Source organism: Ceratotherium simum, chromosome 1 (assembly GCF_057802395.1).
Source record: "Ceratotherium simum simum isolate JZ-2026a chromosome 1, ASM5780239v1, whole genome shotgun sequence".
Classification (NCBI taxonomy): Eukaryota; Metazoa; Chordata; class Mammalia; order Perissodactyla; family Rhinocerotidae; genus Ceratotherium; species Ceratotherium simum.
Genome location: NC_141900.1, coordinates 50,504,636 through 50,576,724, shown reverse-complemented (window position 1 = coordinate 50,576,724; position 72,089 = coordinate 50,504,636). Strand labels below are relative to the sequence as shown.

General features: G+C 37.7%; 2 protein-coding genes across 4 annotated transcripts; one reads left to right on the top strand and one right to left on the bottom strand.

The window, feature by feature from the left end:
• Window positions 1-10,700: 10,700 nt before the first annotated feature.
• Window positions 10,701-19,734, top strand: AGR2 (anterior gradient 2, protein disulphide isomerase family member). 2 transcript variants are annotated; one of them, XM_087427941.1, is made up of 8 exons: window positions 10,701-10,770; window positions 11,498-11,643; window positions 11,903-11,966; window positions 12,085-12,137; window positions 13,533-13,606; window positions 15,727-15,790; window positions 17,817-17,900; window positions 19,120-19,734. In XM_087427941.1, the coding sequence occupies exons 2-8, from the start codon at window positions 11,505-11,507 to the stop codon at window positions 19,167-19,169; spliced, it is 528 nt and encodes a 175-aa protein (XP_087284067.1). In that variant the 5' UTR covers window positions 10,701-10,770; window positions 11,498-11,504; the 3' UTR covers window positions 19,170-19,734. The 2 variants fall into 2 exon arrangements, with proteins under 2 accessions (XP_087284067.1, XP_004431473.2); XM_004431416.3 differs by lacking the exon at window positions 10,701-10,770 and having other exon boundaries at window positions 11,471-11,643.
• A 5,582-nt stretch (window positions 19,735-25,316) lies between these two features.
• TSPAN13 (tetraspanin 13) lies at window positions 25,317-59,188 on the bottom strand. Of its 2 annotated transcripts, XM_004431415.3 has the most exons (6): window positions 58,945-59,186; window positions 38,813-38,980; window positions 38,054-38,134; window positions 37,282-37,395; window positions 35,838-35,951; window positions 25,317-26,429 (listed from the first exon to the last, which is right to left on the bottom strand). In XM_004431415.3, the coding sequence occupies exons 1-6, from the start codon at window positions 59,005-59,007 to the stop codon at window positions 26,355-26,357; spliced, it is 615 nt and encodes a 204-aa protein (XP_004431472.1). In that variant the 5' UTR covers window positions 59,008-59,186; the 3' UTR covers window positions 25,317-26,354. The 2 variants fall into 2 exon arrangements, with proteins under 2 accessions (XP_004431472.1, XP_087283992.1); XM_087427866.1 differs by lacking the exon at window positions 35,838-35,951 and having other exon boundaries at window positions 58,945-59,188.
• Between the last annotated feature and the right edge of the window lie 12,901 nt (window positions 59,189-72,089).

The following is a 72,089-nucleotide window of genomic DNA, read 5'->3' as shown; positions in this document are numbered from 1 at the left end:
TGTAGTTAGTCAACAAAAAGAGGCAGTTTTGCCAAAATTCGGTAGCACATACTGTTTGAAATGGTTACCAAAGGAACACGCAAAACCAATAGAAATAAAAATTTCATTTTTACTTATAAGAATAATTTTGTAGAAAAAACATTTTTCATTAAAATTCATGTGTTAGTTTAGTAATCCCAAAGCAGTCATTTTAGGTCCTTTTATCCACTTCTCTATAGTCCAGTAGTACTAAACTACCTAAATGACTCTAATAGGCAAAATTATGCAGGAAAAGTTTATGAAAAAGTTGACAAATTGTGTTACAACAAAAGTGGTCTAACCATAACAACCAATTGACTACAAGGAATAAGGAGACTGTAGAAGATAAAATGAGTGACCAATCACATTTTAAGAATAATGTGCTTAATAAATTAGCACCAAAATAAAACTTCAGAAATCACAGCTATATTTATTAATAACAATTTAAGACATACACTAAAATCTATGATTTCATAAATTTTAATTATTTTCACAACTTTTTGGCTTTATTTCCTTTCTCCGTCTTCAGGAAGTCGTTAATCTCAGTTTTCTAAACTAATCCTAGCTGTAAATGATACAAGTTTTGGACACGTCAATAAAACTCACTTGAAAGCACTATGAGTAAATGAAGATTTTCATTTAAGAGCAGTATAAAATGAGCCTGAGCAGGGCTAGTGAAATGAATCAGATAAGATTAATCTTTAAGTCATAAATAAGATGTCCATGTATTCATTTGAAATTAAAAAAAAAATTGTATCCATAGTTTGGTGCTTAAGAAACAAAAATCATGCTAGTGCTAATTCTAGTAATTTAAACAAGGTAACCTGAATGATTCCATATGGAAATCTCCTCATAGAATATCTGCATTTTGTGCCCTGGATATATTTAAATATCCGTCACCATTTTTACAGCCTCAGGAAATTTACCAAATTCATCAAAGGTTTAACACTTATAGTAATTAGTTGGTAGAATTTCTTGTACTAGAGACTTTTATTTGGCAACTCAACATTAATAGGAATAATAGAAAACTGGTTTAACTATAATTAAGATAACACTTCTAAAATTACAACCTAAGTATTCACTGAACTGGAACCCATTTTTCCCCATCATGCAGAGTCTAAAAGCCTATAAGTAATGAACAAATGTGATCTTTTCCTATAAGCACAGATTAGAAAAAATGCAATGTGGTGAACACAGCAAAGCTTAGTCTTGAAATGATGACGAGGTCTTAAAGAAATCAGGAAGAAGGTAAACGTGACAAGTTTCCTTTCTGTTTGCTTTCAGGGCTGACCTTTGCTGAGGACTATGAGAATAAAGTTATTACAGAATGAGTCATATGGAAAACACAGGCAAACCGAAGAATACTGAGAATATAAGTACGTGTTATCCTTTCATTGGTGTTTGATTTTAAGGATAAAACATAAAAATTGGATCGTGCAAAATGTTCCAAAAAGATCAATTTGTGAAAGCAATGTGATTGTATTTCTTTACGTAACAATTACAGAAGTTTTTTTGAACCGTTGATTAATTTGGGGGTTTTCAAAAAACTTTCAGTCTGATTTTTGAAACTAATTATTTCATTTTGAGACAAAATGTAACAGAATCTGTTGATATAAAAGACACACACAAGCACACTCAAGGCAAATTTGGAATTGTAGATCACAGAAAGATTATTTTGTTCTTCCGAGAAATATATTCAATTATATGCACAAAAAAATTCAAGGTCTTAGAAAATTACTTATTACTATTTGACACATGAGAAAATTGTAAGCATAATAGTACTTTTTTTTTGAGCCCATTTGCTTAGTAGTAAAGCATGTTTTCTGCTGTAGATTCAAAATATTAAAATGTATGGTTTTTTGCTCGTTAAAGAAAACTTCACAAACTTTGAAGTATTATATTACAGGATATAGTATATCATGTTATATTTACCAAGATAATATTGATATATAATGTATTTGTTATTTCCATATTACTTTGGTATTCATTTACCACCGTTCCTTACAAAACACCTGTCATTTCAGTATACTGATGGCTAGATAATAAGATAGAAAATTCTAGTCATGACCAGAAGACAAGCTGCTTACATTGGGTAGGAAAATAATGATATAACAGTTTTTAAAGAAGGTGAAAAAAATTATGAGAAGAAATTTCATAGAACTTGAGTCAAAGTAAAGCAATGTCAGATGGTAGGATTAAGCTTTTTAAAGTCACTTGCATGCGTAAGGAGGAATGACAGCTTCTGACAGCATCTCTGCTTATTCAGGGCTCCACCCTAAGGAGTATATTTGTCATGTAACAATATTAACTCTAGGGTCAGACTCCATCTGCTAAGGACACGTCTCCTTAATGCATATGAAATCCTTCTTTCATATACGGCTAAAGTAGTTACTAGATCCAGATATATTTTTTTAAATGATCCCTGTTTCCAGCCTATCCAAATTCATTAATAGCATATCACTTCAATGGGAAGTTCTAAATATTTATGAGATTATTCACTTAAAATTCCAAAAGAATGATGTTAATGTTTCCTTTATAAATATCCATCTTAAAAAAGATAGAGTTCATGGGGAAATCACTCATCCACCTTGGAGGTTCATACATTATAAGTTACTTTTTATTCCTTCTTCCTTAAATGTCTACCTCCACCATGATCTCAAAGGATTTCTGACTGTAGGCCTTTATTCAGGGAAAGCAAGAGACTTGAATTGCTGTGAGACTCGGATTCCTTCCAGTTTAGCACAAGGTATAAAATTTCTGATAGCCAGGAAGAAATATTCGATTATGCTATAAAACAAGCACAGAGAGATAAATGCCAAATTCTAAAGCTGTGGGCTCCTTGAGAATGGCTACACATAGAGACTTAAACTCTCGAGCAAGAGTTTTTAAGCTGGGTCTACGGATCCCACAAAGGGCTCCTTGGATTAAATTTAGTATCTAAATGAGCCCTCTGAAATAATTATAAAATTGTGTGTGTGTGTGTATGTGTTTTTCCTGCAGAGAACTTGGATAGATTTCATCATTTAGATCATATAATTTATTGTCCAAATCACAATACTTTTGAGAGTAAAAGTGGATGTTCTCAATTATTATGCTCAGCAACAGGCTTACGCTGAGACCATTCTAGGCAAACTGAGAGTACAGTCACTTTATTTATGACCCAAGAAGATAATACAGGACTGCACCAGAGAATTTGGCTTTTCATTATTTCAACCCAAGTGCCATTCATGAGTTTTGATTCAAGGCAATTGATTTTTATACCATCAGATGTAATCTCCAAGTGTCTGGCTACAAGTCAGATAGCTTTGGAAACCATACAAACGCTTTTAAGCCTATGGGTACTCTTCTCTAGTCCTAAACTCTCTTACTGGCATTTGATGCTGGCTGCTGCTTTGTGCTTTGCAGTTCCTATTAAACTTGGATTTGGGGCATGGTACATCCTGGATGTCTTCATACTTTCTCTCTGATTCTTTTGTGCTTTAGAAGCACTTCTTTTCCTCACCCTCCTAAATGGATGAGTCTTACCAAGGTTTGGTGCTGAGCCTTCCGCTCCACACTTTCCCTTGAGAAACACATCTAATTGTACAACTCTAAATATAACATACCAATGACTGGTCCACAGCCTTTATTCAATATCAGAGTCCCAAATTTTAGACTCAGGTAACTTGGGCCACCTTGGGGGAAATCTGCTCCCTCTTCGCTAGCCCCTAGAAGGAAGAGAAGCAAGAATAAAGCTGATGAAGTTACTCAAATCCATGATATAAGATTTCTATGTGGAGTTGACGACTAAGTTCTGAAAATATTGGAATAACCTTTATGTGTTTGTTATTTAAGTGTTTGTAAGATATAAGAGAAGCTTATATTTTAGAGAATCTGAATACTAGTCTGTGACTCTATTTTAAAATGTGACTAGAAGTAGGATTTTAATTTGGAAAATACAATATATTTGACTGTGAGCAATATTTATATGATTAATAGAACTTGAATTACTATCCAGTAATTTTTATTTATGATATTTATAAGAATTGCTAAACTGCTTAGAAAGGTTTTTCTAATTATGCTTGCAAATCTGCCCTGTTGGGCATTTTAAAAGTTTAAAAGAATTAGATTATTGGTATTAAATAATATTGGTATTAAATTTGTAAATGTAGTTAAAAATATTTAAGGGAATTTTATTAAAGAAGTTTGTAAAAGGGGCTTTTTAGTAGATTGAATTTAATCTATTGAAATATAATCTATTTAATTCAGGTGAATTTAATCTATTGAAGTTGTTTTAATTGAACATCAAGAAATAAGTTCTAGAAATCTGATGTACAACATTGTGCTTATAGTTAACAATACTGTATTGTTCACTTAAACATTTGTTAAGAGAGGAGATCGCATGTTATCTGTTCTTACCACAATAAAAAAAAAGAAAAAGAAACAAGTTAAAATAGATTTTCCATTTTGTATGAAGTAATTATATTCAAAAACAAAATATTTTTGTATATTTTATACAAATATTCAAAATTTGTATAATTTTAAACTTAAACTTGAAGATTTAGAAAGAACTAGATGTTAAAGTTTAACCTTTAATACACTCAACAGCAATTAAACCCCAAGAAGTAGGAAATAATTACTTTTGCGCACAGAAGCCCCCTCAGATATTAAGATAAACTCAAATGGCAATCAACTCTTCCTATACGTCAAAACACTAATGCTCTGTGTCTACTTCTCTAAGCTAGAGTTTGAGGAGAGCTTATTTATTCAGCAACTTGGTTTGCAGTTAGATGCGTGTTTTTTGAAAGGTTCCTCTAGAGGCAAAGTCTTTGAGTACAAGAAGCTATTCTCATTTTCCTCTGCATAAGGCTCATTGTTGTTCAGTTTTGTGAGGTTAGCATTTGCCTACAGGTTTATCTCTTTACCTCCTGACATCAGAGGGCAGCTTGGTAGCCCGAAAGGAATATTGGATTGATTATCAGTAGTTATAGAAGATTTTAGATCCTCTCTCTACTCTTATCAGTTTTGTGTGTCTCTGGGGCAATTATGTCCACTCAGCTGAGCTTATTTCCTTGTTTTTCAAAAAAAATAATGATGTCTGGTGAGGTTGTTATGATGACAAATTAATTTTTCCAATAATATGTGTTGAAAGTTTAAGTCTTATGATAGGCTATAATTAAAGAGGAATCAAAGATTCTGCTGTCAGGAGTTAATAGACTAAATAGACTTAATATTAGTTAATAGAGTAAATAGACTGAGACCTAAATGATTATCAAACAGAGAAGCAAGTGACAAATTCTGTAATAATAACTAATTTTTTGAGTGATTGCTATGTGCTATGTACCATTCTAAGCACGTTACCTCAATTTTTTATATAACCTTCTACAGCTACTATAAAGTAGGTCTTACTATCCCCACTTTACAAGTGAGGTATCTTTACAAGTGAGGTTAAATAATTTGCAGGGGTCAGTAGAGTATGTAATTGTCGTAAAGTTAAATTTGAACTTGAAACAATCTGAATCCACAACTTGCCCTCTTAAACACCACAGGACACTTCCTCTTGAGGGTGAAGTCTAAACTCCTGATAACGGCATTCAAGACTCCAGGCAAATAGCCCCAAAACGCCCTTCCAAACCTACTGTCTGTGAGTTACCCAGATGGATCTCACTCCAATAGGCTAGTCACATTAAACATCCAACAAACATATTTTCCAAATTTTTTATCACTGTTTCCATCTGGAAATCTTGCTTTCTACTACCAATTTGAGCATTCTAGTGGATAGTAATCTCTACATCCTTTGAAAAATAATACAGCTGATGTCTATACCACTTATCTGTCCCTACTGCATGCTATTCTCATGTAGATGGTTAATTTTTAGTGAGGTTCTATTTTACTTCTTCAATCAAATTGTAAGTAACCTTAGGGCAGGGACAATATCTTCAACGTCTTTGTCTTTTTCCATGGCATGGCTTACCAACGTGAACTGTAATTATTTATCTATGTGTCTGGCTACCTCAATAACTGACCATGTCTTTTTCATCTTCATATCTTTAATGTCTGGCATAATATTTGCTACATAAATAGGTTCAATGAATATTTGGTGAAGAAATGAATGAGTGAATTAATGAAATAATACAGTTGAGTACCCAGTGCATACTGGATACTCAATAGTTGCTAGTTATTATTATTATGTCTCCAAATTTTGAAAATAACCTACTTTAAAATCTGCTTGATTAAAATCTGCTTGAATAAAAACCTCTAAAATTACGATGACACAAATGTATAAAAACTTGTACCATCTACAAAACTCTAATTGCTTCACACCAAGACAGATATGTATGCCCAAGATGCCAGTCACCATGTGTGTGTAGCGTATGTTCTGGTAACTACTTCCTTCCTCCATACCTTAGCCACTATGACAAATACTGGGTTTTTATTGACACAGAATTAGGCACAGGAGTATGGCAGAATAATTATGACACCATTTTAATTATAAAAAACCAGAGATGTTTTTAAACAGCAAGTGTTATGGGCTGTGTCCCACCAAAATTCACATGTTGAAATCATAAACCCCAGTAACTCAGAATATGACTATATTTGGAGATAGGGTCTTTAAAGAGGCAATTTAGTTAAAATAAGTCATTAGGATGAGCCCTAATCCAAGATGACTGGTGTCTTTATAAGAGGAAATTAGGACCCAGACAAGTACAGAAGGAAGACCATGTGAAGGCATAGGAAGAAGAAGAAGATCTAGAAGCCAAGGAGAGAGGCACGAGAAGAAATCAAATTTGCTCATACTTTGATCTCAGCCTTCCGTCTCCAGAACTGCGAGAAAATAAATTCCTGTTGTCTAAGCCACCCAGTCCGTGGTACTTTGTTACAGCAGATCTAGCAAACAAATACACCAAGTACTTTCTCATTTCTTAATTCATTAAAACCTCATTTAATACTCGAAACTATCACATATAGTAATATTATCCCCATTTTATGGATAGAGAAACCAAAGGGTCAGGGCTGTTAAATGACATGCCTGAGATTGTCCAGTGAGCAAGCACCAGGGTGCAGGACTCAGACTAGAATCTTGTGACACCAAATCCTGCCCACTTCCTGCTGTCAGCAGGTGATGGACTAGAGGACACCTGGGCTTTGGTCCCAGCAATGCCCTAAACTAGTTGTGGGACCTTTAGAGTCATTAATTTTTTAACATCTTTGTTTTTTCATCTGCAAAATGAGGGGGTTGAATTGAGTAGTCTAAGGATCTATATAAAAGCCTTTCCAGTTTTAAAAGTGTAGCTCAAATCATTGTTTTCAGTCAAACTCCTAAAGAAATTATCTTTGTAAACTCATTTAGACTTGAAAGAAAATTCAATATTTTGGGAATCACTATTTTGCCCACAAGTATTTTGAGTCTATCAAAATATATGTATACATATATTTTTTTTTTAAATATTAGGATCCTGACTCATTTCAAAAGTTATTTTTATAGGGCTTGCATCTCATTAGTTTATTTTCTGTTGTTAAAGATTTCCCCATTCTGTGCTTTTAAGGATTGCACATAGCTTCATGAACAAAACTCAGGATTGAAATTTTTTACAGAAAATGAGTTCAGGCTTAAAATCTTTAGTGCATAATTGCATAATCTTGAGCAAAAAAAAAGTTGTTGCAGACCTTAGCTTCTAGGTCTGAAAAATGGGGTAAATGGCTTCCTGCGTGCGTAGCTGCTATTAAAGTTTGCTATTAAATGAAAGAATATCTGTGAAATACCTTTGAACTCTTTGGAGGAAGTTGCTGTATATATTCAACTACAACATAATAAAAACTCATAGCGTTAGGTATCTTTTTTCAATAATAACTTCCTCAGTTTTGAAATATTATGTGAGTACTTGATTTGTATTTTTTTCATACCAATAGTGAATGGACATTTGGTTTGCCAGGAAGAGGGAAGTGTATCATAGAAAATAATTTGTACCCCAATGGAGGACAGCAGGTTATATGACTGCAGAGTTTAGAACTGTGAATCATCTCTGGTGTGTTTTTAACTAAATAAAGGCAATTTGCCCAAGGGGGAGAAAAAAAATCTACAAACCACACACTCCATCCAATCACGTAAAGACAAATCAGCCTTCAGGCAAATCAAATGTCTTCATTTAAAGCTTACCTGGGTTTGGCATTCTGCCCATCTTTTTCAACTCTCTTAACAATGCGCTTTTACAAATAGTTAAAAACATGCATACTGGAAAGCATACTCTCTGCAACGTTATTGTTAAAAACAAGGGAATCTTTAGCCCAAGGAAGACAATCGCTTGGAAAAGGAAAGTTCCTTTCTGAGTTTGCAACATGTAAATACGGGATTAGTGGGTGGGATTGAGGTGTGCTCCCGTGCATAAATAGAGGCTCCGGCTGAGCTAGCACACTAGGAAGCTTGGACCCCATCGAGGCCACTTGGCTCACACAGACAGGTGGGTGGGGAGATCCAGGTAAGGCTCCTGACAACAGTGTTGGAAGGGCACTTGTTAGATTGAGCTTTGGCTTCTGAATACTGGGTAAAGTTGCAGGCAATCAACAGGCAGAGAAATGCAAGGTAGTTCCAAGGGCAATGAAGTGGGGTTTGGAGAGGAAATAATGGAATTTCCACCAAAGGCTTACTGGAGCCTCTCTTTGGTCAGAGCTGGCAGAGCACTATGTTCCTGAGCTGGTTCAAGGTAATGCTTTCTCCCTTAGGAAATGAGAGGTTTAAGAGTGGTTGAACTCTAGTTTTCAAGCCTGGGATAGGGCCCAGGGTCTTCTGTCGTAGTCACTGTGCCCTGGTCACCATCTAATGCTGTGCTTTTCTCCCACGGGCTAAAGCAAAGTCCCACAGAACTGTGAAATCTCAGCTCAGAGTGCTTGCTTGAAATTGCAATTCAGAATATTATTGCAAATCAGAAAACAGTTTTCTTTTTCTGTAACGGTTTAAAGATAGCCATGCTGCTTCTTCAATCTTTAAATTCATGGGCTAGGCCGTAAAAGGAGAGATCTGGTTGTTTTTCTGAAGCATTTATGAATAGGGACACTGAAACTTCTTGCAAGTCATTTCTTGCTAAAGGTAAGACAGAGCTACAGTGAGCAGTAAAAAGTGCTGGTTTCATAGAGTGTGTGTGTGTGTGTGTGTGTGTGTGTGTCTCCAAATTATCAATATCTTCCATGTTTAGCGTTCTGTTTCGAGGTGGTTTATATGTGAAGTTTGCAGAGCACAGTCTATGCATATTATGAAAACTCAGTGGAGTGAATCTCAGAAAGTCAGCTCAGAGCAGATTGTTTGTACAGCAGGAGTCACGTTAGTCAGCCTGCCATAAAACACGTGTACTATATCAATAGTTCCAACCGTAAGCTGCAGAGCTATCGCAGGGGTCCTGATAGCCACTTGCACTACAAGAATTGTCAATGGACTAAGTAAATAAAATACTTCTCCACCAGTTTACTATTAATTTTCCAATATACAGAGATGCTGTCGCTATAAATAAAATACATCAAATGTTTGTTGATAAATTTAAAGCAGTTCTTTGCCATGATATGTTTCTGACAAAAGTATAATTATTCTCACATAAAAGGTCTTTTTTTTTACATTGTAAAGAAGTCTTTATACTAAGGGGGCTAAGAATTGTTGACTTGTAGTACACTTGAGTTGTTTCTGCAGGACTCTAAGTTACAATTGTTATTGGCATTTCTGCATCTTTATGGGTGTAGAAAATGAAGAAAGTGTATCCCTGATTTTTGCTTATGTTTTTTTGAGTGAGACATTTTGTGGCTACAACTATGACATGGATAATTAGTCAGTTTAATATAAGGCATCATCTGGATTTGGTAACTTAGCAACACTTTTTTTTTAATCAGCTAATGCTTAGCAAAGATCCCACTCAAGATATCAGAACACAAGAAACTTTCTCCCTTAAAGCATTGATAGTTCATCTTGCTTCCTTTGCAGAGTTCATTTGATTTAATTCAAAGCCTATACCAGTATTAGAGTTAGACATTTCTTTTTAAGTAATCTCAGTCTTTGGCTTTACTAGAATCCCAAGTCTCCAGCCTTGCATGTTATGGTCCCTGGATAGCCCTAGTGATTTGCTAGTGCAACTCACTTTACTAGCTAGCTCATGCCCTCACTCATTCTTGGATCATATCTTGCCATTCACTCTCCTATTCATAAGCATCTGCTTCACAGTAGTGTAACTTTCTCTGAGAATTAACTGTGTAATACTGGAAAGGAAAAAAAATTTAACAAAGAGACATCCATGGGATTGGTTTCTCTGTTTTATGTGTCCCATAGAATATTTTTGTGCACTAAAGTGCATGCCCACAACCACCTACCTAGACAGGCCCACACAGAGAGTCAAAGAATTATTTCACTGGAAGGAACTTGCATTGACGTATCTTAGTCAATTCAGAACCAACATATAGAGTTTGAGTAAATGTTACGCTAGGGAGAGAGTTGTATGGGTATAAGTCTTCAGTTAAGTGACAAGGTTGGCAGGTTCTAAATGAAATAAGGAATCATGTTACTCAGATCTTATTCTTCAATGGCCATGTTCCTATTTTAACAGAATGCTACAGAAGTATGTAAGTTTAGGGTAATTGTTTCAGAATGGGAAGATGGGAGCCAGCACTGCAAAATGACAAGATCCAAAAGACTTGCTTCTGTGCCCATCTCATAAGTCTTCATTTCTTTGAATTTCAGATTCTTCATCCATAAAATGAGGCACTGGGGAGGTGGGAAAAGAGGATTTAATCCCTAAGGTGACTTCTAGAACTAAAATTTTTTGTTGTTGTTGTTGTTGTTTTGTTTTTTTGTTTTTGTGAGGAAGATCAGCCCTGAACTAACAACCATGCCAATCCTCCTCTTTTTGCTGAGCAAGACCGGCCCTAAGCTAACATCCATTGCCAATCTTCCTCCTTTTTTTTCCCCCCTTTTTGTCCCCAAAGCCCCAGTAGATAGTTGTATGTCATAGTTGCACATCCTTCTAGTTGCTGTATGTGGGATGCCACCTCAGCATGGCTAGACAGCGGTGCGTTGGTACACGCCTGGGATCCAAACCCAGGATGCCAGTAGCAGAGCGCACACACTTAACCACTTAAGCCACAGGGCCAGCACATAAAATTTTTTAAATATAAAATTTAAAAGTAAATTCCTTTAGCTATAAGATTATAGTCCTCTATGTATTTTCTTAAAATATATCTATACATATTTCTATATTGTAGATTTCTATGGAGATCTACATCATATATGTATATCTATATGGATCCATATCTATATAGAGATATAGACAGATAGATATTCATACTGTGTATTCTTAGGAAAATTCTGAAAAAGGTAGTTTTTCACTCCAATTGCATGTGTTCAATCTCATCTCAGCCTCAATTCCTGTTGTATCCCACGGTTGTGATGCAATCTGAAGATTTTGAAAACTGCTAATTCCCTTTTGTTTTATTGACTTTTTGCTTATTTGTTTGTCTTCCATACCAGATTTGCCATGGAGAAGATTTCAGTGTCAGCATTCTTGCTCCTGGTGGCCCTCTCCTACATTCTAGCCAAAGACACCACAGTCAGACCAGGAGCTAAAAAGGACACAAAGGACTCTGGACCCAAACTGCCCCAGACCCTCTCCAGAGGTAGGAGTCAGCTTTCACTGGCTTCCAATGCTACTTAGTTGGGAAAGATTTAACTCTGGGAGCTGAAAGTTGTGTGCTGAGCATATTTTTGTATGTGTTCCTTCTAGATTTATCAAAGTTTATAATAGTTTCTACTTTCTCCAGAGGTTTTTCTTCTTTAGTTGGGAGTATATATTTATCCCAGTTTTACCATTGCTTTTCAACAGCTTTGGGTCTGAAATTATAATAGCTTTACATATACTGGTTTGTTTTGTTCTAGGTTGGGGTGATCAACTCATCTGGACTCAGACATATGAAGAAGCTTTATACAAATCCAAGACAAGGTAAAGACAAGGGTTACAGAGTTCTTCCAAAGGTCTCAAGAGCACCATCTAGTGATATTTAGCTATACATGAAATCCTACTCATTAAAAATTATCCAATCTCTCTTTTTCTCTTAAAGCAACAAACCCTTGATGATTATTCACCACTTGGATGAATGCCCACACAGTCAAGGTAATTTATTCTTCTAAATATAATTTCCTTTGGCTTTTAGCTTTAGGGCCAGGATTCAGATCACTCATCTTTATATCCTTAGCACTCAGCACAGTTGAATAAAAAAGAATATTTTATGTAGTAAAAACGTATTTTAAAGTAACTTCAAATATTTCCATGTTTGGTGTTAACTATTGGTGCATAGTTTGAAAAAACAAGCTCTAGGATTCATCCTTGACTTCTTGCTTTCTCTCATATCCCACATCCAATACATCAGCCAATACCATCGCTTTACCTTCAAAACATATCCAAAAGCCAGTGTCAACTTCATGGGCATGCAACCTGTGCAGTCGCACAGGGCCCAGTGCTTAGAATGTTCCTATGCTTGGTTTAAAGCTCTGTTGTCACTGTCTTCAAATTTTTAATAATTTTTGAACAAGCGGCTCCATATTTTCTTTTTACACTGGGCCCCATGTGTTATGTAGATCCTGCCCAAACCCAGCCACTTGGTGTTGCCTCATTGCTACTGCCCTGGTCCAAACCAAGATAACATCTTGTCTAGAATCCAGTGACAGCCCCCTAACTGGTCACCCTCTAGTCAGTTCTCCATGGATAAGCCAGAGTGAGGCTGTTAAACATAAATCAGATCCAATCACTCACATGCTCATGTAGCTTCTTATCCCAGGTAAAATTAAATCCAATTTCCTGGCCACGGCCTACATGGCTGGACATGATCGGGCCCTTAGCTTTTTCCTTTCTTACCACTCTCCCCTTGTTTTCTCTCCATTCTGTCTAGCCTGGCCTTTGTGCTTTTCCTCAAACGTCTGTGCTCATTCCAACATCAGGGCTATTGCTCATGCAGTCCCCTCTGCCTAGTGTGACAGACCTTCAACATCTCAGAATGGATCACTCTCTCACTTCAATGTCACCTCCTCAGAGAGGTCTACCCTGACCACTCTATAGCTCTTAAACCTCTTGCTTTGCTTGATTTTTCTTCCAAGTACATGTCTCCACCTGAAATTATTAGATACTTATTTTTTTACTTGTCTATGGTCTGTCTCCTATACAAGCATTTGAACTCTATGAAGAAAGCACATAACTTTTTTTTTTACTACTCTATTTCCAGTGCATAAAACAGTGCCTGCACATGGTAGCTGCTCATTAAATATGGGTTGAAAGAAATAAATGGATGCATGAATAAATGATTGAATGAGTGAATGGCAAGAAGCAAAGGTAGTCAATGGCCTAGATATTACTTCACTAATCATTTGATGAAGGGGCAAAGTAGAATATTGTATTAAAAATACAGTATTGTAGTAAAAATACAAATATAATTTAATATTTGTATTAAAATAGAGAACAATGGTTGTAACCAGTGATGAGATGGATGCTTACTGATTTTTCTTTATATTATAGCTTTGAAGAAAGTGTTTGCTGAAAATAAAGAAATCCAGAAATTGGCAGAGCAGTTTGTCCTCCTCAATCTAGTTGTGAGTTTACTGTTCATCATCACTGACATTTCTCCATGGCTCATTACTGGAAATGGATGCATCATTTTTCCCATACATCTGTGTCATACTGCATTAACTGGGATCTGTTCCAAATATCTCATCTCATAGATTAGAGAGAAAAAAGATATTCTATTTTATTAATAATCTATCTTGCATGTCTATATTTTCATTTAGTGATTAATAATTTTAGGTCGTCCAAAAAATACTCTCCTGTGGTCAAGATTTCCTCTGTTGCTGTAAAAATTGGAAGGTTTTTGTCTTTTGCAAATTCCTTCCTGTGCCCTTTTCCCCTGAAGTCCTGGCTGCTCTATACCCATTCTTATTCCTCATGTCCTCTCTCCCTGGAAGAGACAGCTCTCTGGCTGTCCAAATCTAATCTTTCCACTTGTGCTTTAGCCTCATGAATTCCCACCTTACTTCACCATCACCACCCCTCCTGATGTTCAAGCTTTCTGCCTACGCAAGTTCTTTCTACTCAGTATACAGTTTCCACTTTCCTTCCAAATGGAAACAAGCAAACAATAAACAACTCAAACAACTACTCTACCCAACCATGTGTCCTCTTCTCTCTCTCTTTCTTGTCCTCTTCACAGGTTGACAGGATGGCTTCTCCAAAGGGCACCCACACCGGTAGTTCTTCCTCACCTCCCTTCCACATGCTCCTCCTCCTCTTTCTACCCCTTAATGTTAGCGCCTTGGTGAATCTCTCCTTGACCTACTTCTCTTTTTATATTTTATATTCTCTATGGACAACTTCACCTACATCTGCCTTTAATCAACACCCACATACTGATAATTCCCACATCTTGCCAAAACACACAACAACTTCCAACTTGTGTAAACAACTATGGTCCACATACCTCATAATTAGCTTACACTCAACGTGTTCAGCACTGAGTTTATCAGCTTGGTCCAGGATTTTCAAATAGCTCTTCTTTCTCTATTTCCTAGTTCGTTGAAAGTGTTATTCTAGATTGGACTCTCCTTTTCACGAACTCTAGCAGTCAGGTAGCCTGGGGTTCTGACTTCTAAATATTCTTGCTATTGGTCACTTCCCTGTAAACTGAGGACCCATTTTAGTGTAAGAATTTTTCACTTCGCCTAGCTTACTGCAAGTGTTACTAAATGGCTCCCTGACTCGAAAATAAATCCTGTCTAATCCAACATGGCTGTCAAGGTATCATTCTAAACACCAAATTGGAATCATGGTACTTCTTTTAATATTCCTCCAGAGTTCTTATCTATTTATGAACAAGTGCAAACACTATGCATGCTGTGCAAGGCCATTCATGAGCTGGCCCCTGAAGCAGCTCTCTAGCATCTTCTTTCACCACGGCCTTATGTATCCCTATACTTCAGTCCTCCCCAAACACTTGGTCATACCAGAAAGTGCTATGCCTTTCCTCTACCTTTGCATAATCTCTCCCTCCTGCCTGGAATGACCTCCTTTTCCAGGTAACTGACTCCTATTCATTTTTTAAGATTGCTCCTTTCCCACTTCAGAAAGTCCTAGTAGAACTTGCATACTGGGTCAAATGTCCTGCTCTGGACACCCATTGCACCTGCATATCCTCCATCATAACATTTCACCCACTGGATCTTCAATATTCATTTTCCTACCTGTATCTCCCATAGACTTAAAGATAAGTGCTGTATATTGATAAATAAAGGACATTCTAAATACGAAATTGATAAATGGATAGATGAATGCTCAAGATAATCCTGTTTGCTTCTGTAATTTCTCCAAGAATGACTTCTGCTTTTTTCATTAATCTCTTTCCTCCTAGCTCATCCAAGCTGTCTTCCCCAAACACTATAACTCCTTCCAAATTCTCCCTTCCTGAGCTTTTTTGCTCTTTGTTTATCACATACGTTCAGCTCTTTACCTCACGTTCGGCATCACATTCTGCTCTATCTTATTTATTGTTTCATGCATGTAACTTGCCTTCCCATCTCTAGTATAAACTCTCTGTGGAAGAGATGTGCCTTACAGTACCTTAAGATGTCTAGCCCAGTAATGGACACATTTTTGAATTAACAAGTTTGAAAATGACTGAAGAGTAAACAAACTGAAAGCTGATTTTTTTTTTTAATCTTAGTATGAAACAACTGACAAACATCTTTCTCCTGATGGCCAATATGTCCCCAGGATTATGTTTGTTGGTAAGTAAAAGTGACAATGAGATGCAACAGTCTGAAAATTACACAAGTGCTGCCATATCTCTTCCTCTGTCCTCCCCCACCCTCATCTGCTGCCCCATGGCCAATGCCTCTACTAAGTTCTAGCAAGGGGTATAACATTCCTTTAAGTTTCACAACATATTTTCATTAGAAAATGCAAGCTTTTATCTATTTCCACATTTTTTTTCCTCTGCTAATTTTAACTTTTCATCTTCTGCCACAAATACATTTGAGAAGGAAGCACCCTGTTAACTGTTTAAATGTATTGATCATTTTCCTGAATACATCAGGCCTGTAAATATTTATTTTCAATCAGGCAAACTTTCGATTTGTGTGTTGGATTTTTCTTTCTGACATTTTTGATGATTGTTTTTAGGCAAGTTACGAACATGGGCTGAAAAAATAAAATCAAAAGAGCCATGGTCCTTCCTGCCCCTGGTACTTTTCATATGCTGCTCCCTCTGCTGAAAAGCTTTTCCTGCATGCCCCTCTGCATGCTCACATCACCTAGTTAACTCCCCAGTCATCACTGTCATTCACTGACCTGGCCAAATCCCCACTATATGCTCTTGTGGCACCAAGTTCCTCTCAATGGGGGCACTTTACTCAGTTATAAATCTGCATTTATTGGTTAATTTTTAATAAATATTTTCCCCCATGGGATGATAAGTTCCACATGGCAGGGACTGTATCTGTTTCTGCTCACCATCATAAGCCCAGCCTGTAATGGGCTCTCAGTAAATATTTCTTAAATGATTGAACAAATGAATTGAGTTTGGCTTTGATCAAAGTCATACTGATATAAGGACAATCCATAATTAAATCAACCACAGAGCAGAGCTCACGCTAATCAAGCAGTTCACCTGTGTAATTCATCCACGTTCTCACTAAACATATAAACAGGAGAGAGAAAAAGTGAAGGAAAAAGTAAGGCTGAACTAGAGCAAATTTTATAGGTTTTGTTTTGTTAGGATTTAGAAAATTCAGAACACTTAAATTGAAAGGGACTTTATAGGTCACACTTTGCACAGAAATTCTTTTCATGGTATTCCCGTCTAAGGGCATTTTAACCCACATTTGTTTCCTTCGATTGTAAGAACCAGCTCCGAGGCAGCTTGCTCTTCTAGCTCGGTGGTTCTCCATGCTGGCTGCACATTAGAATCACCTGGAAGATTTCTAAAATCAAGCTCCCCAGGCCACACCTCAAACCAATTAAATCAGAATCTCTGGGAGTGAGACGCAGGCATCAGTATTTTTTAAAGTTCTCCAGGTGATTCCAGTGTGCAACCAGGATTGTAAGCCAATGGTTGGGTGTTTAAAAAGACTTTCTTATGTTAATTTATTACAAAAATTAGAAAAATATCTTTTTTTCCCTCATTAACTGATAACTTCAAGTTAAATACAAAACATAAAAAAATAGATTTAAACCAGAGGAATATATGTATACATAAGGGATGACTCCTAAATCTCTATTTTTAAAATGCAGCTAGTTAACAATAAAGTGGAAAATAGACACTACATGCTTATTTGACCTTTGCTATTCTTAAGGGCTTACAGTCTTTTATTCATTTAAAAAAACCTTGGTTTTGAAAACTGTCTTTGGATATGGGCTTCTAATTACCTAGGTTGCTGTTGGTAGCACATTTCAATTAGAATATAATCATTTCAAAAGTTTAAAATAATTCTTTAGTAGAGAATGCCAATGTTTTCACCAAAACCAACACACCCCAAACAATATCTATTATCCTGTTTTCAGGTTGTTATAGATAGGACAGCAGTGTTCATAATCTTTCCACAAATCGCACTGTGCAGCTGCTGAATGCCCTCAGCCTGGCTTTGGGTGCTGACTGCTGGAGGCTGGGTCGCAGAGTGGAGGGAGGAGAAATTGATCCAGGGGGACATATACCGTGTTCCTTTCATAGGACGTGGATAAATACGTAGGCTTCATCACGCAGTAGAGATTACTTGGAAACATAGCACTCCACTCCCTTTTGTTTTTTCTTTGTAGACCCATCCCTGACGGTTAGAGCTGACATCACTGGAAGATATTCAAATCGTCTCTATGCTTATGAACCTTCGGATGCTGCTCTCCGTAAGTGTTACCTCCTTTGTACATCTCTATTGCTGTCGTGCTGGGAGTAGAGTCCACATGGTGAGGGGAGAGAAAGCTCTGTTCAGGGACACTACAGAATCAGTTGACTCTTGTGTCCTCAGGCAAATCACATTCACTTTGATCTCATTTTTTAAATTTTCAATTGAAGATGAATTATTTAGATGAGGTGTCTTTTTCTCTAGGAGGATTCTATTACCCTATTATCTGCTTTTCAGGTTTTTCTCTTAGGCACACTAACACACAACTCCTTCTACCACAGAACTGAGTGCAATAGTTGTAGTCATCTGCATGCTTTGTTAAATATTTTTTTCCAAATAACAAAAGTGAAATACGTTAATCCAGCTTGTTGAAGTTGAATTCAAGTTCAGTTTTAAAGAGCAGTGCGAAAGATAGCTCCAAATAGTTGCCAAGATACTCACTTCCCCTGGGGTTGCTATAAAATAGAAAAAAAAAAAGAGAGAGAACGAGACTCAAGGCAGACGAGGACCTCAATGGGAGACTGTACCTACTTGTGACACCTAATTAGTCCTTCTGGGAAGAAAATTAGGTTTTGTCCTAAGAAGCAATTCTGCTCAATGACTAGTGGCTGCCTAGAACTGCATTGCCCAAGATGTTAGCCATTAGCCACATGTAACCGTTTCATATTAAGTTACAATTAATTCAAATTTAAAATTCTGTTCCTCAGTCATACTAACCACATTTCAAGTACTCAATGCACAAGCACTAAATATTTTTCATCATCACAGAAATTTCTATGAGGCAGCACTTACCTAGAACATTATGTTAGGAAGGATTTTGCAGCTGTGCCTGGGCAGCAGAAAGATCATCATGGTCCATTAGCAATGCCTCAGATGGGTGCTGGGAGGACCAGGGGAAGTACATCCCAAGTACTGACTATTCTCACAATAACAGCATATATCTTAATAAGACTCTGGACTCCTTAAAGGCAGGTATCCTGCACAGGTAATATCACAGTGCCTTATAAAAAAGGCATTTAATAAATATTGGACGAGAACGGGTTGTAATGAAGACATTTTATAATTTTAGAAAAACATTTCAAAAGATGACCAACTCTTTACCCTATGATAAAATAAAACCCATTAAAATAATGAATAGAGTACCCAAGTTTGGGGTTTACTATAGGTATTAACATAATTTCTGGTCGCATCTTCACTCTCGTTACTTTTTCCCCCATTAGTGCTTGACAACATGAAGAAAGCTCTCAAGTTGCTGAAGACTGAATTGTAGAGAAGAAGCAAAATCTCCAAGCTCTTGCCTCTGTGTTAGGCCCTGACACTTGGAACTGGAGGAGATTTTAGACGACTTTGGAGAATGTAGAAGCACTGGTGGACCTACTGATTAGATTATGGTTTGATGTTACAACAGCTGTTTTTTTTAAATTTGGTTTCAAGTATACACATATGAAAACAACACTGTATACTACCATAGTGAGCCATGATTTTTTAAAAAATAAATCCTTTTGGGGGTGTTCAAACTGTTTTTTTTTCCCTCCAAAATTGATCTTTCACAGAACAGCTACTTGGTTCGTTCATCAGACAGGACTTTTGGATACACACAAAATGCTCCAAGAGGAGACAAGACAAAACTAGTTCAAGCAACAAAGACCAAAGTGATCATCTTACCACACTACTGTTTCTCATTGGGTGATTAAACATAGACATGAGCTTAATCAACAGAAGTATCAAACAAGAATATGCTTTAGCATGAAAGAGTATGGAGAAAGGCATCCCAAGAAAATCAGGTACCTACATGAAGGCAATCCCTCTCCACCCTGAGCAGAAACTCCTATGTACACACTTTATTATTTATATAGTAATTCAATTTCAGTTAGATTTTGCCCAACTGAACACGCGCAGAGAAAGCCTCTAGGAGGTAGCTTTCTCCTTCAGAAAACTAATTCTGTGAAAAGATCATCTGCAACCATGAACACACTCTAAAGAAATCCTGAGAACGAGCCTTATAATACATTTGGTCTCTCAAGGTTGTAGAGTACTGGCCTGGAATAAATTCAGTTGAATGGTTCCCACCTTCTTCACCAAAATGTGGCTGGCTGGGGGAAGGGCAAAGGGCAGTGATACCATGTGCATGGGGTGGAGATCAGAGGTCACTACTTATCTTGGTAAATGTTGTAAGAGGGTGTGGTATCAGATAGGGGAGGAGTTTTAGCTACTTTTAACTCTTCGTCCTGCCTGAAAAAAATTAGTACTGTGTATTAATTTCTTCACTACATATTTAATCTCACAATCATTGTTATATGGAATTTCTTTACTACCCAGGCCCCACTGACTTTGGCCCCTGAATGGCTGTGGTGGTCTGTACAATGCTTTGCATATTATCTATTGCCCATCTTGATTAACTTTTTTTTTTTTTGGATAGATTCTTTTATGAATAGATCCTTTGGCATTATTAACTTTTTCAGGGCAAATAATATATTTTAAATACTTTTCGCTCACACAATACTGTCAAAGAGGTATGCACTGATAGGTTCTGAGCAAATACTGTTGATTTAATGACATATAAATCCTCAACAAAAATATCACCAGAGGGACTGGACTCTCTTCTCATAAGCAGATAACCTACATGTGCTTAAAAGGTAAAATATTCCATTTAGAAAGCTGTCTGAGAGTTAATGAGAGGAAAAAAGTTTTCACTTGTATAAACAAATATTTTGAATGACAACTTCTAAGCTATTCAAGTTTCCTCTATAGTACGGCAAAATAATGTTTATCTTTTTTATTGGCTGATATGAAATAAGATTAAGTCCTTAAAATTTATTGAATGATAAAATGTTATTTTAACAACACATAACTGTAACAATATAAATAAATCTCTGGGAAGTCAAACGTCAAGATTGTTAAGAAAAATGAATCTCCCTAAGAAAAGTGTTAAACACAGAACAATAATCATTTTTAAAAAATTGATTAACTTTGACCCAGTCTCCTCTACTTCTGAGAATTTGTCCTAAGGAAACCATTTAAGAGAAACAGAGTTCTGTGAAGATGCCAATGGCAACATTATTTAAGCATACCAAAAAAAAAAAAAAACTGGCAACCTCCAAATATAATGGTTACATAGTGCATAAAGTGCACTAAGTTGTCATCTATAAAATAAAAAATTATGGAGAAACAAAAATGATAAATGAAAAAGAATTTTAAAATTTCTACACTATAATTGCAACTACAGGAAATGTGTACATACACAAGTTAGAGAAGTGAAGATGCAAACATAAAAACTGTTGTTGTAAGCTCCTGGAAATCTTAGCAATGCCTTTCTTTCTATCAAACCCTTTATCGTCATCTCACAATCCTTCCTTTGTGCTTAAATAAATTTAAGTGAAAGCATACCTTGACTATTTCTCTGACTACGGAGAGGAGGAAGAATGCTATAAGACTAGAGAGTATTATTTCAAACAGCTGAATAAAAATGTTGGTAACATAGTGGGAATGTAAAATGATGCGGCCACTATGGAAAAAAAAATGACTGTTCCTCAAAAAATTAAATATACCATTACCATACAATCCAGTAATTCCACTTCTGAGTATGTACCCCAAACAGCTGAAATCAGGAAAGGTATTTGTGTACTCATGTTCACAGCAGCATTAGTCACAACAGCCAGGAGCTGGAAGCAACTAAAATATCCAGCGATGGCTGAATGGATAAATAAAATGCGGTATATACATATAATGAAATATTATTCAGCCTTTAAAAGGAACTTCTGACATGCTACAACTTGGATGAACCTTGAGAATATTATGCTAAGTGAAATAAGCCAGTCACAAAAGGACAATACTATATGTTTCCACTTATATGAGGTACTTAACAGTAGACAAATTCATAGAGACACAAAGTAGAATGGTGGTTGCCAGGGGGTGAAGGGTGGGGAGGAAGGGAGTTATTGTTTAACAGGTGTGGATTTTCAGTTTGGGAAGATGAAAAAGTTCGGGAAGTAGATGGTGGTGATGGTTGTGTAACAATGTGAATGTAGTTAATACCACTGAATTATACACTTAAAATGGTTAAAATTATACACTTTATGCTATCGATATTTTACTACATTACAAAACTTTTTTATCAGTTTTATTGAGGCCCCATAGCTTAGGGGGGAAAAAAAGGAACAAACTTAAAAATGTTGGTAACATAAATCATCTGTAAAAGTCATTTACATGGATGATTAACAGGCCTGATGAAACCATTTTTACCTGTGTTAAAACTGCAGTCTTCACATGATCATCTATGAGCATCTATCTCCGTTTTGGTTTTTTGTCTGTTTCATGCATTCAGTAATCCTAAGTAGCTACTGAGGTCCTTACATTTAGCAATCCCCAGTGAGAACGGGAGCTGGGGGAGAAGAGAAAAAGCTCTAGGGCAAGAACAGAACTTTCTTCAAGTGCCTCACCAAGGAGGCTGACTTCAAAGTTCAAGAAAAGTCAGCCTAACTTATTGAAAGGTTACTTACCCAGTTGTGACCTCTATCTGAAAAAGATCCTGAAAGTAAGCAAAAGTGGTTTCACCCTCTAAGTGGTGTCAAAGTCTGTGCTTTGACATATATTTTAACTCACAGGCAACTCCCTCAAGCCTTCATTTGAAAATGAATTCCAAAAGCTGATTTTCCTGAGGAAAGTAGATGGGAAGTGGTCTGGAACATGATAGGAGAGTCATTTTCCTCTTTCCCACTGTCTCAAGAGGTATTTCACTGACTCCAGTTGCACAGCTGTGATCTTGACATTCAAGAAAAACTTCAACACGAAGAGCTCTTTTCTTTTCTCTCTCTCTCTGGGTGGTGTGGAGGTGTAGGGTGAGGGGCATTACTGCTTGCTCCCTTAAAACTATTTAGAAAACATTTGCCAACACATATTGCAATTGCATTTGGCATAGAGTACCTGGCGTTAACAGCTGGCCCCGAACATAGCAAGTGCAACAACTTGAAACAACCCCCCTCACTTAACCAGAAACCTCGAAAAATCGGTCTTTTTAACTTTATTGTCATCTCTAATAAAACAAAACAACTGACGTGTGAATGATCATATTTGTATAATCACAACGCCTAAAAGTGTTTTTCTCCCATGAAATACTATGTAAAAATGTGATTCTAATTTTTTCGGTACCAACTAAAAAGTGAAATAGTTTCATACACTTAGTGCATTTTCAAAAGGATGAATAAACTTAAACAAGGTTAAGAAAATATTTAGAAAAATTGAGGAGGAGGTTTTTGGCTTAAGGAAACTTAAGAACTAAAAGCCACACTTCTGGTTTCTTTTCCTTCTCGGAAAGGTTCCAGCCAGGAGCATATCACTTAAGTCGAACACGCAGAACTGGTTTTCATACCAAACTCATTGTTGCTTAGATAAAGTATCTGAGATGAATTTATGCCACATGAGCTCAGATTTTAGAAATTATAGCCTAACATTTTTCCTTTGCATTCGCATTATACTCTAAAATTTCACCTTTATCATCAAGGCTGACTGGGTAAATGTTCTAAGAAACAGTCCTCTGAATGGGATATGTAAACTGGGAATAAGATAAATTTTAAAAAGTCCCCTGAATGGAATATGTAAACTGGGAATAAGATAAATTTTAAAAAGTAATATAGTTTCTTTTTAAAATAAATGCTAGCTTTAGAAGGAGCTGCAGGGTTGAGTTTGCATTACAGCAATTTGTTGTAATTTGAGGACAGACCCTGATCTGAAACTCACCGTCCTCTGACACCGAGTGTTTGCGGCAACATTTCTGCGCAGACAGGCAGTGAGTCTGCTCTCATCCTGGGACCAGCCTGACTTCCATAGGCTCACCAGCAGCCATTTGGGATTCAAGACAGACCTATTCAGAGGCCTTTCCAGTGGGTGTTATAATACATAGTGGAATGGGAGCTATAGCTCTGCGCCCAGCTACAAAGATCCCAGGAGACCTCCTGGAAAAGGCAAGATAATCTATTACCTTCAGATCTGCCTGAGAAAACCGAAAGCCCAGATTAATCTGACAGGAGTGCTCTTGGTGCTTGAAAAGGTGTTATTTCTTGAGTGGCTAATCATCAGTAATTACCCATTATGATAATCCTACGGATTAGTAGTCTGAAGATTCATGCTCCCCAGGCCCTGATGTGTTACTGGGTTGACGCAAATAAGGCCACTGCAATTAGAGCACACACCAAGGCTATGGGTTGATTCTCTCCAGAATAGCCCTTTCCACATATAATCATTTGTACCAAGAAAAGTATTATATTAGGAGATGCCAGAACCTCATGGGAACTTCTAAATGGAACAAAGCAAACAGGGAAAATACAAAATGCCTTAAAGGAAGGCAGAGTTTAAAAATCTCACCTCCTCCACGTGTCACACACAATCTCATTTTACGGCACAGTGGGAACATTGTCAGGGTTGCCCAGAGCAGAATATGACATGGAAGGATAGCAGAATATGCCACCCCAGAACATGCCTCTTTGGCATAAAGATCATTTTGAGCTGATTATTTTTGAGAAACACCAGACACAGGAGAAGCTCTGAAAACAGAGTGGAAGTTGACCCTTTTGTAAGGGAAATTTACATTTGCAAAGGAAATCTCCATCTGTCCAGGAAGAGAAGGATGACTGTAAATCCCAAAAAGCTTTTATTAATGTAGAAGGCACTGACATAAATCTTTATAACAAAACTTACCCGTGTTTACTGTGCTTTTCCTGGTAACCCCCATAACTGGCTCTGCCCACACACACCTTTCTTTCTTTTGTCTTTAGCTGAAGAGCGTATTTAAGATGGTGGCTTGGGCCATTTGGGGGAGTTACTCAGTTTTTCTGGGTATACCCTGTGTATACATGAGGTATACATGTTAGCAACCTTCTGTTTTTCTCTTCTTAATCTATCTCTTATTGCATAGGTCTCAGCCAAGAACTCAGAAGAGTAGAGGGAAAATTATTTTTCCTCCCTTACAATATTATAGGAATTGCACAATTCAGTTTTCTTGAAAGATTAGCCAGTCTACCAGAGTCACAGAAATGACACACGTACAAAATGCTCTAAAATTCTATAGATTCAACCATTTACCCTCTTTCTTGGTCTAAAACCCATCAAGACAATTGCCAATAAAACACCATATACCACATAGAATGCAAGATAAGAAATTAATAATTTTCAGTAACAAGAAATACCTTAACATATTTTTCCCAAATAAATATAAATGATTCCTCTTTTCAAAAAAAGTCTCACTATGGAGAAATATTAAACACAGAAACATTTCAAGAAAGGATTTGGGGATGACGACCAGTAGACATTAGTGCTGGGACTTCATTTCCATGGCAGGATTATACACTAAAATAGCAATACTCAGCTGTAGGTCAGTCAAAGAGAACCCAATGCAAAAAGAAAAGAATTCCACTTCACTTAATTCATTTATCAATTCTTCCATGACTTGCTTTTAATTCAAACATTCATACATGAACAAAGATTTCCATCCTTTAATTTTTTTAACATAATATACAGAACCACAATACTATTTCAATTTCAAATTATGGGAGATCACATTCAAATATGCTTGGATTTGACAAGTTGCTGTAACAATACTGAGGGAAATTTCATGAAAAAAGTATTTAACAATTTGTAAGATAATCAAATATCTTTTTGCTACGTAGGCCAATGCATTTAGAGAAACTTGTTTAAAAATGCTGTCGTTTGGACTTCAAATTATTATAAAAGAATATCAAGAGTATATAGACAGACTTTCTGAATTTCTCAAACTCATTCCATTTTGAAGGCTGGGGGCAAATGTACACGAGAACATTTCTCCTTTGCACTTACCTGTAAAAGTGAAAAACTAAACCACACTTTCCTAAAGACATATCTATTTCTAGAATACATTAGTGTAATCATAAAAGACTACGAGAACTAAATTATCACTTTTATATTAACAATTTTTACTACAATACATCTTTCCTAAAAAGACAAAAAAATTTGGGAATTTAGATTTCCCCTACTGAACTTAACATAAAAGAATCTCATACTTTCTGGCTTTCATAAACTTCAATTCTTTTTTCCAGTAGGAACTATCTACACAGCACAGTGCTACATACAATTAATTATTCCAGTGAGATGTATATTTAGATTCACAACATGATCAACACAATAGTGCCATACAAAGTTTTTCTGCAGGTAAAAATGCTAAGAAAGGCCACAGTGGATACTGCCAGACACTGAATACAGTAGATTACAGGGACCACTGAGGTTCAGAGGAGACCACAAGTTTCAAATCTTTTTCAGCAATGGAAAAAGAAAAACATTTAGAGAAACATAAGAGTAAAAATATATAATTCCACTGTCAATAACGTAGTTTTCCAGATACTATTTCCTTAAACAGGCAAATTAGCTTAACTTAAAGTTAGAGAAAGTGAACACGATGAGAATATGAAAGATTTTCCTTGTTTTCTCATCAAAGGAATGCACTAGGATTAGCACGAGGATCTTTCTGGTTCCTGTATCTGTAGGTCAGCCAAACACCCAGGATCTGATGGAAGAAAGAAAAAGAAGAGAAAGTAACAGTTGTGTATATTTATTCAATGTATCAATAAAATAACTCTGGAACCTCTGAAGTACTTTGCACTATTTGTTCAGAAGAAGAGATTTCTTTTTCTTTTTAAAATAGAGCAAGTAACCCAAATGAGAGGCCATAAGAAAAATTAATATGAACACTGTAGTAGGCTGAATGATGGCTCTCCAAGGATGTCCAGGTCATAATCCCCAGAACCTGCGAATATGTTACCTTACATGGTAACAGGGACTTTGCAGGCGTGATCTTGAAACAGGGAGATTATCTGGGTGGGCTCAGTGATGTAATCATTAGGGTCTTAATAAGGGGAAGGCAGGAAGGGCAAAATCAGAGATATAGAGAAAAGGCAATGTGATGACAGAAGCAGCAGGAAGCAGAGTGAGGGAGAGAAAATGCTTGAGCCAAGGAATGCAGGCAGCCTCTAGAAGCTGGAAAAGGCAAGGAAATGGATTCTCCCCTAGAACCTCTAGGAGCCTCCATTTTAACCTTCTGACCTCCAGAAATGTAAGATAATGAATTTGTGTTGCTTTAAGCTACTACATTTGTGATTATTTGTTAGAGCAGCAATAGGAAACTAATACACACACAGAATTGTCTGAATAGCTAAAATATCACATATTTTGATCATTCAGAAACAAATTCTTGGTTTACCAAAAATTAAGTAACAACAACAATCCTACAATAAATAAATTTTCCAACACAGATCATAAAAAATGTTATAATTCCTACCTCTGCAAGAAGGGAGGGGGGGAGACCTATAATTTAGAAAAGTAATAAGTTGTTTTTGTGCCATTTCCCACACCAGGTTCACTAAAAAATAAACCAATATAACTTTTTTTTTTTTTAATTAAGAAATGTGTTGGGGGCCGGCCCCGTGGCTTAGCGGTTAAGTGCACGCACTCCGCTGCTGGCAGCCCGGGTTCGGATCCCGGGCGCACACCACTTCTCCGGAACATGCTGGGGCCGCATCCCACATACAGCAACTGGAAAGATGTGCAGCTATGACATAAACTATCTACTGGGGCTTTGGAGGGAAAAAATAAATAAATAAAATCTTTAAAAAAAAAAAAAGAAATGTGTTCATGCCGTTTCTGCTACTTCAAAGTTGATTTATTTAAAATACAGGCATACCTCAGAGATATTGCAGATGCGGTTCCAGACCACCACGATAAGGAGAATATCGTGATAAAGAAAGTCACACAAATTTTTTGGTCTCCCAGTGCATAGAAAAGCTATGTTTCATTATACTGTAGTCTATTAAGTGTGCAATAGCATTACGTCTAAAAAACCAATGTACACATCTTAATTAAAAAATATTTTATCGTTAAAAAATCCTAACCATCGGGGGCCGGCCCAGGGGCACAAGCGGTTAAGTGCACGCGCTCCGCTGCGGCAGCCCGGCGTTCGCCTGTTCGGATCCCAGGCGTGCACCGACGCACTGCTTGGCAAGCCATGCTGCGGTGGCGTCCCATATTAAGTGGAGTTAGATGGGCAGGAATGTTAGCCCAGGGCCAGCCTTCCTCAGGAAAAAAAACAGGAGGACTGGCAGATGTTAGCACAGAGCTGATCTCCACAAAAAAAAAAAAAAAAGAAAAAAAGCTAACCATCACCTGAGCCTTCAGCAAAGTTGTAATCTTTCTTGCTGGTAGGGGGTCTTGCCTCAGTGTTGATGGCTGCTGACTGATGAGGGTGGTGGTTGCTGAATGTTGGGGTGGTTGTGGCCATTTCTTAAAATAAGACAACAATGATGTTTGCCAAATCGATTGACTCTTTCCTTCATGAAAAATTTCTCTGAAGCATATGATACTATTTGATAGCATTTTACTCACAGCTTCTTTGAAAATTGGAGTCACTCCTCTCAAACCCTGCTGTTTTATCAACTAAATATTATATTAAATATTAATATAAATATATGTACTTAAAAGTTATAATAAACATTTATTTTTGTCATTTCAACAATCTTCATAGCATCTTCACCAGGACTAGATTCCACCTCAGGAAACCACTTTCTTTGCTCATCCATGAGAAGCAACTCCTCATCTGTTAAAGTTTTATCATAAGATTGCAGCAATTCAATCACATCTTCAGGCTCCACTTCTAATTCTAGTTCTTTTGCTATTTCCACCACATCTGCAGTTACTTCCTCCACGGAAGTCTTGAATCCCTCAAAGTCATCCATGAAGGCTGGAATTAATGTCTTCCAAACTCCTGTTAATGTTGATATTTTGACCTCTTCCCATAAATCACGCATGTTCTTAATGGCATCTAGAATAGTGAATCCTTTCCAGAAGGTTTTCAATTGACTTTGCCCAGATCCATCAGAGGAATCAGCATCTATGGCAGCTATACCCTTATGAAATGTATTTCTTAAATAATAAGACTTAAAAGTTGAGATGAAACCTTGACATATGGGGTGCAGAATGGATGTTGTGTTAGCAGGCATGAAAACATTAATCTGTCTTGGGTGACCAGGTACATTATCAACGAGAAGTAATATTTTGAAAGGAATCTTTTTTCTGAGGAGTAGGTCTCAACAGTGGGCTTAAAATATTCAGTAAACCATATTGTAAACAGATGTGCTCCTCATCTAGGCTTTGCTGTTCCATTTATAAAGCATGGGCAGAGTAGATTTAGCATAATTCTTAATGGCCCTAGAATTTTCAGAATGTTGAATGAGCAATGAGCATTGGCTTCAACTTAAAGTCACAAGCTGCATTAGCCCCTAATGAGAGAGTCAGCCTGTCCTTTGGAGCTTTGAAGCCAAGCATTGACTTGTCCTCTTTAGCCATGCAAGTCCTAGATGGCATCTTCTTGAATATAAGGCTATTTTGTGGAAATAACATCGAAATTAACATCGAAAATCTATTGTTTAGTGTAGCCACCTTCGTTAATGATCTTGGCTAGATCTTCTGGATAACTTGCTGCAGCTTCTGCACCAGCACTTGCTGCTTCACCTTGCACTTTTATGCTATGGAGATGGCTTCTTTCCTTAAACCTCAGGTACCAACCTCTGCTAGCTTCAAACTTTTTTCTACAGCTTCCTGACCTCTCTTAGCTTTCACAGAATTGAGGAGAGTTAGGGCCTTGCTCTGGATTAGGCTTTGGCTTAAGGGAATGTTGTGGTTGGTTTGATCTTCTATCCAGACCACTAAAACTTTCTCCATATCAGCAATAAGGCTGTTTCGATTTCTTATCATTTGTGTGTTCACTGGAGCAGCATTTTTAATTTCCTTCAAGAACTTCTCCTTTGCATTCACAGCGTGGCTAACTGTTTGGCACAAGAGGCCCAGCTTTCGGCCTATCTGGACTTTCAACATGCCTTCCTTACTAAGCTTAATCTTTTCTAGCTTTTTACTTAGAGTGAGAGACGTGACTCTTCCTTTCACTTGAACACTTAGAGGTCATTGTAGGGTTATTAACCGGCCTAATTTCAATATTGTTGTGTCTCAGGGAATAGGGAGGGCTGAGGAGAGGGAGAGAGATGGAGAAGAGCCGATCGGTGGAGCAGTCAGAACACACACAACGTTTATGGATTAAGTTCGCTGTCTTGTATGAGTGCGGTCTGTGGCGCCTCAAAACAATTACAATAATAATATCAAAGAACACTGATCACAGATCACCACAACAAACGTAATAATAATGAAAATGTTTGAAGTATTGTGAGAATCACCAAAATGTAACACAGAGACATGAAGTGAGCAAATGCTGTTGGAAAAATGGTGACAATAGACTTGCTTGACGCAGGATTGCCACAAACCTTCGATTTGTAAAAAACACAAATCTGTGGGGCGCAATAAAACAAGGCACAACAAAACGAGGTATGCCTGTAGTAAAAAATTCTTAGACTGAAAAAGACACAAAATTTTAAGGGAAAAAAATGAATTTCAAACTATATTTCCCACTGTAGATCTAAGCCAACTTTTAATTTAAATTTTGTTTATTTAACTTCATAACCACTCATTAGCCTTTTAAACCACTGTAGAAAATTATGGTAAGTCCCAAATTTTCTCCATTTACCACAATAATCATCCCTGATTTACTATAAAATTTGTGACTGGCAATGTCTATAGTTACAACTTGTAAGGGCTTGATGGAACTATAGTTTGTGGAAATGGAAAGTCTGGTTTGGAGTCTGTATGACGGGAAAAAAAGGAATTTATTTAAAAACCACACAAAGAGTACTTTGTGACGGGCTCTGTTCTACACACTTTACAAATTCATACAATCCTCCCAACAACCCCACATGATAGGAACTATCATTTCCTCATTTTACCAGTGAGGGAACCGAGGCATAGAGAGGTTAAATAACTGGGTAATAGTCACACAGGTCATGAGTGGAGAACTGGGGTTCAAACCTGGAGTTCACGCTCTTAACCACATTTGTGGCTTTTATGTGAGAATCTGATGTGTTACTGGCCATTCTCAGGCTAACATTCCACCTATCATTTCAGCTATGCTGGTTGTTACAATTCTGAAATCCACACCTGTTGTCAAACAGCTACTTCTCTGACACCCCCACCTGCCCAAGCATCATTTCCCTGACCCTCCCTCAGAGATGCTGGCACACAAGGAGTTCTGGTTAGAATTTTTGAGGTTGTTACATATTTTAATCATCACCCTGGATATATGCTGATAGTGTAAGTTACAGTCTTTAGGAGAAACGAAGTAATTGGGTAAGTTAAATACTCACAATCCGGAGCCACATTTTACCAAAATTTAATTCCTTCAATTCAGCTGTAAGTGACAAAACAGGACAATGCTTTCCTTTGCCCCATTGCTGAACCACTATCTCCTCCCTCACTCCCAAGGAGATCATAGAAGGGAGGCCATATCCAAAATGCAAAAAGATCCAAGTTAGATAATTATTGGATTTTAAGCTTACAAAGGTGCTCATGATTTAAAGATTTTCAAGGGTAACTGACTAGACCTGATTCTAGAACCTACACCCAGTATTCAGCAGGTCACCAAAGTATAGTTCACAACACAGAAATGTCTATGTAGAGTGTGCAACAATAAATCTGTACTAATTTCATTAAATATAGAAAGGCAGTATGCCAAAATATAAACACTAATTATTTCTGAGTAGGTATTTTAGTGAGTAGATACATTTAATCTTTCATCTTCATAGTTTTCTGAGTCTTGTAGCCTCATCCCTTCAAACTCTGAGAATTCTGTGAAATACTGAATAAAGTAAAAATTTAAAAAGTGAGGGAGCCTATAAAATATTCACTATCCAGAAAATATCAGGTTGGATAAATTATTATTAAAATCTCTAGCTAGGTTTCAAAAGGACATGGTATACAAAATATAGAGCAGGATTCCGTGAAAGAACACTTTAGAAATCTAAGACCCATGAGTATATATTCTTAAAGAATTGATATTTTAAAAAACAGCAGGAGGAGGAATGAATAGGCAGAGCACAGAGGATTTTTAGGGCAGTGAAAATACTCTGTATGATATTATAATGATGGATACATGTAATATACATTTGTCCAAACCCATAGAACGTACACCACCAAAAGAGAACCCTAATATAAACTACAGACTTTGGGTGATCACAATGTGTCAGTGTGGGTTCTTCAGTTGTAACAAATGTACCACTCTGGTGGAGGATGTTGATAATGGGGGAGGCTATGTATGTGTGGGGGCAGGGAGTATATAGGAAGGCTCTGTACCTTTCCCTAAATTTTGCTATGAACCTAAAACTGCTCTAAAAAAAAATAATAAAGTCCTTTTTTAAAAAAACAGGCGTAATTAAAGCCAGTGTGATCTGATGAGAAGAAAATGGAGCTGTTCAAAAGAACTAAATTCTCAAAATAAAATCGAGATATAAAAAAGAAACCATGTGGCAAAATTCTGATAACTGTTGACTCTGGCTAATAAGGCATATGGAGATTCTGCTTTTTCTGTATCTATACTCTTAAGCTTTCATGACAAAAATTCATTTTTTTTAAGGAAGAATGCACAAAATTGCTTTAAAGCTGTATATGAATCTTCTTGAATCAACGTCACAACCAAGCCACAAGTAAGACAGCTCTTTCCTGAGAAAAACTGAAATGAAACAATGCTCAGAGTAGGAAGGAATGGCAGGGGAAACTTCTTTTAAAAACTGAATATTAAGCTTGGTCTTTATCTCCACTTGTTAATAACAGCCAAGTGTGGATTTTTCATTCTCAAGGGGAAAAAAAGAAAATGAATTAGAATAAAATATATAACATATACACATACATGTATATATAATGTGCTATATGTCAATCCTACATTATCTACGTATATATAATATATACATTATCTACACAAATGCAATACATGCATTATATGTATATGTTACACAATCAAAATGAGAGGATCTAATGCATAACATGGTGATTATAGCTGATAACACTGTACCGTATAACTGAAAGTTGTTAAGAGAGTAGAGCTTAAATGTTCTCACTCCCCCCACCCCTAAAAGGTAAGTATGTGAGGTCACAAATGTATTAATTTGATGAGGGGAATCTTTTCACAATGTATCCACATATCAAATCATCACGATGTACACTTTAAATGTCTCACAATTTTGTCAATTATATCTCAATTAAACTGAAAAATATATATATTTTATATATACTGTGTGTGTGTGTGTGTGTGTGTGTGTGTGTGTGTGTGTGTATATATAGAGTCGTGTGCCACATAATGACATTTCGGTCAACGACAGACTGCATATATGACAGTGGTCCCATAAGATTAGTACCGTATAGCCTAGGTGTGTAGTAGGCTATACCATCTAGGTTTGTGTAAGTACAATCTATGATGTTCGCACAACAACAAAATCACCTAACGACACACTTCTCAGAACGTATCCCCATTGTTAAGCGACACATGACTGTGTTTACTGAAAAAATTTCTAGTCCCAAGATGGAGCTGCTCCTGCCCAAGTGCCACATCGGCAAACTGAAACAGATAACTTTCATGTCCCTGTAAATGCTCCACGTGACCAGAAATGCGGTATGTTCAGTCAGCCAGTCCCCAAAGGCCAAGCCAACTCTGGGTCTTCTTACCCCAAACAAGGTTGACCATGAGGCCCCAGCCAATCAGATATTTTCTATTTATCTCTTCCTTGTTCTTTATTCTTTATCCCATTAAAGCTTCTCACCTTCCGCCCCATTTTGCAGTTTTCCAGAAGGAGACTGTCCACTTTATGAAGTGTTAGTTTGTTTGTATTGCTTAAATTGTTGTCTTCTATAATTTTTTAACATATACAATCAAAATGAGACAGGCCTTTCTAAGCATAAAAATCAACTGAATAAACCTATACGAAAAAGGAATAAATTTAACTACATGAAAAATAAAATCTTCTATAACTTTTGTTTAAAAGTCATAAAGAAAGTTAAGTAAGTGCAAAAGAAATTGAAAGCAGAATAAAGAAGCCAAGTAGAGTGAGGAACGAGAGGAAGAGGGAGAAAGGGAGGGAAGGAAGGAATTAAGAGGGGAGTGGGCGACACTCTCCTGCACCCCGGTTTCTAAGCCCACTCCCTCATGAGCCCCAGCTTTGTGCAATACTTCTTACACATCTTCCAGGTCCTGAGGCCCTCTCTGGTATTCTTATACAAAATTCCCCTTTTGGCATATGCTATTTTGAGTTTGTTACATGCCATCCAAAGGGCCTCAATCAAGACAAAAGCAAGTGAGCAATTCACAAAAGAAGAAATGCAAATGGTCAAAAAACACATGAATATATTGCCAGACTCACTAGTCACATCTTCAAAAGAGCAAATAGAATTGTAATACTGTTTTTACCTATCAAACTGGCAAATATTTTCAAAATACAAATATCTAGAAGTAGTGGTTGAAGCAAAATTTGGTAGAATCTCCCCAAAAGGCAATTTAACAATAATTATCAAATTCTTTTAAAATGCCCATATACTGAGTGTGTCATATTTTACCGCCACAGATGTATTCTAAGGAAAAAAAACTAGAGAATATAGATAAAAAATTACATACAAGGAAGTTGACTATGAAATTATTTCTTACAATGACATATTGAAGGAAAAATTAAACGTCCAAGGGATTAAATGAACACATTAAACTTCAACTATATAAGACACAGGATTTTTCTGATTTTCTCTTAAAGATACTTGCTCACTCTTACAATAGCCCACCATATATTTATACAGTTATATGCACAATCTTACTTAATAGCATTATTCTATACATGCTATTCTAGACTCTGTTTAAAACAGGAGTGTGACATAGGCAACTAACACGACAATAATAAGGGTCCCATCATCTTTTCTTAATGGGGCATAATATGGTGACTTATACATCAGTAACTTACTAATGGCTACAAAACGACAGCTAACACTCAGCACCTGCCATGTACCAGGTACTATGCTAAGTATCACAAGTTTTACACATGCTAACTCCTTTAATCATCACAACTCTATGAAATAGGGGCTTTCCATTATTATGCTTGTTTTTAAAGACAAGGAAATAGAAGCAAAGAAAGGTTAAGTAATTTGCCCAAGGCCACAGAATTAATAAGCAGCGGAACTAGGTTTCCAACCCAGACAGTGCGCATTTCTTAACTATTTGCTCCTGTCTAACGTACCCTGATTTAACCAGCTCATTACTGAAGAACACAAGCTGGCCCAAAGATTTGCTATTACAAACAATAAACATTCTTGTTTATTTATTTTTCATAGTTATACGATGATCTCCATGAAATAAAGCACTGTAAGTAGAATTTATGAGTTAAAGAAAAACATTTTAATTTTTATGCATATTTTCAACTCACATACATAAAAAAGTCCAGTTATTCAGAGTTTAATAAAGACAGTGAGGAAGGAATTAGCATTCCTCAAAAATTATCAAATAATATGTGTGGTTTTGCTTATACACACATCTATTATATATAAATGTATTAATATAATAATTATATAGTATAAATATATGTTATATAGATAAGAATTTAATAACAGTGGTTACCTGTAGGTTTTGGAAGGCTAGGAACAAAGGGCAATGGGGGATGGGGTTGGAAGGCAATTTTTTAAAGCATACCTTTATATATATGTGTGTGTATTATATATTAACATATACATTAAACAATGTGAATGACCTGCCTATTCCAAAATTAAACTTAAAATCATAATTTATCATACAACTTTAGAAATAGAAGAAACCCTAGATACGACCCAGTTTCATCTCCTCATTTCTTCTGATTTCAAGCCAGGGCTCCTCTTACTGCAATATCAGTTCTCTTGAAAATATCCATCAATACATTCCAAAAGTTATATGCAATGCTAAGGTAAAATGCTACACCCTCTTGCCATATAAAACAGGAATCCCTATGACAAAGGAGGTAGATACTGAGTTATTTGCACATACCTCTGTAAAACTGAAGAAGAGGCCAATGCCACCGACAAATTGCAAAACCTCTCCAGCGTACTTTCCTATTATCGGAGCACATGGTGAGCATGAGCGGCTGCTTTTAAAACAGCTCTGTATCAATTAAAGAAGAGAATTTTGATTTCAAAGTACATTTATGAAGAGCAGATAAAAACTGCACCGACATAAAATTAGTGTCTGGAGTATTATATCCAATCTGGGGCCTTGGTTCTTTAGTAGTGTCCAAAATTCTTGAGATGGCTTCCAAGATTTCCACCCCCCGTGTACACACCCTGAATAATCATCCCCTTGAGTGTGCATGGAATTTGTATATACGATGGACGGTCAGTCCCGTATTGTATTATGGAAGACACCGTCTTAACAGAACGGAGAGATTATCATATTGACTTTGATGCCGCCATGTTGTGAGATGGTTGCATAGTTAGGACGTGACAGCAGCCTCTAGGAGCTGAGAGACACCCGCAAGAAAACACGACTTCAGTCCTATAGAAGTCCTACAGAAGCTGAATTCTGCCAACAACCACTGACCTTGGTAGTGGACTCCAAGCCTCAGATGCGATGGCAGCCTGGCTGGTACCTTGATTTTATCCTGGGGAGATCCTAAGCAGAGGACCCAGCTAAGCCATACCCAGACTCCCGACCCACGGAAACTGAGACAATAAATGGGTGTTGTTTTAAGCCACTGAATTGGCGATAATGCGTTACACAGCAATAGAAAAAACTAATAATCCCACAAAAGAGGCCTCACTGAGGAGATACCCAGCTCAGGGCTCAGAGAGGTGGTGATAGGAGTTTCCCCAAAATATAAACACATGTGAACTTCCTAAGAGAGCCAAGATCCAAGTGCGTCCTCACAGAGGATCGGGTTGGAACTTGAAGGTCAGGAGTTTGGCCTGGGAAAACAGGGCGGCTCTAACTGGCCCATCATTAGCTCAGCTCCCAGACAGAAAGGGCATGAAGTTGTGATAGAGAAGAAAGAAAAGAGGAAAGAGGGTAATTTCATGTGTCCTCCCCCCTGGGGATGTTTAGCTGGTTAAGAAATCCACTTTAGTATAGACCACTCTCCTCCTACTCTGATATGCTTCAAAACCAAGATATTCACATGCCTCCTCTGAATCTCTAAGGCTGATCTGCTGTTATTTCTCTTTCACCCCTTGTTCTAGGAGGATTTGAATGGGAAGGAATTAGGGGCAAAAAAACAAAAGGATCTATGTCTGGCAGGGCCCTGGAATATTCAGTACTCTCAGGAGTGGATATTTGAGAACAGATAAATGATACAATAGTGTAGATGGAATATAATGTAGGTATATGTAAAGCATTTTTAAAATACAATTCAGCATCAGAAAGTCCATTTCCTCCATATTAATCATTATTCATCTGTATGCAATACATATCCAAAAACTATTTTATACTTTGTACTTACAGCCGGACAGGTGCCATTTGGGTCAAAATTTCGGAACCCACAGCAGTTTAAATTTCTCTGAATGTCATTTCGAGCACTTGCTGTATTGTTCCAACCAACTTCCAAAAGCTGACCCTAGAAAATGCATTTAATATATACATTAAAACATGTCATCCCTGCACAAAATGTATAAAGCTAGAGCCTGCAACTTTTAACACTGAGTGTATCTAAAATAAATACTCTTTTTAAGACCATTAAAGTTTTTCAAAGTCTCAATCTGCAATAAAAATTAAGGCACTATTTTTATCCCAAGAATGAAAAGTCTGAATTTTTACATGAAATTTAAGAGAAGCACTTGGTTCAATAGCATAATTCTCAAAGTGTAACAAGATAAATTTTCCACTGCTCCAAGACAGAGAGAGAGAGCCATGTGCTTCTACAAATTAGAGGCTGAAAAGAGTGATTGCTACAATGGAACCGCAAACGTTCTAGAGTAAACGTTTCATTGCACAATGGTGGGAAAAGCCTGGGTGAACATCTTTTAGCAGCAGCACTTTTTGCCCAGTGAGGGCAAAATCTGACTTAAAGGATGCAAAAAAATAGCAACACCTGATGGTGTTTGGGTGCTCCAATCAGCCCCACTAACACAATCAGGAACAAAAGACTTTAGCTATGTAGAGTAAAATGGCATTCCGAACAGGAAGAAATTATTTTATAATCCAATCACTTCTCCCCTTTTTCCCTACACATACTCTGTGGCATAATAAAGTAGATGGAAAAAGTCTTTGCTTACCTGTTGCTCCCGGTTCAGGGCTAAACAAGCACATGATACAGAGAACTGAACAATAAATACAAGTAAGAGAATAATCATGTACTGAGAATTCAAGTTAAGGGTGTTTCTCGATACTCTTAAAGTAACATAAAACAGAGGTACAGACAACTTTAGAATGCACCAACTTTAGAATGCACTAGAAGGAATTCACCCAGAAAATAGAAAAAATGGCATTCAGAGAAAGTTCAAAAAGAATACACATAATTATTATTTTGATAATATGCTGTAGATATAATTTTATATAGAAAAATACTAATGATAATTATTTAATCAAAGCTGATCTATTAGAATTTCATTTAGATTAAAATAAAAATTCTTACATACATAAAATAGGAAATAAGTACAGATAAACATATGTAAGCCTTCTTAATACTAAGTAAAGTATTAAGTGAAATTCTCAACCAAATATTAACGTATTGCAAAGGGCCTAGAGGTCACTGAATCAGTTGGCTGTTACTCTGAATAGGACTATACTGAACTTGCAGAAAACATTCTTCAAGATGTGAAAAGGAGAGAGTGGGAATACATAAACATACCATGACTTCACACTAAGAAATGTTCCTAATGTTGGTTGAACAAATACACACAGAGCTTGCTAGGAGCTGCTCTCTGGCAATTAATTTCCTAATGATAATTTTAAATTAGTTGTAGTCATCATGAGAGTAATCAATAAAAGAACAAACTCAGTTGGAGTAAAAATCCTGCTTTAAAAAAGGATACAAAGAATAGCAACACCTGATGGTGTTTTACAGCTCCAATCAGTCCCACTAATGCAATCAGGAACAAGAAGATGCCCACCGCAATGACCACGCCAACCACCCGCAGACTGGAAATCAACCCGAAGCCAATGCCCCATGCAGCAATTCCAATTAGCAACAGGCTAACCAACTGCAAAAGCAACCAAAAAGAGTGGGGATGGGGGGTGGGAGGAGGCAGGGAAAAAAGAGAGAGGAGAAAAGCATCAATTTATATAATAATTATCATGAGCATTTTTCAGGCACCTACTTAGTATCCTATAAGTGATCGTTAATACTCAATACTAGAATACACACAAGATCTCAGTAGATAGTATTGTTTTAACAAATTATATCAATCTTTGGTCATGCTTTAAAAAAAGGACTAACAGTAATCTATAAAATTATTATGAAGCCTCAGAGGTCCTTTGGTTTACTAAGCCTAAATGATTGCTTAAGCTTTTGAAATAATAACATATGTAAAACTTCTAAACACCAATACATCTCAGTCCAACATACCGATTTCTTCACGTGGAAATCACTTACCTTTCCTTCAAAGCCCAGTTGGACTGTAACCTTCTCTATGATGCCTACCTAGTCCCCGACAAACTAAATTAATCTCTCCCTTCTCTGAGCAATCTCTGTTCTTTGAATACAGTTCTGTTGTTTCCCTCTTCACACATTCTGTTTCCAAGCCAGTCTCTCCTAGGAGACTAGGAGCAACCTGAGAGTAAGAACTCCAACTTTTCTCCTGTCTATATCCCCAGACCTATCACAGAACCTTGGGAACAGTCAAATTTCTCAAGGGAACAGACTGGTGGTTACCAGAGGGGAAGGGGGTTGGGGGTGGGTGAAAGGGGTGAAGGGGGTCAACTGTAGGGTGATGGACGGTAACTAGACTTTTGGAGGTGATCACCTTGTATTGTATACAGATGTTGAATTGTAATGTACAACTGAAACTTACATAATTAAAAAAGATTCTCACAGAATTGTTGCTGAAATGAACTGCTTTAGATTTCATCATGTATTCTATTAGAATTCATATATAGAGAGAGAGACCACTAAAACTTCTAGGATGAAAAGAGTGTAAGAGATTTTAGCTATTTAGAATAAAATGGCATTCTGAGCAAAAAAAATTACTTTATATTCTAATCACTTTATTTCTATACTTATAAAACAAAACCAAGTGAAGAGATAGAACACATGCCTCAAAATCAGTCATTACCTGTAAATCCCAAAGTTATGATTACTTCTTTAATACTTAAATAAATACCACGTCACATAAATATGATAATTAATTGATAGAAGATATAGTTTAAACTATATGTGGGAGGGATGGGGGTGGGGGCTTTGGAACAGGAAGGAGATAGTATCTTCAATTCAGTCGAGAGTCAACCATTTCTTGGAGCAAGTTGACAATATAATTCCCAGTTGGGAGGAATAAAAATATATAACATACTCTTTCTAGCATCATTTGAAGGCCTAATAAACTTTGTTCAAAATATAAATCACCACTCACTAAAATGGATCTTTTTTTACTCAAATGAACACATTTTTCATACATGTAATCATAGTTTATTAGATACAAATTTTAAATGTCTTAGTATATAAAACTTCCTACACATGTAGAGATACAAGTAAAACTGCTAAATATTGACAACCACAGCATCTATTTGTATTTTTATCCATTTATTATAAATAAAACTTGAGAATGAAAAGAAACTAGTAGCATGATAGAACCAAGTTATGGAATTATATGGACTCGGTGTTCTCCACTGCAGTTAGTACACAAAGCTTTTGTTTTCAGAGGGAGATGGAAAGGGAAAAAATTCTCACAAATTTTGCCACCCAGCAATTTGCCTAGTCTCTCTCATTTTCTCAACTGTTCCTTATCAGCAGGTCCATTTGCTTCTGTCTCATTTTTATCATCTCACTCACAATTTTCTCATAACTTCACACCATCTTGGATTGAGAAAAGTCCTCTGCCCCATCATGAGTGAGCTTATTTCTGACTTATGGTATTGAAATATAACACATTTCCTTTCATGAGGTATAAAAGGCAGAAGCCTGAAGGAAGTGCGGAGGAAGAAGGGCGAGATGATGCAGGGACAGGCCTCGCCTCAGCAAGGCAAGAGGGCTATGCTTAGCTTCCTCACTGCACCATGCTACCAAACACTGAAGATGGTCCACATTTCCAGCACATCAGAGCAACCTGCTGTATCGGTCAGGGTTCTCCAGAGAAACAGAACCAACAGGATATATTTAGAGAGAGAGATTTATTTTAAGGAATTGGCTCATGCAATTGTGGAGACTTGCAAGTCCAAAATTTGTAGGGCAGGGAGGTTGGAAATTCAGGCAGGATTTCTATGTTGCAGTCTTGAGGCAGAATTCCTTCTTCCTTAGGAAACCTCAGTCTCTGTTCTTAAGGCTTTCATATTTCATGTTGCAGACGAGGCCCACAATACTGAGAGTAATCTGCTTTATGTAAAGTCAACTGAGTATAAATGTTAATCATATCTAAAAATACCTTCACAGCAGTACCTAGTGTTTGACCAAACATCTGGGCATCACATCTCAGCCAAGTTGACACATAAAATCAACCATCACACTTGCCAACTTCAAGTGCTGGGTAATGCCTATTGCCTACTTCAATTAAATTCAAGGGCAAGATTACCACTCTATATTTCTTTGAGTCAGAAACATGAATAATATGATACATAAAATTCTTCTAACCCTATAGTTTTAAGGAATCCTTTTGGGAATCATACCAAATCCTTACTATATTAATGAAATTCTTACTACAAGCTAAATATTCATCAACAAATAGTTGGTGCTCACTATGCACTAAAAGCCAGAGACAAGAGATCCCTACTAGAACAAAGGTTGACAAACTTTCTCTGTAAAGGGCCAGATAGTTAGCATCTGACTTTGTGGATCACACGGTCTCTGCCACAACTATTCAATTCCGCCACTGTAACACGAAAGCAGAAGTACACGATATGCAAACAAATGAGCAGGGCTGCGTTCCAGTAACACTTCATTTACAGATACTGAAATTTAAATTCATGTAATTTTCATGTATAACAAACTATTAGTCTTCCTTTGATTTTTTTACAAGTGTTTAAAAATGTACAACCATTCTTAGCTGACAGGCTATACGATAATAGGCAGAGGAATGGATGTGGCCCACAGGCTATAGTTTGCTGAACTTTGCTCTAGAACTCAGTGCAGGAGACAATGAAAAATTACAGTGGCACAAATGATTGCTATATCAGAGATTTTTACGTGGTGGGTCAGAGTAGAACAATAATTCAAAAAATCTAGATAAACAGAATAGGCCAAAGACGGCAAAGAAACAGCAAAGGAACAGACAGTAGGCTGAAAAAAATGACCCCACTGTGAATATTACCTTATATAGCAAAAGAATGAATATTGTCTTATATAATAAAAGATGTGACTAAATTAAGGATCTTAAAAGGAGGAGCTTATCCTGGATTATCAGGTTGGCCCTAAACGTTATCACAAGCATCCTTATGAGAGTGAGGCAGAGGGAGATTAGAGAGACACACAGAGAGAAGGCAATATAAAGACACAGGCAAGGGTTGATGTGGCCACAAGGCAAACTGTTACAGAGGTCGCCTGATATTTTACCACCAACGGAATCCCTATTGGAGCTGGAGTGAAGCATTCAGATATCCTTGTCAGCACCCTCCCTGCAAACCAAATCCTTTATTTACAACAGCAGCATTTCAGCAAAATGAGAGAACTGGTTTCTGCTCTCTCTGCTCTCTCATTAATAATGAGAATCTTTTCCCCTTTGAAAAACAATTGCCACAACTAAAAAGGAGGAAAAAAGTACTTTATCAACGCTAGAAGAGGTTCCAGCTCTTCAACTAGGCATTATGCTATTATTGAAAACACTATCTAGAACATACACAAGTATCTCTCTTTTGATTTTTTCTTCTAGGTTGGGGAAAACTAATACATCCTTTTATACAACTCTCTTACAAGTACTCCTCACCAAGTTCACTCTGCTGTGTCTCTAATATAGTTTGCCCCTTTATTACTACCAGACACCTGTCCCTCAAAAACATTGAGGAGAGTGTATCAGTTTCCTATGGTTGGTTGAACAAATTACCACATGCTTAGTGGCTTAAAACAACACAAATTTATTCTCTTGCAATTCTGGAGGTCAGCAGTCCAACACGGGTGTTACTAGGCTAAAATCACAGTATCAGAAAGGCTATGTTCCTTCTGGAAGCTCTAGGGAAGACTCCATTTCTTTGCCTTTTCTAGCTTCTAGAAGCTGCTTACATTCTTTGGCCAGTAGCCCCTGCCTCCATCTTCAAAGCCAGCAGTTGTAGCATCTTCAAATCTCTAAGACTACACCCTGCTTCCCTAAGTACATCTCCTTCTCTGAGTATAACCCTTCTGCATACCTCTTATAAGGAACTATATGATTACACAGGGCTCCCCAGGACAATCCAGAATAATCTCCCCATCTCAAGATGCTTAATTTAATCATGTCTTCAAAGTCCCTTTTGCCATATAAGGTAACATATTCACAGGTTCCAAAAATTAGGATGTGCACCTTTGCGGGGAGAGGGGTATTATTCACCCTATCATAGAGGGTTCTGGCAACAAGAGAAACTGAGTTACCATAGAATCCTTCCTGCTACAAATACTTTAAAAACATCAAAAAAGATTGCAACATTTTCCTTAAATATATAGCTGAGGGCAGAGAAACTACGGGAAATTCCCATAGGCCAGAAAGGGAGAGCAACTATGGGAAATTCCCATAGGCCAGACAGTTCTTATAGAACTGAAAGTCATATACCCGATGCCGTGGGGAGCCACGGAGGGGCGGAGAAGGAGTTCCTGGATCAGAACAGCCCCTAAAGGGGAGGGAGTTGGGTTTTAAACCAGGCAGAATTGGGAAGTGGAACTAAGACCCTTGCATATCTAGGACTTCCAGAAACCTGTATTTTCAGTGTAAGGGGTTACAGAAAAACCACACCACCACACCCAGGAAGATAGCAAGGAAGAGATAGAACTGTGATATGAATCCAGGCTATCTGGCTGCAGAATTGGTGTTCTTACCCACCACACTACACCACACATTAAAGCTTTAAAATTCCATACAATAAAAAACACCACACAAATGTAGGATAAGCCTAGGACACTGGCAGAAGATATTTCCAGCAAACGTATATATCAAAGAACACCTACAAATCAATTTAAAAGGACAAAAAACACACTGGAAAGTGGTGAAAAGTAATAAGAGGCAATTCACTGAAGAAGAATCCAGAAGGCCAATCGACATGTGAAACATGTTAAATCTCATTATACATCAGAAAAACGAAAATGAAAACAAAGAGATACCATCTCACATGCACTAGATGCCAAAAATTAAGCCTGATGACACCAAGGATGTGGAAAATCTAGAACTCATATTCAAGTAGAAGTGTAAATTGTTGTAGCCACTTTACAGAACAATTTGGCAGCACCAGAAAAATTTAAGATATGCATCCCTTACTAAACCAGCAATTCTGCTTCTAGGTTAATACCCAAGAGAAACAGCCGTGTGCCCAACTAGACATTTAAGAGGATTTTGCTGCAGCCTGGTTTGTAATAGTGAAAAGTTGAAAACAACCTCAAACACCATGACTAGGGAATTCATAAACTCTGGTGTGATCACACAGTAGAATACAAATGATTTTGATCTATTAAACTGATAAATTTCAAACATAAAAGAAAAGAAATATTATTTAAATATTAATAAAACATACCATTTATATAAATTTTCGAACACAAAAAACAATAATATATATTTTTTGTGGTTGATTAATAGGACAAATTGTCATAAATATATAAACATCCACGGAAGTGACAGATGGTGATTTTAGGATAGTGACTACTTTTAAGAGAGGAAAATGGGAAAGGGGACAAAGAGTGGGCCTTTAGCTGGATTGTAACACTTAACTTCTTAAAAAGAGAGAGACGTGGCAAACACTGGCATCTGTGAGATTAGGCTGTTGGTTTGTAGACAAAAGTCTACCACATTATTTCCTGTGCATACGAAATATTTCCTAATTAAAACTAGCCTTGAAAATTTCACAGCCCCTTTCTTACTAGGGCACCAATTCTAAATTCTTCTGCTTTGCTTTCCTCTGTAAATTGGTCCAACTTTCTTCATCCAGCTTTTGTTCCCACTATTCCTCAAACATAGCTACTTAAATCAAGATATTCTCTTCTGTCTCTCAAATATTTCACATTAATTCCCATCTGTGCATCTTGAAGTACTGTCTACTCTCCTATAATTTGCTCCCATTTAGGAAAAAGGAAGGCTTTCAAATGAAGGTGGTATACACCTGAAGGCTGTTGGCAATAAATCTGTTGACTCTCCACTTGTTTATAACAGAAAGCAAAGCTCCAATTCTATCATACTTGGCTAGTCTCACGTGTGAAACAAGACCCCCCATCATCCCCATCTTGTACCCAACTCCCAAGTGCACATACACACACATGCACACATGTGCAGATATACACACACACACACACAAATATGTTCTCATTTCTAAGGTGGAAGAGAGCATAGATTTAACTGTCCAATCCAAAACAAATTTTGCATTTATTACTACAACAGTGAAACTATCCAAACATAAACTTATTTGAGCTAATCAATTCTCTGATAAATCCCCAAGGTTAGGTTTTTTAATCACAAATTGAAAACAACATAAGTGTTTTCTTGTGACTGATGTGTCTAACAGATTATAACAAAAATTCCCCGTCTTCAAAATTAACTCTTTAAAATTAGAAATAACTCCTAAAGGTTTATGATGTGCCTCTAACCAGATTTGATTATCAATGTTTCTTTAACTTTTACTAAAAAGGAGCCTTTTAAAGATAATGAAACCATTTATTTCTGAGTAGTGGTAATTGTATGTTATGGTTCGGTTGTAACTTTGAAGAGAATGGGATTATACGAAGTCTTCCAAACTAGTGATCTAAAAATTATTGATTCTAATAAAACTAATTCTAACTGTATAATTAAAAAGCTATAAGCTTATCACTAGAATTTAGTAGACAAAGGAATTGCAAGAATCCTTTGTTCAATAATAATAACAGTTTCCTCATGAGACTAATTGTAATAGAAAGTAAATTTAGACCTATGACAAATAGTTTCCTTCCTTTGGGAGACAGAATGCTGATAAAAACAGATTATGGATCTGTTAACTTGTTGATAGCAATGTTTTTATGAGCAGGAAGAGCCAACCTTTCCTGTTTTCTCTTTCAAGCAAAGCAAAGTGAATCATATAAAAAGAGCTTTAAAAAGAGAGATTACAGGAGCTACAATGGATAAGGCCCACCAAAGTAAGATTATAAAGTGTCCTCAACTGGCATTGCCTCCAAGCAAATCCTAAACGGATAGAGGAGGTGGTGGCACACTTACCAGTGTGCCATGGGGAGATTCTGATGAAGGTGAAGAAACAGCAGGGCACTTGGGAAGGGACAGGGCAATTTACACCCAAGGCTCACGAGATAGGACACATTCACCAAACAACAAGGCACAAAGCTACCTGGCCCGAGATCTTCATCTATTCCCTTCATTTTACAGTTGATAAACCAGAGTAGCAACATGACATGCCCAATGACACAGAGGCAGAGTTGTGGTAAACTTTCTGCTTGGTGTATTTCTTTTCTCCTGTAGGACTACATCATAGTCATACAATATAGCAATATATTTAAGTAATTTTTAGTACTGAGATATAACACTAAAAACAATATTATAATGCATAAGAAATTGTAGTTCTTGTTTTGTAGCCAGATCAATATGCATTTGAACAGCATCTCTTTTAAGTCACTCCCTATGAGGCCTGGCTGAACAGTCATGCACAGAAGAACGATCAAGTCCTCTACGCATATGACTTTTTCTATTAGTTAACTATCAAATGCTAGCTTATTCATTTTGTGCTTTTTATTTTTCTTTTCCCCGACCCAGAAATTCCGTCACATATGCCTACGTTCACATACAAGCGTGCAGTGCACTGCCTGAGGCAGGGAAGCAAGAAATTCTACTAGAGATGAAGAGTATCTTGGAGATGACTCTAGCAAATAAAATTGTTTAAAACTAACCAACATGTATTTATGCACCTTTTGGATTAATACATGCAATGCCATTACAGAACAACAACAAAAATGTGTTGTGCATAATGTTCTTTATAATCTAGCTTAAGTGGGTGTTGACATATTAAACCACTACACTAAGCCTTTCAAATGTTGAAGGACTTGCTAGAATATTCTAGAATTAAGAAAAGAAGAACTAGATGAATTGCTGCCCAGAGGAAGAATGACCTCTATAGTGGACATACGTTGCTTTCAGAAGCCAGCACATATACTTCTCGTAAAACTCTTAATCATAGTGTCTCACTGGCCCTCTCTGACCACCACCAGCAGCAGAGACAAAAGATTCAGGCCTATCAATCAAAGTTGCTCATCCTCCTGTCCATAGTAATTGGTCCAAGGGGTGGGACCATAAACCAGCAGGTCAATTGTATGTCTCATAAGATAATATAGAGATATTGAAGAAAAAAAAAAGTGTTCCTCTGACATAGCAACCTATACAATCAAAATTGTTCTGCCAGTGGCCATCTTGCACACTGAAAGATCTAGCCTCAAAAAGAATCTAACCAGAGGCCAGCTGAGCTGAGAAGTAGCTAGAAGGGGCAAGAGAGTTCTGACCTTTTCTGAGCTCCTTGATCCAACCATACTTGATGGATGATCCAGCAATTGGATCTCCCAATCATGTGAGCCAACGCATTCTTTTAAGCTCCTCTATAACCTATAAAGAACTCTGATTAATACAAGCTCCATCTTGCAAGTGTTCATCATAAATTTTTTAATACATGCAAACTTTCAGTGACTCTGTCTACCTTTACCACTGTGACTACCTTCACAACCTAGACTAACTCTAAATCCTTCACCTTGTCAATGGGCTTTAAAAAAAAATAAGCACTCCTAAAATATTTACAAATCATATATCCAACAAGGGGTTAATCTCCAAAATATATAAAGAACTCATATAATTCAACAACAAAAAAAACAAACAACCCAATCAAAACATGGGCAGAGGATATGAACAGACAATTTTCCAAAGAGGATATACAGATGGCCAATAGGTACATGAAAAGATGTTCAACATCACTAATCATCAGGGAAATGGAAATCAAAACTACACTAAGATATCACCTTACACCCATCAGAATGGCTATAATCACCAGTACAAAAAATAACACATGTTGGAGAGGATGTGGAGAAAAGGAAACCCTTATACACTGCTGGTAGGAATGCAAACTGGTACAGCCACTATGGAAAACAGTATGGAAGAGTCCTCAAAAAATTAAAAATAGAAATACCATACAACCCAGCTATCCCACTACTGGGTATTTATCCAAAGAACTTGAAATCAACAATTCAAAGAGACTTATGCACCCCTATGTTCACTGCAGCATTATTCACAATAGCCAAGAAGTGGAAGCAACCCACGTGCCCACTGACTGATGAATGGATAAAGAAGATGGTGTGTGTGTGTGTGTGTGTGTGTGTACACACACACACACACACACACACACACACACAATGGAATACTACTCGGCCATAAAAAAAGACAAAATCGTCTCATCCGCAACAACATGGATGGACCTTGAGGGTATTATGTTAATCGAAATAAGCCAGACAGACAAAGACAAATACTGTATGACTTCACTCATATGTGGAAGATAAACTAACACATGGACAAAGAAAATAGATTAGTGGTTAGCAGAGGGGAAGGAGGTTGGGGGTTGGGTGTAAGGGGAAAAGGGGCATATTTATACAGTGACTGACAAATAATAATGTACAACTTAAATTTCACAATGTTATAAACTATTATGACCTCAATAAAATAAAATAAAAAATATATGAGCACTCCCTTTTAGCTAAAAAGACTACCCTAAAACAAACAAGGACAAAACAAGAAGGGAATCAATGAGCCAGAGAAATGTCCTAGGCCATCTTCTTTCTGCAAACACCCTCCCTAGGTTTACAAATTTAACCCCAGCCTAAAATTTACTGCTGAGCAGCTCAAAGGTTGCCTGCAGACTGGGAGCAGGGGTTGTGGGGCAGGAGGGAGGGATTACAAACGAGGATAAGGAAACTTCGGGAGGAGGTAGATATGTTCAAGGTCTTGAATGTGGTGATGGGCTCACAGGTGTGTATATATATATATCTAAACTTATCAAATGTATGCTTTAAATAAATGCAGTTTATTACATGTCAATATCTCAATAAAACTGTTCTCCCAAAAAGACACAGCTCCACAAGGAAAAGCATTCTGTAGCATCACCTTTCTTCTGGCATGGAACAAATCATGATGCTTCGAATTGCAGATGTAATTTAGTGACAAAGAAGAAAGTCACATGCCAAGGATGGTGGGGCAGGAAAACAGATGGAGACTGGGACCTTGATAACATGCTTGAATTGTGTGCCTGCTCTGGACTACCTACTTCTGGACATCTTGCTACATGAAAATAATAAAGTTTACTATTTTAAGCAGCGGTAGCTGAATTTCTATTACCTGCAACTGGACTCTATTCCTAATATGGTGGTCTTTGATGGTCTTTTTTTAAAGCCAATATGATCAGGTCGTTCCCACGCTGGCGATCTTTTGTTTCTAATCTTAGGATCAAGTCCAAATCTCAGGCTGACAAATCCAAGGACGTAAAGGGCCTGGATTACCCCTGGAGGTAATTCATTAGCCACTAATCCCCACCTGCAGCCATACTTTGAATTCTTCTAATGAGCCCTCTATACTTTAAGTGTCATACAATCAAGGCACATGTGGATCTGATATTCCTAGCATCTGGTGCAGAAGAGGTACTCAAAATATACTGCTGAATGAAAGAGCTTGTGACATTGCTCATTATGCTTTAAGAAAAGGCAAATGTTTATGCCCTAAGCTAGACAATATTTGGGGGGAAAAAATCTAGTCTAATGATGTTCCAGATTATTCTTTCTCTATATTACCTACAAAAGAGATTTTCATTCTTTCATCAAATATCCACCACATTTCAAAAACAAGATGCAAAGACAGATTTGAATTATTTCTAAAGCAGCTAAATATTTTTTGAGCATTCAAATTCTACCAGGGTAAGTGAATTGCTTTGAGGATGAAAGAGGATGTAGAACATTTGAAAAAAACTAGATTATATTTTGTAGTTAAGTTACTCAAAAATGTTTTGTCAGCACTAAAGCAAGAGAGAAGTTGTGACGGTAGTGGAGGGCAAGTAAATCTAAAACAGTAATAAGATTTAGAAGGACTATACCACCAAAATGTAATACAGCATCCATAGACATGTAAAGAAAACAAGGGCTCCTGACCATCTTTCCTCTAAATGCTTCAAGGTTCATAATGAGGAATTACCTTTGAACACCAAACCCTCTTCTGAACTTCTGCTTAATGTGGAAAATTGAATAGCACTTTAGAGATGATCAAGCATGTGTCGCTACAATGCCAAACATCTGGTTGGAAACTTGAAAATTCTATAAATAATCTAGATATTGCTCAATATCCAGACGTTTAGTGTTGAAGCCAAGACCTAAGTTCTTTAATTGCTTCATTTTCATTCTTCAGATGACACAAGGAAGCCTGAAGTGCCCTTGCCACATATTTTTCTTCTTGATGTTCTCCATGGTGCCAAGTAGATTATTTTATACTTTCTAAGCACAAAATACATAGGATATCTCTGCTGGGAAGAAATTATACAAAGGGAATCAAAATAAGGGACGCTGACTTGTCATTTTCCAAAGATAACTAGTTTGAGGTGGCACACATAGCTGCCAACAAAGTTCCAACCCCACTTTACCTCTTCCTTCTTTGGAGCAGTTCTAGGAGACAAGAGGTGGAGTTATAGGCAGAAGAGCCCTGCACTGATTCCTTCATTCAATTAACTAAATGCCAACCATATGCCAGGGCTGTGCTAGGCACTCAGGAAAGCAGGAGTGATTGGGACATGCTCCTTACTGTTGAAGGGCATATAGTCTATGATATGAAAAACAAAAGGGCAATTGCTCTTTTCAACGACTTTGTCAGGGGCTGGCCGAGTGGCACAGCAGTTAAGTGCGCACGCTCCACTGTGGTGGCCCGGGGTTCGCAGGTTCAGATCCCGGGCGCGTACCGATGCACCGCTTGTCAAGTCATGCTGTGGCGGCGTCCCACATACAAAATAGAGGAAGATAGGCACGGATGTTAGCCCAGGGCCAATCTTCCTCAGCAAAAAGAGGAGGATTGGCACCGGATGGTAGCGCAGGGCTGATCTTCCTCACACACAAAAAGAAAAAAATGACTTCGTCATTGATCAATTCAAGAATCAAGTCTTAGTCCTCATCTTACTTAGCAGCATTTGACACAGATGGTCAATTCTGTCTCCTTAAAACAATTTGCACTTGGTTTCTAGGACATGGAATTCTACCAGGTTTTCCTCTTACCTGACCGGCCATCTCTTCTCAGGTTCCTTTGCTGTCTCCTCCTTGTCTCCTGAAACTCTTACAAGAGTGTCCTTGGTTCAATGCATGGACCACTGCCCTTCTCAATCTACCTTCACTAACTTGTTGATTTCATCCAGTCTCAACTCTAAATACCATTTTCTATGTTGATGGCTCCCTGAATGTAAACCTTCAGCTATTCCTCTCCCCTGAATGCCATTGTTAGTCTAATTACTGCTTGACAGTTCCACTGGGTATTGACTGGCATCACATCTAATACTGAATCCTTTATTTTCCTCCCAAAGCCTGGGCTCTACCCACAGTCTTCCCCATTCCCATTAATAGCAAATCTATCCTGCCGGTAGCTTAGGCCATAAATCATGAGTAATCTGTGACTCGTCTTTCTTTCATCCCGTTGCAATCAATCAGGAAATTACGTTGGCCACACCTTCCAATCACACTCAAAATCTGACTATTTCTCTTACTTTCATTGTCATCATGCTAGTCCAAGCCTCCATCATCTCTTGCCTAAATTACTGCAATAGCCTTATTAAGTGGTCTCACTGCTTCCACTTTTTCCATCTATAATCGACTCTCAATTCAGTAGCCAGACATTCTCTCAAATGAAAATCAGGCCCAAACTCACCAATGGCTCCCCAACTCACTTGGTGTAAAAGCTCAAGTCCTTACAGTGCTCTCAAGGCCCTTCATCATCTGGGTCCCATAACTTCTCTGACCTCATTTCCTACCACTCCATCCACCCCTTGCTCACTCTGTCCTAGCACACTGGACTCCTCTCTGTCCGTTGCATAAAGCAGCAATAGTCCTCAGCCAGAATCTTTTCAAAGGCCATTCCCTCTACTTGAAACATTTTCCCCAAACATCTGTCCTATATCTCCTTCCAAGTCCTTGTTCCAACGCTGTCTTCCCAAGCTGGCTGATCTGACCACCATATGTAAAACTATGCACTTATCCTCCCCACCCACCCCACTGCCCCACTACTCTTCATTCTTCTTACTCTATTTTTCTCCCTGGCACTTTTTTATCTCCTAATAGGATTTATAATTTATTTGCTTATTTGCTTATCTTCTATCTTCTCCCATAAATGTAATATCCATGAATGCAGGATGTTTTGGTTTATTTTGTTCACTGCTATTGATGCCCCATTAATATTTACTGGAATGAACAAAAGAAAATTATTTGGGCTCATCTTATAATACATTTATATTAGACTAATAATCATATATTAGTCTAATAGTATAAAGAACACCAGCCAACTACAATTATAGTAAAATCTTACAGGAAGTGGATTTGTTCATGGGAAAGATTACAGGAAAACCTCAGAAATGTATGAAAGACTGGCCAACAATGAAAGAAAAAAGACTATTCCAAGAAAATATTAGATTCTACAGTAGATAGATAAAAGTAATTCCTATTATTATTTTTTAACCCAATTCTAACTTTCATGTTTTACAATATTTGGCTGTCTTCTAGATTTACTTTTGATTAAAGTATCATTTTTATGCATGTTTTCATTAGGTATGTTTTACCTCTGGTGAAAAGGGGGGAGCTGATTCTGCAAATTCAATTCAAGAAGTATTTAGAGAGTTTAGGCTCTGTGTTTAAAAAAAAAAAAAATGCCACTCACTGAAGGATGCAACAAGGAGAAAACTATGATCTTTGCCAACAAAAGGTAAATGGTCTAGCCCGTGGCTGGGGGTGGGGGGCGCTGGGCTGAAGCAAGCACAGAGCTATCCACAATATGGAGCACTGGTGTGGTCAATGGCAAAGACAAAGTAAAACAAAACCTAACAACACTGGCTCTCTGCCCTCACTGTAATTTAGAATTAGGTAGGAAGCTTTAAAAAAGCTTTTTTAAAAATCACGTGCCCTCCCCCTCTCCCTGAATCCTGACTGAATTAGTCTGGGGTGACATTCAGGTATTAAGATTCCCAAGTGAAAATTTAAGGAAACAATTCATTCTGACTAAAGAAATAGGAGGGTTTATTTGAGTAACTTTACAAAGATAGAGCGAGGCATTACAGATTGACAGCAGAGGATCAGCAAAGAGCGAAAGGGCAAAATATGTGAGGAATCCTGTGTGGCTGATATATATAAAAGGATGCAGACAGGAGGAGCAGATGGTGAAAGATCTTGAACAGCACGTTAAAGGATTTTGGGTTTGTTCTCCTAGACTTTTCATCCATTATTACAAGTGGGTTTGGATTATCCATTCTACAGTGGTAAGATAGTCTGGAGGATGAATCCAGGTGAAATGTGACAAAAAGGAAGAGGAACTAAACCTAGCCTGCCTTCACCAGTAATTCAAATGTGTTTGAAGTGACCACGGCCCACTTTTAAACCACTTAAAACTGTATGTAAACTTAAGACACTGAGATGTTCAAATTTCACTTTTCAAATATGGGCTGAAATACAATTTTTCCCAAAATTAATTGTTTCTTTGTAAATGCCTCTTAATTATGTAAATTTTGTAAAAGTCAATAACTTCATTTCAAGTGAGAAATGGCATGAATGGCACATTTTTATTACTGTGTTTTTAAATCAAAATTTGGGAAATTTTACAAACATATTTGGCACAAAGGCGGACTATAAATATCAGCATAACTGCATCATGTGAAAATTCCAGGTTCTGTAAACAGTGAATCATTTTTAAATTCAAAAGGCAAGTAAATATTCAGCAACCACTTAAATATTTTAAATTCATTCAGTAGTTTGAACAAGGGCAGAGAGAAAAATAACACAAACCTAAGCACACATTAAAATATCAAATGACGTGAAAAATGATCAGAATTTTGAAAAATGGCAAATGTAATAATGTGAAAGCAATTGCAAAGAGATTTTTCTTTAGCTGAAGTACTAGTGTTTTTCATTTATTTTGGAGGTGAGACTGAACAAAATTATAGTTTTCTAGCACTCTAGTGACCAGAATAGGACTTAAAAATAATGTTCAGGTAAATGATTCCAAATTTACACTTACCATACCTCAGTCAATTTTTTCTTACAACGAAAAGATTAATATTACTATTTTGAGGGTATAAAACCTTGCCTCCATAGGGCCTGCTTGAATTAACACTAGCCCGTAAGTGTTAGAAATCCCAATAGCTTGAAAATCTCTTCATTATAACATGCAAGTTTGTAATTCAGAAATTTAAAATAATTTGACTTTTTCCACTTGAAGCTGTAACAACAATTTTTTTTCTGTAGTGCATCTGAAGCGATTATCCACTTTCTGTCATTTTATCCTCACTACCGCCCATGAGGGATGAGTGAAAAATATCCTCACCAGTTTATAAATGAAAAAAAATCTGAAGCTAAAATAAAGTAAGCTGTTTGCCAAGGTTAAATTCCAAGCCAGTTGCAGAGTTGGTACTCAAAGTTGAATTTTCTTCCTGAATTCAGTGCTTTTTCTCCCCATAGGCTTTATAGCTATATATTTTTTAAATAAGCATGGTATGTTTTACCTATTTTAAGACAATCCAATTTCAGAGATATTAAAATGTAAATCAATAGTGTGTCTTAGAATGAATGTAATAAGTATAATTTTTGATGCTGCATGGGGCTTTTTCCCAAAGCAATCAAAGGTACAGGAAAAAAATTGCAAAAGAAAAAAATCAATAGAAACAAACTTGGAAAAATTTTAGAAGAATATAGAAAAAGAAACAAAACTGAAACTTCTGAAATTACCCTTCTTATTTTAAGACCAGGAGTTATTTTCTGTTCCTTACATTCTCAATTAAAACTATTCATATAGGGCCGGCCCGTGGCTTAGCGGTTAAGTGAGCGCGCTCCGCTACTGGCGGCCCAGGTTCGGATCCCGGGCGCCCACCGACGCACCGCTTCTCCGGCCATGCTGAGGCCGAGTCCCACATACAGCAACAAGCAGGATATGCAACTATGACGTACAACTATCTACTGGGGCTTTGGAGAGAAAAAGGAGGAGGACTGGCAATAGATGTTAGCTCAGACCCCGTCTTCCTCAGCAAAAAGAGGAGGATTAGCGTGGACATGAGCTCAGGGCTGATCTTCCTCACAAAAAAAAAGAAACAACTATTCATATATACTCCTATATGTATACAGTATATACATATCAGCACTGCAATTCCTAAAAGTCTTTTCTTCTCTGCTTAAGAAGCACAAGGAGATATATTATAAACCTTCAAAATGTTAAATATTGTAATATAACATTTATTTCATATTTCCTAAAACTCCCCACAAATCACTAAGTATAATTCTAAAAAGTTGTTTTTCACTATTTGTCAAAATATTTTCAAACAAATTATTTTAAAATAAACTATTAAAAATAAAATAAACCATTTTCCCAAAGTGGTTTTAATTTATATTTCTACCCTAAGCAAAAGTGGGTCAAAAAGACCCACGCCATTTCTACATTTCCCTAATTCAATCACACCTTCACTCCTCTGACTTCTCTAACCCCCAAATATCTCCCCTAGTCCTAAATGTTATGGCATGTAAAGTCAGTCCCTCCCTTATATAGCATTTGATTTCCCCACTCCATGAATCCCAATTAGATCCTGTCTTCACAGAGTAGGTGCTTGCCTTCGTATGTGTTTATTATTTCCCACAGTTCTCAGCAGAGTGCACACAGTTGGCAAATATTTACTGACTGACTAACGCTCTCGAGATCATATGTAAAAAAGATAGTAAATAAAAAAGAGGCTTCATAAAGGCAAATTGATTTTAAAGCCTATTTGGGTTCACTATTGTATTCCCAGACTGAGAAGAGAGTTTAGTACATAGTACACACCCAATAAATATTATTGAGTGAAGAAATGTCCAGTTTCTCTAAATGTCAGAAGTCCTGAAGCGAGTCATTCTCCTTCTTGTGACACCATGAAGGTTCGTGAAGAGACTAGCTTCTCCCTTTCCTCCCATATCTATAAAATGTTTACATTTACTATGCTAACTTAAAGGTGCTCAGTACTAGGGATCCTATTAATTAAAACAACCAAACCATAAACAACAACAACAACAATCAACTGCTAGTTGGTGAAATGTCCATGACAAGTTTGGGGGATGTTCCTTCCAACCTATTTTAGTGACATGCTTTCTGGACTGATGATGAATTCTGCTCTAATCTCAGGCCATTAGCAGGCACCTGAGTATGTGGACAGTTGAGCTGGGAGAGTCCTAAATTCCGCATGAAAATGCTTCAACACAAGAGATGACACAAAGTAGGCCATGGCCTTTACCCCTGCCGCTCCCAATTGCGATCCTGGATTTACTAATACTTTTAGAAATGACCTCAGACCTAATCCTGCAACTTTGAGCATATTTAGAGGCAGTGACCCAGGCGGGATTAGAATTTAGAAAGGGTCCTCCTATCCCTGCCTTCAAAAGAAACCTATCCCAAGTCTTCAACCCCAACCTAGCCCCCAATCACCTCCCATTTTTTCATCTTAAAAAGTTGAGGGAGAGACCAGGGAAAATACAGAATCTAAATAATACAGTGACACACCTTCAGCATCTATGTAAGACCTGGGTCAACTTTTACCTTTCATTCACCTCCAGTTTAAACTGCTGAACTTATTTAAGCTTGTTTGCAATGTATAAGAAGTAAACAAGAATCATTTTAAGAAATACCCCTTTCTCTAAAAAGTCTAGGATTTAAAAGGGCTAACCATTTTTATAGTCCTGTGAATTTCCAATTAATTTTTACTGCACAGCTATTAAAATCAATAGAATACACTGAAGATCAATAATTTAGGAGATACTAAAGTCTTAATATGTTCCTTTAGAATCACCTTTCTCCTTGCTTTCCCAATACACAGTAAATACAACTAGAAATGATATATCTTGAAAGCAATAGAACTAGATCTAAAAATAACTTGCCTATACATATATATATAGCACATTAATCTATACTGACCCCCTCAGTCAAGTAAACTGCAAGGCAGACATTCTACTGTGTGTAAGCAGACACTATAAGGTTAAGTATCTGGTGAAGAGATGATTAAATCATTGGGTGGGCGCAGAAGTCAGAGCACAAAACAGGGAATTTGAAGTTCTAAGCAGGCCATTCATGCTAATAAAAGAAAACACCTGGAGAATTGGTCAGCATTTATCTAATAAACAACCGATGTGATAGGCATACTTTAGGTGAGACAAAGGTGGATTTTGATCTGAAGCTTGACATGGATATCCAATTACAAGGAGCTGTGTCACCAGGTGTTCTAGAATTGTTTCTCTCCACAAGCCTACCATTAGTGACCGTGTTGATTAGATTCCTACTTCACTAGCCAGAAAAACATACTTTATTCCAGTTTCTGTCTTGCCTTTAAAGCTTTGCAATCATGTTCACATACAAAGGAACAGTAATAGTAAAATAACCCAGCCTCTCTCTCTTGTTGGTGACCACAAGGCAGCCTCTCCATTCCAAAGACGTAACCTAAGCTTGCACAGATGGCTAGCTCTCTGCTAATGCAGGGGAGCTGGGTTTGTTTTCAGGGTGGGTGCTGCAAAGGGCCAGGTGTATTTATAGAAGAGAGCAAGACTACGGTGGCGAGATGATGACCGAAGAGGAAGTTTCTTCCTTCTGGTACAGAAGCCTGTGGAAAGATCTGGATTTCACAGCCTGGGTTTCACTCCTGACTCACCAGCTGTCAGCTATGTAAACTTACTAAGACCCTTTTTGGTCTGTTATCTTATGTATAACATTTAGACAATGCCCCATGCCTCGGATGGTTGTCACAATGACGAACGAAAATCATGTATGTAAAACCTGGGACGTGGTAGGCAATCAATAAAGGGCAACCTGCTCTCCCATCCTCCCATTCACCCAGAATTGTACCTCAAAATTCACCAAGATAGACTGCAGCGTTAAAACTAAAAGGCCCAAGCTGGTTGCAGGATAAGAAACGACTTGGGTGGAGGCTTGCTTATTTATTGGAGGATTTCGCTTAAAATGGAGTTAGGATATTCATAAGAGGAGAGACACATGGGAAAAGAATCAAGTATGAGCAAAACTGGCCAAAAAAAAAAAAAAGACATCCCTTTTCGTAAGCACGAAACAAACTTCGGAAGCTGCGGATATCCTGTGAACCTACTCGGTGGCGTCAATGAAAATCACAAGAGCACGCAGAGCTCACCAGACGCACACCATCCATATGCCGCCTTCTCAGCTTCAGGTCTCGCTATTTCTGCAAAACTGTTCTCAAAACCAAGGCGGCTCTCCCGCCTCCAAACCCGCCCCAGAGGGGTTTGGAAGCCAGGAGAGAGTAGCAGAAGGCATAGGGATGGGAAAGTGGCAAGGTCTGCTCAAATGACTGAAAAACAAGGCGGTGGGTGAGGGGGCGGGGTAGAGCAATGTGGCAGAGACGCCGCCAGTGAGCCAGCAAGACGGAGCCTTCACAATGAGGAAAAGGAAGAGACTGCGACAAGCGCCGGCTCCTGGTGGCCACCGGGGACTGATGGCGAGGCCGGGGGCGCGCAGAGCGTGGGAAGACGAGAAGGGGGCGTCGGATGAAGTAAGAGAGTCGCTGGCCAGGCAGGGTAGCTAAGAAGCACCCGAGCAGGTGCAAAGCCCCCGATCTGGAGGAATAAGCACGGGATACTCACGGTGTAGAGCAGGTTGAGCGCGCAGAGGCAGTTCTTGGAACACGCAAAGCCCCCGCAAACCATCTTGGAGCCTGTGGTTCCTGGCAACTGCAGGTAAATCTGGCTCCGGCGGAGCCTCCCGGGCAGCCTCTTTGTCCTTGCCTTTGGGGCCTGGCTGAGGCAAGGCGGAAACGCGGATGCGGGTGGTGAGCCCCGGGCTACGGCTGCAGCGCGAGGCGACCCCGGGGCGGCTCGGAACCGCTCTGGAACCTGCGGCCGCCGCAGCCTGAGCCCGAGCCCGAGCCCCGCCCAGCACCCCCGCCTCGCCCCGCACGCTGATTGGCCAACGGCAGGGAACAAAGGTAGAAATATGCAAATAACTGCGCTCTGCAGGCCCGGATCCGGGAGGGGCGGGGCGGCCCCGAGGCGAGGGGGAGGGGGCCCCAGGCCGTGGGGGAGGGAGCCCGAGGCCGGAGCGTGTGACAGCGGCCTCGCTGTCGTTTCCTGGGAAGCAGGTGAGGAGAAGAGGGCGGGGCCCCACGGAGATCCACGCTGGCAGGGAGAAATATGACAGCACCTCTCGGTTCGTGGCCCCGGCGGATGACGTGGTCCCATTTTGAATGAGATTTTAAAATTAAGCACTTGGCCTGGTTTGATGACTAAATGAAGCAATGAAAGAAAGCGAAAGATTTAAGAAGAGAAGGAAGTGGGGAAAAATGCAAGGAAGGCTATAAGTCAAAGAATAAAAGGAGAGAATGAAATCTCTCCTTCTCTTAGAAAATAGGTAAGATACATGGCCTGTAATTGTGACTCTTGTCAGGTCAGGTTTATCCTACCGAGATTTGCAAAATACTAATAAACTTTATGAATACGTGCATGCAAAAGAAAATCAAGAGAGATTATTTTTGTTTTCTAATCCTTAATTTCAATAAGCTTTTTTTCCACAAATAAGAACTGTGAAAATTTTTAAATGACAGTCTTTACTTCAGTCAATTCATTATCAGTTCGCTGAATGTCTGCTATAGAAATGCATCTTGTATCCTCAGACTCCTCACCTGTAAATTGGAATATTAACAGTGCCTGGCACAGGGTAAATGCTCAATAAATGTCAGCTAATATTAGTAGATCTAATAGTTTTTGAATAGCTATGGTGTTCCAGGCACTAAGCTAAGCCAATAAAAGTTTGGTTATTTCATAGTACCTTCTACCAAAAGACGTTCTTATAAAGAAATTTTCAGATACTTATATGGAACCTAAGGGTTCATGTTGAGTAAATTATGTGATAGAAAATGCTAAATATATGTTAAATAAAACATTGCAGCTGATTAAAATAATTTGTCTTGTTGGAATTCTCTGCTCTGTCTTCTAACCTCTCCTTACCTCCCCCAACCTCATCATACCAAGAAAGCCCCATTGATTCTTTGGCCTTTGTATTCCACTTTAACCTTTTGTATACACCCAGAAGTATTCCAAAAATCAGTCTGGAAAATGACCCTCAAACCCAAACAATACTTTGGTGCTCAGCTTTCCATTTTAAAAGCCAGAGGCTTACTAAAGAAGAAGTATTAGCAGGGAGATCTATTCTTCCTCTTCTCATTCCTGGGTGTCAACAACATTGCACTTCAACATTACTCAACCAACTATGGCAACTCTCTCTTTGCCTTCTTCATAATACTCTCTACTGTCTCCCTGTGGGTTGAATCTCTTTCTTTTTCTCAGAGAAATGCCACCTATCAATCAGGGATCCAGCAGGAGGGAGATGGCTCATTCGAATAGCATAACTGAGAAAAGTTTAACAAAGGGACTATTCTAAAAAGTGTGGACAAGGTTAAAAGAAGCCAACAAAGGATGATGAAGCAGCTCAATCTTAGTAAGAGCAGGTAGTTATGATTTCCCTTAAGTGTGAGGGACAATTTAAGGGAACAGTTACAGAAGCCAGGCAAGAGCTGTAGTTGTAGGAGGGTTGTCTGATAGGAGCTGTGGCCTTTAATAGAGAAAACAGAGGAACTACACACTGCAAATTGGGAAAGAAAACAAATGAACATAGTGGGATATCTCCTTAGGATTTTGATGCAGAAATTTACAAAAGACCATTTAGTCCCACCCTAACAAGAATGAGCTGGATAAACTACAAAATCATCGTTTTTTAAAAAACCCATTAGAGAACTGAGGACCCAAAGACACCTAAAGGAATTAAAATTCGGGAAATAACAAGACATTCTTAGGAAGGTCCACAGTTGCTTTTATCTCTTGTGGATTGGCCATAGAAGGAAGACTGCCATAGAGAAGAATAAAGAGAAACTAGTTGACCATTTAACCATCTTTTAATGTCTATATGTAGACTAGTGTGACAGTTTATAATCCAAGGAGCCCCAGCCGCAGAGTGAGTCTACAACTACTTGCCAGCTTTAACTCATGGGCCTTCGCTTAGTACAAGGGTTATAAGCTCCAAAGGCTATGAATAGACAAGAGTGCTCCCTCCCCAACTATCTCAAGGTTCACAGGCCTTCCCTAATTAAAAAAAGTAGCTAAAAGCTGGGATCGGATCAAGACAGACAGGAAAGATCACTATAAAGCAATCTGAATCTTTGCCTAATCTAAGGCAGTGGCTGCCAAAGGCTAAGGGAGTAGCAGAAGAGAAAAATCCCTCTACGATATACTGCAAGAGTCCTCCAAGGCTGAGATAGAACAGCAGGAGAGGGAGAGATTTCATTAGGACGTGACTGAAAGCCAAGGACATGACTGGAGAGCAAAGAATACTCCCCAGGAAACAAAAAGGTAACAGGCACGTTGTAAGGCACAGAGATCTCCCAAGGCTCAGAAAGCTGGTAGCTGAGCAGTAAAGCACAAAGAGATCTCTCCGCAAACCTCCTTCCTAAAGAAGGGAAGTCTTAATCATACCCTCAAAAATATTTGAAGCCAATGCTGACTTGAATCTAACTAAACCTGTAACAAATCCTAACCCAGCCCAACTACAGTTTAGACCGACTTAGACACCTACAGTAGCAGCCTGACAGAATAAGGGATGAACCATTTTCTGGGGATAAATAGTATTTACTTCAGTTTCAATAGCTCTTTTATACACACTATCTGACACACAATCAAAAATTATGAAAGGCTTGGATGATCAAGAAAATTTGACCAATGGTCAAAAAAAAGAAATGGTTGATAGAAGCAGACTCAGGGATAATCCAGATGTTGGAATTATCAGTCAAGTCCTAAAAACTCAACATGATAAACGTGTTAAAGAATTCAGTGGAAAACGTGCAGGAACATGTGGGAAATTTCAGTAGAAAGATCAAGATTATTGGAAAAAATGAAAATGAGATACAATCAGATCTTTTTAAAGTATGATTTTAGCAGACTGGACACAACAGAAGAAAAAAAATGAACTTGAAGATAGGTCAATAGAAATTACTTAAACTGAAACACAAATATAAAAAGAGTGAAAAAACGGATCAGAGCCTCTGATACCTGTGGGACATAGTGTGTATGACCGGAGTTCCAGAAGGAGAAGAGAAAGAAAACGAGGCAGAAGAAATAGGTAAAGAGATAATGGTAAGGAATTTTCCAAAGTTAGTGAGAGATAATCCACAGATCCAAGAATGGTCACCTCCACCATTCTCTACTGGTCAAAGGAGCACAAGCCTGCCCGGATTCAAGGTGAGAGGAACACAGACTCCACTTCTTGATGAGAAGGTTGCAAGGCCACATTGCAGAAGAGTGCATAAGATGAGAGAAACTGTAACGTTATCTTTGGAAAATTAAATCTGTCACAAGTAATGTCTTTTTTCCATATTATGCCTCAATATTGCCCCTTTGTTGACAAATTACCTTTTTATGTGAGAAAGAGTATGACATGAGACTGTAGTTCCTCTCAGAGAGTTATATTGGAGACTAAGCTAAGAGACTGTGGGTTTTGTTAAGTAGAAGAGGAAGTTTTATGTTTATAAAATAAATTTGTCTTTGTCCATAAAATCAATAGAATGGATAATTGAAATTTATTTTTCAAAAATTGGGTCTCCTAGCAAACTGGTTTGTAACATATTGTAAATAGGAATAACAGAGATAAACTAAATCTAATCAGTTTTACATACAATTTCTTAGTCTCGCAGTAAATTTTAATGAGATGAATTTCTAGCAGTTTAGGAGATTGCTACACTCCTTTCTTCTTCTCCTTCTCCTTCATTTTTTTTTAAATATTTTTTTGAGCCAGAGTAAACAGAATTCTTATGCATTAGTCCAGATCCTCTGAGAAGCAGACACCTAGACTGGATAAGATGTGCAAGAGCTTTATTGGGAGAAATGTCTGTGAGGGAAAACAGGAAAGGAGCTGTAGGAGGCTGAGAGAGCTAAAAGAACACAATTCAGGTCTGACCTCTATGAATGAGAGAGGGAAGGAAAGAAAGGAGGGAGGGAGGGAGGGAGAAATGAGAAAAGGAAGGGAAGGAAGGAAGGTCTTAGACTGCAGTGCAGTTTTTTTCCTCAGGGTGGTGAAGAAGATTGGCCCTTAGCAACATCTGTTGCCAATCTTCCTCTTTTTGCTTGAGAAAGATTGGCCCTAAGCTAACATCTGTGCCAATCTTCCTCTATTTTGTATGTGGGACTCCGCCACAGCATGGCTTGAGGAGCGGTGTATAGGTCCACGCCTGGGATCCCAACCAGGGAGCATGGAAACTTAACCACTACCGGGCCAGCCCCCTGCAGTGCAGTTTTAAGAAGATTTGGTAAGGCCAGCAGGGAGTCTTGAAGCCAAAGTCAGATGTCAGAGAAATCCAGCACACCCCCCTGTAATGAGACTGCCTTAGTATCCTTGTCATACTCAGTCATTGGCTGGAAATGTCAGCACAAATGCAATGATGGATGTCAGAGGATAACATTGAGGCTGGCTTCAATTATGTTTCCCACAATAGATCCGAGAAGTGCGTTTTCTTGAAAAATAATTCTAACTATGTTTTTTCCCTTAACATCCTAAAAACATTTCTCTAGTTACATTTCAAATCATCCTTCAATTTTTCAGTCCTCATCATTTTATCAGGGAAGGAAATTCTCTAACTTCATCTGGGTAATCCATTTCAGATTTTAACGATCCTTATTTAAAAACTCATCATGGTTTAGGTTTAGCTTGACATTATCTTAAATTTTTTAAACTCTTTTTTTCTTATCATTCAGGTTTAAGGTCAACATTTCTTTTTTAATAATTCAACACCAGGTATTGATTATATTCATTAAATCCTAAGCAAAATTACTCCTAAGCTATTGTACAGCATTGTTAACTACCCTACCGAAAGGTTTTCTAGACTTCTCAGAAATATAAATGTGAAACTAAATAAACATAAAATTGTTCAATTTATAGTCACATAAAATATCAGTGATATAGCAAATTTTAAATCGCTTCAACTATAGTACACCTTGCTATAGCTAAACCCCAGTATATTTGCTTAGCTAATAAAATATTATTATTATATAAATTAAATGCCAATTTTTTAAATGTCTGTCAATGGTTTTAACTAAAATTGATGTACTTAAATTATTTCTAATGACAAATAGATCTTTTATTACAATTTTTTTGGTCCATTATTCCTCTGATATTCTTGTGTCTCCTGGGCAAATAAAGGAAGAAACTTGCCTTTGTAATGATTAGCAATCTCTCGGATTCAATGGAGCATAAGAAGGGAGTTTCTTGGCCAAGAATAAGACAAAGAAGCTGATCAATAGCTGCCTCTCTCCTGCCAAGTGTATCTCTTGCTCTGTTTTTTCTGTTATCCTTTTTGATGTTTTGCCAAATTTTAGCAATTAAATGCAACACATTCTTCCTCCTACAATAATATTCAGTCTCCCTTTTGCTATGCAGCATGTTTCACTATTCATGCCAAAGGACTTCAAATCATAATTCAATTTCAGAAAATGTTTTTCTTCCAACCACAAGTTAAACTTTTTCTTGCTTTTACCAGCTTCTTTTTGTTTCCTTCCATATGATGCCAACAGGACTAAAACGTATGCATATATATGACTATCTTGTCATATGATATGGCACTACAATTTCAATGCTGAATTTCTATGACTATTTTTAGTGGCACATTCAGTTATTAGAGCATTATGTATGATCCCAGGGCCTAAGGAGCAAATCCAGCTTGATGGCCAGACAAATACAACCTGACCACTGATCAGTTGACTTTAATGAGGGGACACAATCAGATTTAATGACAGGATAATCGGCTTACTCTTTGCCTCTTTTTTCTCCATGTCCTCCCTTCTAATTTTTCTTTGTTCGATACGTTAACAATGTACCAATGAGATTACAATTTAGAGTGAATTGATGATATTTTTAATGTTCCATCACATCTAAAAAACCTTTATGGAAATCTACCTTATTTCAATTCTGAGGCCTGAATCTGTTTCCATCTCAAGTATTGTAGAACAGTATGTATTGTGTTTATTTAGTCCAATGCCTCTTAAGGAAATACATTATTTTTTGGATCTGAAAGCAATAATACTGCCTTAATTAATACAAATACAGAATGAACAGGAAAAGGTGGAATTAAAGTGGTCAACTGAGTTTATTTAAATAAGCTGTCATTTATAAGGGTGACTAAATGTTCTTAAATTTTATAAAAATCTTATCTTTCTGCCTCTTTTCTATAAACAGCTTATGAGTTCTAAAAGTGAGATTGATAAAGTCTAATGCAGCTCCTGGTGCACTGGAAATCGTCCAAGCTGGAAACAACTCAGATATCCATCAATACCAGAAATGGGTAATTAAACCATCGTACCCTCACATAATGGAAACCTATCCAAAACCAAAAATGAGCAAAATACAGCTACCTCAATAATAAGGATGTGTCTTACAAACACGAAGTTGAGTAAAGGAAACCAGAAATACAAAAATGTTTATTGTATGATTCCATTCATGTAAAACTCAAAAACATAAATTTTAATAAGATGAATATTAACAAGCAAAACTATATAAATAAAAGCGAGGGATCGATAACCATAAAGGTCAAGATATTCGTGCATTTGGGGAGGTGTGTGTAGAGATAAGGATAGGGAAACAAGAGAGGGACTCCTGGGGTGTCAACAATGTTCCTGGATGATCACTTTGTAATTAAACTGTAAAAGAGTTGAAAGGGGGAAGATAAGTAATTACAGCCCAAAGTATCAGTAATCTGAGATTTTATATTATATAAACAGTGTTATTATAGAAAAAAATAGTAAAACCATCTGTATGTTTTTCAAACTTAGTTTCTTGTACAAATTTTTCTTTAGAACAGTAACTGTTTACTAGGGAACGTAGCTGATAAGGTGACCGTTGTCATTTCACTTCAGAGGGCTTGGTATATTAGCTGTTACTGCCATAAAGTGCCATTGTGTCTTCGTGATCTTTTTGGCAAAGTTTACCAGGTATGATTTAGGACAAAGAGACATAGTTTTTGGAAATAAGAGTGTGTCAGAGTTAAGTCATATCCTGTGTACGCAAGTTCGAATATACTGGAACACATTGTTTAGCACTTTCCTGAAATAAGGCATGTGGCAAATTTTTTGAGACTTTATACATTGGTCAGAAAATATTTTTATTCTTCTTTCTCATTTTATTGATGAGTACACCGAATTCTAGGTTGGAAATTATTTCTCCTTATAAGTTTGATGGTCTTTCTCTAATAAATTGTATCCTGCAGTGCTGTTAAAAAGTCCAAAGCCATTCTGATTCCTGGTACTTTGTGTATGACCATTTGTATTTTTTGTTCTTCTCTTTGGAAGCTTGTAGAATCTTCTCTTTGACCTCAGTGTTCTGAAAATTTGGAGGAGCTCTTTAAGAAAAAGAATGCCAAAGTACAGAAAAAGTCAAAAAATACAAAATGTAAATATTTGTCTAAAATGGAACAAAAGTAAATATTTACCTAAAAAGAAAACCTTTTTGTTTTTCTTTTGTAAACAATAAATTACAAATTTTTAAAATAAATAAGTACTACAAACCTCACAAATTCTGGAAAAATCATATAGTTTTTATTAATTAACTGCCTTATATAATTCTATAATACATCGTTTCTACTTTTTTGGCTGCTTACTCTTCGATCTCTTATTTACATGACAACCATTTTGTAATATTTTCCACAGGGAGAATAGAAAGGTAATTTAGTCTTTCCTCTAGCATGGTTGATTGAAAGTTATTTTTTATTATCAATAATTTAGATTAACTTGTTTCTGCTTTACAACTTGTCACAATTCATTATCGGTGATGCTATATAAATTTGGGGAAACCCTTAATCCCCATTATTAATTTCTGCATAGCACATTAGCCCTAAATTTAGTAGCTTAAAACAATGACCATTTTACTATATCTCACAATTTTGTAGGTCAAGAATTTTAGCAGGGCTTGGCTGGCCAGTTCTTCTGCTCCATAAGATGCTGACAGGGTCACTCAGTGATAATCAGGTGGCAGTCAGGCTGAGCTGCAGGGTCCATCCTCACATGCTGGGGCACAACCAGGATGTTCTCTCTCTCCATGTAGTCTCACGGCCTCTCCATGTGGTCTCTGTATGGATTTACCACATAGTGGCTCAGTGCTCCAATAGACAAGGTGGAAGCTGACAATCCTCTCCAAGACAGGCTTCAGAACCAGCACAGTATCATTTCTGTTGTACTTGTCAGGCAGAGCAGTGACAGGCCAGATTCAAGGGGAGAGGAAATAGACTCAATCTCTTCATAGGACTGTGGCTAAGATTTTGTGGCTGTCTTTATTATACCACAGTGATTCTATTTCAGTTATCTATTGCTACCTAACAAACCACCCCAAAAACATAGAGGCTTAAAACAATAACTTGTTATCATCTCTCATGGTTCTGTGAATTTTCTGGACTCAGCTTGGCATTTCTCACTAGAGAATTCTCATTCTGTTGCAGTCAGATGGAGGCTAATGTTAGAGTCATCTGAAGGTTTGAATTGGCTGGACGTACAAGATGGCTTTGTCACCACATGTCTGGAGCCTCGGCTGGGATGGCCGAAACAGGTGAGGGATGCAGGCTGTCTCATATGACTAGCTTGAGCTTCCTCACAGCATGGCAATCTCAGGATAATTGGACTTCTTATGAGATATGTTGCTTCCCCTAGAGTACATGTTCCAAGACATTCAGGCAGAAGCTGCAAGCGTTCTTAGGACTTAGCCTCAGAAGTCGCCCACATCACTTCTGCCACATTTTATTGGTAAAAACCAAGTAATATGGCCAACCCATATTTAAGGGGAGGAGACTACACAAGGGCATGAATACCAGGAGGTATTGGAGGCTATCTTTGATGCTAGCTGACATACCCTAACAAATTTCTTGAATACATATGCTCTTCATTTCAAGGCATTTCATAACCTTAAATACTCTTGAATTGACAACACTCGATAAGTTTGCGTTAATGTCCACGTGTAGTGAAATATTATGCATTTCCTGTAATTCTATATGATATAAGAAAACTTCCACTTTGATGAGGTGTGGTTGAGACAGATTCTTCCATTTACAATTTTGCACATCTAATGATTGAAGGAATTTTCCACAGACTTCCTTCTGGTCCTGTAAATTGCAAACCTTCTTTCTCCTCCATATTCTTTTGGTGTGAGTTCCATAGGATAAATTCATAACATATTATGACTTCTGGCACTGCACCTTCATGTTTCGTGGGATGAATTGACACAGTGGCAATACAAATTTTCCTGGAAGCCATTCCTACAGAGGACTAGCTAAGCTATATGTGGAATATATGTGGAACAACTAACTATATATGGAAGTGACTGCAGGCTACCTATCTATATCACACTAAACCCAAACTGAATATATACCCAACTCAACTTCCCCTAACTGAATTCAAATATGTTAACAGCCTCTACAAAGCCACTTGACAGGAGGGAGAAGTGTGACAGAGGGGAAGTTGGAGTAGAGAGAGTCAGCTGGTTAGGGTTCAAATCTTATGTTTGCAAATTTTACAAAAACATTGGACTATTTGGACATATGTTAGAATCCCTCCCAAAGCCTTCAAAAAGGCCTGTTTACACTCTTCTCCTCTCTCCCTGTCCTTCACCCCCAGTATTCCCATCAGTTCAGCACAGCTTTCCTCTGGCTTGCTGCTATAGCCTCTATAACTAGCCTCCTTACCTCAGGTTTTGGCCTGCTTCAGTCTATTCTCTATCCTGCAACAAGAGTAATCATTCAAAAACACAAATTTGACCTGATTGTCATTCTAGCTTAAAATCCTCAATTGCTTTTTTGCCATTTGTCAAATTCCTTAATGTGGTTTACAAGGCTTTGAAAGCCTGGACCATACCTACCTTTCATCCTAATTCTTCTCACTGACCTTCAAGCACTCTTTAACCCACACTGAACTATTTTAATTCCCTGATACTCTTTTCAGTCTGGGGCTTCCTAACTTCTAGGTCTGGGTTAGATATGTATTAGTCAGATATGGCAGACTATGCTGCAATAAAAATTTGACCCTGAAATTTCATAACCCTAGCAATACAAAAGTTTATTCCTCACACGTGCAAAATTGGATGTCAGAACAGCTGTCCTCCGTGTGGTGACCCAGCAACTTCCATCTTGTCACACCAAGGAGAGATCCTGGAGAACACACACTTGCTCTTAAAGCCTCCAGTCGAAAGGGATCCCTGCACCTTCTGCTCACAGTCTCCTGGTCAGATGAATCGAATTGCTGGAATAATTGGTGGGCACCCCTAACCTGATCACATTACCCATCTAAGCTACTCCCACTTTCTACCACATTCTATACCTTCTGCCAACTCTATCATCATGTTTATCACACCTTTTGCCTAGGTCTTTTCACTTACTTCTCTACCCTTTATTAATATATAATAAATTCTGTGAGATGAAGAAGCATGTTAGTATGGTTTAACATTTCGCTCTCTCCTAGTACCCAGCAAATTGTACGCATTCAATGAATGTTTATTGAATGAATAAATAAAGGCATAAAATATTGAAGCTGTCAAATATTTCTTACAAGGCTCCTCACCCCAGCTTTCTATAATGACCTGAATAAATTATAAGTGTAAAACTTATTTACATACATTCCTTCACTTGTTTTTTTTAATATTTCAATGAGATTATTATGGTTTCTTATATTATTAAGTCCATTTTAAAGATCTTGAAGTTGAGGTTTTGGGATCACAAGGGATTTGTCATTGGTCCTACAGCAGAGTTGCTTTGCTCTAATTCCAGATCCTCTTCTAAATCTAGGCACAAAACTCAGCAGGCCTGAGTTGCTCAAACCCTGCACATTGCAAAGAAAGGCCAGTCTTCAGGACTGCCCTTGGCCAGTTGCTGGGACATGACTTGAGGCCTTGGAATATTTTACCTGATAGGTATTTTTGTATGCCTGAGGCCTTGGACCATGCTGTTTTGGTGGAAAATGCCTTTTTCGCTCTGGCAGGGGTTGGGGGGAGGCAAGGGAATGGAGTCTGAGTTCTGGCCAGTCACACTGGGCTGTGTGCCTACATGACTGACCCCCAAGAAAAATCCTGGACATCAAGGCTAAGGTGAGCTTCTATGGTTTGCAAACTTTCATGTGTTGTCACACATCATTGTTGGGAGAATTAAGCTTGTCCCTGTGCGACTCCACTAGGAGGGAACACCTGGAAACTTGCATGTGATTACTCGTGGACCTCTCCCCATGTACCTCTCCCTTTGCTGATTTTAATCTGTATCCTTTCACTGTAATAAACTGTAACCATGCATATAACAGCTTTTCTGAGTCCTTCTCGTGACCCATCGAGCCTGTCGGTAGACTTGGGGACCCCTGGCACAGTATCTTATATACCATGCTACCTGCCTTGCCAGGTTCTAAAGTATGTTCATTGTAAACTTAGGTTTTCAGTTGTAAAAAAATGCTTTTTTTTTTTTTAATTAACTTCTTTATAATTAAACATTCCTATGCTCTCTTCCAGAGATACATAGTTTTAGATTAGGAGTTTGTTTAAAGAACTCACTAAATAGCACAAATAAGAGAGTTTTAAATCATTCTTGCATTTCTCAGCAACCCTCAAGTATACATCCAGTTCTAACCAGTTATCTTAAGGCAAAATGCAGTAAATTAGTTTATGCTGTTAAAAATAAGACTGATTATTGCCTCATCTTTTTTTTGTTGTTTATTGATGTCATAATAGTTTATAACCTTGTGAAATTTTAGTTGTACATTATTGTTTGTCAGTCGCCATATAAATGTGTCCCTTCACCCCTTGTGCCCACCCCCCAACCCCCTTCCCCCTGGTAACCACCAAACTGTTCTCTCTGTCGGGGTGTTAGTTTATCTTCCATGTATGAGTGAAATCATGTGGTGTTTGTCTTTATCTGTCTGGCTTATTTTGCTTAAAATAATACCCTCCCAGGTCCATCCAGATTGTTGCAAATGGCACAATTTTGTCTTTTTTATGGCTGAGTAGTATTCCATTGTATATATATACCACATCTTCTTGATCCAATCATCAGTTGAGGGACACTTGGCTTGCTTCCACTTCTTGGCTATAGTGAATAATGCTGCAATGAACATAGGGGTACATAAGCCTCTTTGGATTGTTGATTTCAGGATCTTTGGATAAACACCCAGTAGTGGGATAGCTGGATCATAAGGTATTTCTATTTTTAATTTTTTGAGGACTCTTCCATACTGTTTTCCATAGAGGCTGCACCACTTTGCATTCCCACCAGCAGTGAGTGAGGGTTCTCATTTCTCCACAACCTGCCCAACATTTGTTATTTTTTGTCTTGGTGATTATAGCCATTCTAACGGGTGTAAGGCAATATCTTAGTGTAGTTTTGATTTGCATTTCCATGATGATTAGTGATGTTGAACATCTTTTCATGTGCCTATTGGTCATCTGTATATCTTCCTTGGAAAAATGTCTGTTCATATCCTCTGCCCATTTTTTGATCAGGTTGTTTTTTTTTTTTTTTTTTTTGTTCAATTGTGTGAGTTCTTTATACATTATGGAGATTAACCCCTTGTTGGATATATGATTTGCAAATATTTTCTCCCAGCTGGTGGGTTGTCTTTTCATTTTGACCCTGGTTTCATTTGCCTGCAGAAGCTCTTTAGTCTGATGAAGTCCCACTTGTTTATTTTTTCTTTTGTTTCCCTTGTCCTAGTAGACATGGAATTTGAAAAGATCCCTCTAT

Excerpts from the sequence above, each read along its gene's own strand:
- TSPAN13 (XM_004431415.3), bottom strand. The coding sequence starts at position 59,007 with ATGGTTTGCGGGGGCTTTGCGTGTTCCAAGAACTGCCTCTGCGCGCTC. Across the intron at positions 35,952-37,281 it reads CAAATGGCACCTGTCCGGCT|AGCTGTTTTAAAAGCAGCCG; the intron begins GTAAGTACAAAG and ends TAATTGATACAG. Across the intron at positions 26,430-35,837 it reads TCTTCTTCAGTTTTACAGAG|ATCCTGGGTGTTTGGCTGAC; the intron begins GTATGTGCAAAT and ends TTCTTCCATCAG.
- AGR2 (XM_087427941.1), top strand. The coding sequence starts at position 11,505 with ATGGAGAAGATTTCAGTGTCAGCATTCTTGCTCCTGGTGGCCCTCTCC. Across the intron at positions 11,644-11,902 it reads GCCCCAGACCCTCTCCAGAG|GTTGGGGTGATCAACTCATC; the intron begins GTAGGAGTCAGC and ends GTTTTGTTCTAG. Across the intron at positions 13,607-15,726 it reads TTGTCCTCCTCAATCTAGTT|TATGAAACAACTGACAAACA; the intron begins GTGAGTTTACTG and ends TTTTAATCTTAG.